The 72,089-nt window shown below is 41.4% G+C and overlaps 1 pseudogene; it reads right to left on the bottom strand.

The window, feature by feature from the left end:
- Positions 1-41,088: 41,088 nt before the first annotated feature.
- Positions 41,089-61,244, bottom strand: LOC148539173 (uncharacterized; annotated as a pseudogene).
- Positions 61,245-72,089: the final 10,845 nt, after the last annotated feature.

Below are 72,089 nucleotides of genomic sequence, written 5' to 3'. Positions count from 1 at the left end.
AAATCTATTAATGGCTTTTTATGGAACCAGACAAATACATGTCAGAATATAACCCTCATGCAGTTTAGTTAAGTGGCAAGACCACAGAGTAATTTCCAAATAGATTGTTATTTTCCCAAACATGTAAACTATCATATAGATACTAGACATTGCAGCAGAGAGAGTGAGTTGATAACATATGGAGAAGTGCAGATACTTTATATTTGTTTATTTGGGAAACGTAATGAGTTTGTAGGAAATAATATTTTATTGAATGGTGTTGATTTTGTCTTTGAAGTAGATGGCAAATTCATGGGCTGTGAGAGGAGAATGGTGAGGTGATACAGGTGGGCACATAAGTAAGGGCCTGATTCAGCTTGGATTCTCCAGATAATTAAGATACCAACAAAAATACAGAACAACAATACACAATATTATACAATTACAAGATCAATGGACACCTCTGTAACGCTCTAATGTTTTATTTTATAGTAACTCGATCTCGATGAAGGCTGTCGGAACCAACTGGAGCACTGTAGAGGGTAAGTGAGTAAAATAATAATCACATCACAATAACAGGTTAACTATTTGTTATTTGTTAATAACTCTTTCCAATACCATGTTTAGGTATACTAATTAACAATGTTAATAACTATGCTATTTTCCTTAATCTAATAGTAATCCTATACTTGCCAGCAATTACATAAACTAAAGTATCAGTTTGATGGCTCAATTCAGGGTTAACCACTCTGACAGTGCACTTAGAGTTGCCCGGGTTATTGAAGCATAGAAGAAATATTTATTTGCAAAACAACTGATGACAATCTCCCTATATTCGCTGGGTTTGCTATTTAATGATCCTTATTTTTCCTTCCAGTCTGTGAATAACTTCAGCTGCGACTTGCACTGTTACATTTCTTTAAGCTACTTTGTTGTGACTTATGTGACTACTATAGCAAAGTCCAGTGTAATGCTATACTGTCACTATGTATCAGAGTAGTAGCCAGATCATTGAAGAATATTGATTTCTCTTATATGAACTCTCTACAATTGCAATGGTAGATATTTCTAGCAGCTTTTCAACAGATGGTTGCCTAAAATAGATTATTCCTTTGTCACTGACTCTCTTTTATACTGCTGAGTATCGATGCTAAATCCTGTGGCCTAGATTCTGTCTGTGACCCTCTGATGTAACTGACTGGCTATATGGATGAGGTTGACGATATATTGCAGTTGATCACCAGCTAATGTCTCCTTAGTCTATAGGAACTGATACTGCATGGAAAGGTTCTCACTACTATAGTAGGGTCAAGTCTTTAGAGGCTATGGTACTTGTAAATGAACTGGGATTACTGACTGTCCCACTGAAGTCTGAGGTAGTGTATGTTATGTGGCTTAGGCTTCCTTGTACTCACTGCTCTCCTCTCCTCTCAGTCCGGCAGCCTCCGGATCCTTCCAGACTGCAGCCCGCCTTTCACGCACTACAGTTCTGCCCCTCCTCTCATTCACTTGTAGGGATCGGAAATCTAGTGAGTTCCAGTGTCCCGTCAGCCTGCTGTCACCGTTCCCGCTGTCGATCACCGCCGCCTGTCAGATAAAGATCGTAGCGTAGGTCTGGCCCTCATTCTCTGTATCTCAGGACTGCAACTTCTAACTGCTGCTCCCTGCCAACTGACACCTGCCTAACCTTGGTCATGTGCCCTGCTCATGACCTCCAAAGCAGCTGCAGTGGCTGCTGGGAATTACTGGGGCTTAATGATGCACACCCCTGTAGCAGTGTTCAAATGCACAGGCACACCTGGGTTCCTTCGACCACCCCCCTCCAACCTGAAATGGTCACTTCTTGTCAATCACTATACGATTGGACTGCATCTCACTGAGATTCGTGCCCGATTGCAGCGGCCAGTTTGTGCACATGCAATGCGATGCATGCGCAGTGGACAAACATTGACCAGCTGCGTGCGAACATAGCCGTGCGATCCAAGCTGAATCAGGCCCTATGTTCAAAGTGAAGTATTTGCTTGACAAAGCAAACGGCACTGTTATAAAATAAAGGATATATTTGTAGTGGAGGAACCATATTTTCTCAGTGGCTCTCAGCAGTGTGGAAACACATTCGCAGGTAGTGGACCACTTTGGTTTGCCATAGTTGATATTTGATACATTGAAAACTGTGAGGACCATTTCTTAATGATCACATTTGCAATGAGATCTGGTCACAACATTAGTACCCATGATCGCATTGCAGGTTACGATCATGCCACCGGGATGTATGAAAAAGCATATGCTGTCCCTGCAATGTGCTGGAAGTGAAGTGACTGCACATACATGGTCTACAGACCACACATGCATGGCGGCCATTGACGGGAGGGTTCTTATGGAACCCTCTCTCGGCTAGTTTTGCGATCTGCCATCTTCAGAAAATGTAAGCTGCGGGGATCAAGTTCCGGAATGCTTTGAATATCGGAGGTTGGTATATCTGACAGTATCACATTCCCATAGATACCTATGGGGGTTGCGGCTGCTGGTGTAAATGGAGGGACCGCAGCAGATAACGGAAATATTTGTTGATGTCCTTCCTTCATACATTCAGGGGATACTAAATATTTTTGGGTATGCCCCAGAAATGGGTGTTTTGGGGAATAAGTCACAAAAAAGACAAATGGGCCCCTATATGTGATAGCTTTAACTGCTTTGTTTAGGGTTTACGTGATGGAGCAGATAAGGTAACTTTTTGGAGGAGAGGTCACTTTTTATTTTTAAGGTCTTTAACTGATGCTGATGATCATCTAAATAGACAGTTAAATCGACAGCAAACAAAACATGTAAAACATATATTTATTATAGCAACAATATCATTTTTCGCCGGAAAAGGGACCTCATGAGTCTTTTTTGACAAGTAGAAGTAGGTCTACTTTTGATCCCCAATCATCGAACGCATCCATAAAGACCTTCACGAGACTGACTGATCATTCAGTACATAGATATATACAAACCCCAACGCAGCAGATACCAAACCTGTCCAAAGCAGAAAGATCTGCCCTTAAAGATCTTAGCTCCTATCGTGATATCATAATTCTACCGGCCGACAAAGGCGGAGCAATTGTCATACAAAACCTGGACCAATACCGCCAGGAGCTGGAGAGACAACTAGCCAATGGGAACACGTACAAGTGTTTGAGGTATGATCCCACCCAACAGTTCAAGAAGGAACTGGACTCCGTTTTGGCTATTGCCAAACCAGAAGGTCTTATTTCTGAGCAATTATTGAGGGCACTCAGTGAGGACTTTCCAGTTGTCCCCATTATCTATACGGTGCCCAAAATTCACAAAAATCTCACTTGCCCGCCTGGCCGACCAATTATATCGGCAAGAGGATCAATGTACCAACCGATTTCCAAATTTTTGGACTCAATTCTCCAACCGATAGTGATGTAACAACCGATGTATATTAAAGACACAACGAGCTTTTTGGTTCTACTTAAAACCATCAGTGTAGTGCCAGAGAATACATTGATCTGCACGATGGACATCAGCAGCCTTTATACATCTATACCACATGTGGGAGGCTTAACAGCGATGCGTAACTTTGTGCTTCAACAACAGTCATTTGGTCTGAATATTGATTTGTTCATGAAGCTTCTTGAATTGACTTTAACTAGGAATTACTTTATGTATAAATGGGTCTTTTTACCAACAGCTGTCTGGTTGCGCCATGGGGAGTAATGTCGCCCCGACCTACGCGAACGTATTTATGTTCCAGGAGGAAAAAAAGTTGTTTTTCTCTGATCCTTCTATATCGAAACATATTTTATTATATGCACGGTATATAGACGACTTATTTGTATTGTGGACGGGGGGTGAGGAGTCACTGCTACAATTGATGTCTCCGGTTAATGCAGCCGAGTCACCTATCAAATTTACGTTTCAATACAATCCATCGTCATTAAATTACTTGGATGTTCAAGTGTCTATCATCAAGGGCAATATTGTGACTGGAGTGTTCTGTAAACCTACAGACAAGAATACCTTACTCCTGGCTAGCAGCCACCACCCTAAACCCCTTAAAAGTGGATTACCCAAATCTCAAATGATGAGGGTAGCCCGCATTACTAGTGATTTGAAACAATCTGCATCAGAAATCGATAAAATTATTGATACATTTTTGGTGAGGGGATACGATTTACACTCCCTGTACAAAGCTAAAGAGGAGGTTTTAAGAATACCACGAGAAATTTTGTTGCATCCGACAGAGACAAGAAAAATGCTATTCCCTGGAAAATGGAGTTCCAGACCAGCAGCCCGGTGGTCCAAAGTGCTACCAGGGCATTGTGGCCTATAATAAGAACCGATAAAGACCTTCAGTGCTTTAAAGATAAAGGCCCTCTTTCAGACCCGCTCGTTAACAGCAGTACGCTCGTTGCGTTCCGATGTTGGGAAACCGCGCATGCGTCGGTGTAACACTGCGCATGTGCGTATGGCAGATTGCAAGCTTTTTTTGTCTCGTTCGTCAAATTGCGAACAGGAAGTGACATGTCAAATGTGATTGACAGAACAGGCCATTTTTGGGCGTTGACGGGGGTGGAGATGGAAAAACGCAGGCGTGGCGAGGCGTTTTTGGGGAGTACATACATTATCTGATGCGAACATCAAATGTGTTCGTTCCAAGTCATACGTCACTGGATGATCCTCTTTCCGTTCAAACTGCTCGCACAGCTTGGGGTCTGGATTACTCGACCTCATTGGCGATGGCCTTCTCCTCCGTCCCGGGCCTCCACGATATTTCATCGATTAATCACGGCTTGTCAGAAAAACAATCAATTTTGAATTGAAAACCAGCTTGTAATGTGTTTTGAAAAGGGTTTTTTTGGTTAGCACAAAACCGTACGCAGGTGGAAATCATAGCTGCTAATTTCAGGATTACACAATCAATTAGCGTACATTTGTAGGTATGTTTTTTTTGGATGTTATTTTGTATTTGTGCTATTGTAACAATAATGTCATCATGTTTGTGTGTATTTTACCATTTTGCTTTGGTCAGGAGAATTTGCATCCTTATGTAATTTTTAAAGTGTTCCTTAAAGAGCCCTTTATTTTTCAATTTTGTTTTGTTTTTTTGGGAGGTCGTTTTTGCCTTGTGGGCCAGGATTAACTGTAAACCATTTATAAAATAATGTCAGAATACAATGACGATCATTGTTTCAAAATTTATTAGAAAATAAAAACATTTTCTGGCCCATTTTTGGCCCAAACTTTTTTGCCAGTGTTCTTCCAAAAAAAATTATAATTTTGCCAAACATAAAAGGTATGGAAACAAAACAAAAATTTAAAAACAATTCACAAGAAAGGAGAGGGAAGTTTTGGCCAGAAAGGAATATGGGGCAAGCACAGAAGGAGTGTGGGAAAAGTAGCCAGTGCTGTCAATGTTTTTTCCCCCGTTTGGCTGGGGGAGGGTGGGCGCCAGACCGGGTCCGGGATGTCATCGGGCTGGCCTGTCCAGAGGCAGATGTTGTGGCCTCTGGACTAGGCACAGGGCTAGGCACATTTGGAGGATTGGCTGATGTTGTGCCAGAGGTGGAGGATCCTGATGTTCCGGCAGGAAGGGAGGTCGGCTCCACCATGTGCTGGCGAACGAGCTGCTCCAGGGCATTGGCGATGCGGATGTTGGCCCTGGTATTTTCCGCCAGGGCCTGACCAATGGTCACGTTGGCCGCAGCATTTTGCTCCAGGGCCTCAGCCACCCGTAGCAGACTGGCGTCCATCCTCTGCAGAATCTCCGTATGGAAATCCGATTTAAAATTGAGTTCTGTGAGGAGTGCCACTGCCTGCGAGGGGGATTGCCCTGGACTGGCTTCTGCAGGGTCCTCAGCCGGATGTACTGGTTCCTCCCCTGCAGAGCCAGCAGAAATTCTGCGGCCAAGGCTCCCCTCTGGAGCAGACTCATCCGCCTGTGTCTCTGTTTGAAAAATGAGAAAATAGTCACATTAGAATCTACATATTGGCACAATAACATTTCAGAGTTGGTTACATCACAATATTTACCTGAGACAACATGAGGAGCCGCAAAGTCTGGCATGTCCGTATCCATGTTGGACACGCCAAACACCTCCACAGCCTGCACACACCCCTGTGCCAGCTCTTCCAAATCATTCAACTCCAATGACACAGGGGTGGGACCCCCACCTGTCTCCCTTGCATGCCTAGCCCTGTCCACCATTTTTTGTTTCAGGCGATATTTGAAGTCTTGCCATCTGTGGGTGAAAAGTAACCATTATTCCGGTTGTTTTTTTGGGGGGGGTTTTAGGGGGGTAAGTTTTTACTTACTGCCGTTTGACATCCCGGGCTAGACGGACATAACCACCCACCCTATTGACAGCACTGGCTATCTCCTCCCACATTCTCGACTTCTGGCTTGCACCCATATTCCTGTCTGCCTGTGGCAGGATGTCCACACACTTCTGAACCAAAACCTCCATCTCCTTTCTTGTGAATTGTGGCTGCCTTTTCTTTTTCCCTGCTTTGGCCAGAATACTGGGCCCAGCAGCCTCTTCCATGTCATCCTCCTCACCTATTTGTTTAAACGTTGAGAAATTTAAGCTTGCAAACTTTCACTATATTATGTTTCAAAATAATCCTTGTTTGGAAATGCATGAAAAACTTACCGGCAGACTCTTGGCCATTGTTTCCCTGGTCTGTAGCCATTTCTTACCTCCAAACAAGAAATACACCAGAACGTATTTTTGGGTCGTGACGTATTTATACATGCGTCCTTATTTTTCGTCCGCATCATTGATTGTGCGTTCCTATGATCCCTCCTTAATTTGTGCGGGAAAATAAACACTATTTATGGCTTGGGGCGTCTCGAGTCGAGGTGGCGGGTGTTGGTTGTTGGAGGTTACATTGGTCGGAGTGGATTGTTGGCGGGATTTGTATTTGGCGTTGTTTGGAGTTGTTTTTGGTTTGTCTTTTTGGAGTTTTTATTTCCGTTTGTTTTTTTTGGTGTGGTTGTTTTATTTGTCGTGTCATTTTTTGGTAAGTTTTTGGCCGTCTACTTTTGTTCACTTTGTGTCTCCTTTTTGTAAAATTTGGGGCGTTAAATTTTAACAAATTCTCCTTTGGTAGGTTTCTTTTGGCTCTGCCCCAACGACCTTTTTATTCGGTGACTTATATATCCTCTATAGGTAAGTATGTTCATGTTTTGTTTAACGCAACTTTGTTTGACCTTACACTTTTAACCTTTGGTTTTGTGATTCCTAAATGTATGAACTAATTAGCGCATTTTTATCTTCTTATTTTTTGTCTTGTATTTGCGAACTAATTAGCGCATTTTTATCTGCTTATTTTTTTACTTGTATTTGCGAACTAATTAGCGCATTTTTATCTGCTTATTTTTTGTCTTGTATTTGTGAACTAATTAGCGCATTTTTATCTGCTTATTTTTTGACTTGTATTTGCGAACTAATTAGCGCATTTTTATCTGCTTATTTTTTGTCTTGAAATTGGTTGTGATTTCCCGTTAGCAATTTTTTTATAATTTGGGGCCCAAATTGTGGTAGTCTGCACACTGTCATTTTGCTCTTTGCTCAAATGTGTGTTTATCCCCTTTTATGTTTTGTCTTGCACCCAATTTAGATTCCTAAATGGCCACCCTAAATTGTTGCATTGTTTGTTTGTTTTTATTTTTAGGTTGTGAAAATCATGACAATACCCCGGCATGTAAGCATCATTGGATTGTATCGTCAAGCTAAGTAATTTTTCAATTTTTGTTGGGCAAAAAAACCTTGCATTCAATTCTTGCCATTTCAGGTTGATCTTGGTCGGATTGTTCTGGCCATGCTCCCGGAAGCCGACCAACCTCAATCTCTTCCCAGGCATAGGCATCGTAGGCGTGCAAGGCCCCAGATATATCGAACACGTGTCACCCTTTTTGGAATGCCCGATGATGAGGTGTTAAGACGCTACCGTCTTCCGCCCCAAATCATCATAGACACTCTCTCATTAATAGAGAGTGATCTTGAGCGGCAAATTGACAGTCCTACAGCAATACCACCACTTACGCAATTTATGGCGGTGTTACATTTCTGTGCCTCAGGATCGTTTCAAACAATGGTGGGAATAGTGGCGGGAATCTCCCAATACTCCTTTTCCCGGATCCTGAGGGCAGTGATGGAGGCCCTTTTCAAGCACCTCCATCATTTTATTCAAATGCCTTTGGATATGGGTGCCCTTAGTGTGGCCAAGGCCAATTTTTACCAAATAGCTGGCTTCCCACACATCATAGGGGTTGTGGATGGTACTCACATACCACTTCAGCCTCCAGCATGGCTGGAGGCCATATTTTGCAACCACAAACACTATCACTCCCTGAATGTAATGGTGGTATGTGATGCCTCCCTCCAGATCCTGTCCCTGAATGCAAAATTACCCGGAAGTGCACATGACTCATTCGTCATCCGGCAATCAGGGATATGGCACAAATTAAACAACCTACAAGCTGGTGATGCATGGCTTCTGGGTAAGTGGAGACCTTTAGTACATAGCAATGTTAAGCTAGATACACAGTGATCCTGATGTTGTCACTTCTTTTTCACAGGAGACAGTGGCTACCCTTGCACGCCCTGGCTGCTCACTCCTTATTTGGCACCCACACCAGGGCCACAAAGTAATTTTAATGCCGCACTTACAGCCACCAGGCAAGTGGTGGAGCGCTGTATCGGCCTTTTAAAAGGCCGATTCAGATGCCTCCACCGCTCTGGAGGCGAGCTCATGTATTTGCCGGATATGGTTTCGAAAATTGTGGTCCTGTGTGGGATATTTCACAACATCGCCATAAGGAGTGGTGTCCCAATGCAGCCAGAGGATGCCTTGCCTGAGGATGGCCCCCCCGAGGTTGGTCGGAGGTTAGTATGTGGGGGGGCCATATACGCGATGATGTGGTGGCCAGATATTTTAGGCAATTTTTTGCACAAAAGAAGTTCTTTGACACAATGTGGTAAGGATTTTTGGAGACCATCTAATTAATTTGTTTATTTTTTCCCATCTTCTGTTTGATTTCATAATCTTTGGGACTGAAACGATGACTACTTCCTGCTACCCAAAACAAACCTTCATGGGGACACATTGGATATATATTCTGGACCCAATATTGCAACGCAACATTTGAGGAATCATGTTGGCATGCTCATTCGTCAACCAGTTCTTGATTTTTCTTTACTTTTTTCATATGGTGTTTGATGGGTTGTATTTTTTGTTATCACTGTGTGTATTGTTTGTGAGCCAACACTTTGGTTTTTTAGTTATGTTTTGAATAAATTTTTTGAGAGTGTAATTTTGCAAATTTTCTTGAACATTGCAAGCATGTGTAACCAGGTTCACCCACGTTAAAATTGCTTAAGGATTAATCCTGTAATGTCGCAATTTGATCAAAATTTAAATATGCTTTCTGGGTCAAAACCAACACCAAAAGGTATTATGTACAATCAGTAGGCTTTGGAATCTCGGGCTAAGCAGGTTGCCCCCCAAATTGGAACATGTAAAATGTACTAATATAAAAATTGTAACACACAAAAAAACTCCAAGCAGATTGTTACTGTTAGCTGTTTCATGTGCCTGTTTTCTAAAAATCTACAACACACAATCTTAGTGACATTAATTGCAAATACTTGCTGGAAGAGTCAACTTATGTCAGTGTAAACAATCTAAAATTTGGAGACAAGGAATGAGACTGAACTCTAACTTTTACATTTTTATTAGGAAAAATATTTTTATTTGAAAATAAAAAATGATGGACGCAGGATCCCAGCCATACGGTCAAGGACCACCAGCAGGCCAATCACGTGGCCCCGCATCACTTGGACGCACCCGGCTAGGTCCGCCAAATGCCTCTGGTCCTCTGTGGGTTAGAAAAGTGTGGGGCTTAATACATAATTAATGAAACCCCCAGAAAAAACAAGCAAAACAAAGCTATCCAAAAATGACAATATTGTGACCAAAAGCACATTTAACCCAAAAAACCAAAGGACACAAAAATGGACACCCAAAAAATTGCAAAAAAAATAAAAAAGTTTTGCCATGTGGGATATGTGTATGGGGAAATCAGCAGTAAAAGGTAAAGACAAACAGAGATATACCCAAATTTGTGACAAACCAAAAAAAGTAAAAGGCACAGACACAGGATTAGATCCAAACATTTTAAAACACAAAAAAGGATAAAAGGGAAACATACCGTTCAAAATGACGCCTGGCCCAGAACCAACTCCCTCGTCCTCCTCGGAGGTGGCAACATTCCCCAACGAGGTGGGAGGGGTGATTACGGATTCAGGAGAGGGGGTAGTCACGAGAGGGGTTGTTGGAGGGGAGGGGGAATTGGGATGGAGGGGAAGTAGCACAGACGGATGTGCCACAGGGTCTGTGCAGGCTGGGGAGGAGGGGGAATTTAGGGTATTTTGGGGTGAGGATGTTTGGCTGGGGGTTGGGGAGAGGGGCCGAGAGCGCCGTCTTTGACGGCGATGACGCCGTAGTCTTCGCTCTGCCCCTAAATGATGGAAAACAAATTGAGGTTAGTTTAGAACATCACCTTGTTAAACGCTAATTGTTAAACCCCAAAAAATGTAAACATGCCCATGCAGATATGAGTACAAATAATAAATAGGCCATACATGAAAACATGCCCATGCAGATATGAGAACAAATAATAAATAGGCCATACATGAAAACATGCACAAGCAGATATGAGTACAAATAATAAATAGGCCATACATGAAAACATCCACATGCAGATATGAGTACAAATAATAAATAGGCCATACATGAAAACATGCCCATGCAGATATGAGTACAAATAATAAATAGGCCATACATGAAAACACGTCCATGCAGATATGAGTACAAATAATAAATAGGCCATACATGAAAACATGCACATGCAGATATGAGTACAAATAATAAATAGGCCATACATGAAAACATGCACATGCAGATATGAGTACAAATAATAAATAGGCCATACATGAAAACATGCACATGCAGATATGAGTACAAATAATAAATAGGCCATACATGAAAACATGCACATGCAGATATGAGTACAAATAATAAATAGGCCATACATGAAAACATGCACATGCAGTTAGGGCCACAAAGATAAACATGAAAACCACAGACAAAAAAATTTACTTTCCGCTATCTGCATGCGAAAGCATGCCAGCAAGCGGGGCGACCGCCGTTGCAGGTCGGACCACCTGCGCTCCAGCTGGTCGATCTGGCGGCGTGAGCCGAAGGAACGCAGGCGGCCACGTACCTCCGCATATGCGGAACGCTTTTCCCTATTTTATGATGGGGGAGGCTGGCTGGTGATCCGCCTGTCCATCACCTCGGTTAAGACCATCAGCTCGCGCCTGGTGAATGCCGAGGCTCTCATGATGGCAATGGTGTATTTTAAATAAAACAATTTTAATAAAGACCAGAAAAAAAATTTGATTGGCTAATGTATTTGGGTAATTAACAGGACAAATTCTATTGGTTAGTGTATGAGTCATGTGTTCGAAAGGGCCACAAATCTATTGAGAGTTATGATAGGCTTGATGCAGTGACATGCGCAAGTTAATTTAAATAAAGAAATGAACCCAGTAAAATATGCGTGGTTAAAAACAAAGAAAACAAATGGATATTTGCCTCAAACATGTATTTTTACAAATAAAAGCGAATGTTTAAGCCGTTCGTATTCTGCGGGTAAACACAAACACGGACAAGAGTAAAGTTTATTGCATTTAAAAAAAAAAAAAAAAAAACTAAAATTGACGAGCAATTAAGATAATTGATATATTGATTGGCATGATACGATTGAGGGAGGTAGGCAGAATAAACTAGCAGGTAATCGGAATCTGACAGGCCCACTTCCGGGTTGGACTTGTGCGTGCGTTCCCTGCAAGCCACATTGGGGATGTACGCTCGCTATTTGGCACGCTCGTTAGTTAGAGGAGGGGTCAGTAGAGTTTGGGGAGGAAGTTTAGCTGCGTTCGAAATTATGAGCGAGCGCTTAAATTAACATATTTCTGTACGTACGCCGAACGTACGAACGGCCACTTGCATCCGGGTCTGAATGAGGGCCAAAGTTCCTATGCCATGTTACATCAGGGGTCGGAGTATACGGGATATGGTAGTCCGTACAGACATTACGAATTTGGTTCAAAAACAACCATCTAAGACATCTTTTCTTCATAGGACCAATGGATGCTATAAATGCCTCCATTGCACTACATGTTCCCACATGATCACCGGTGAATCTTTCAAACATCCTCACAATGATAGACGGTTCAATATCAACTATATCTTGAATTGCTTATCATCTTTCGTGATCTACATTATCATCTGCCCGTGCGGTCTCTATTATGTGGGGCAAACCACGTGGACTGTGAGAGAAAGGATGGCGGTACACCGGTCCTCTATCAAATCAGCATTGGCTAAAAGATCTTTGGACCAGCCGGTTGCACGTCATTTTTTGCAACAGGGTCATACGGTAGCTTCCCTCCGTCACATGGTCATTGACCATGTCCCGGTGTCCCTTCGGGGAGGAGACAGAGCAGGGAAATTATTGTTCCTAGAGACCAGATGGATCCATCAATTGGGCACTATTGCCCCTTTGGGACTTAATGAAAAAATTTATTGGAAAATTGCTAAAAACATAATTGTGATATTATATTTGCATAAAGTTCTTGTTAGGAGGTATATTTTGCAATTCTTTTTTTCTTTTTTGCTGTTGTTCGATGTGGGTGTCAGTTTGTTTGTTATTCTTTGGTGGCCGTGAGAGGTTCTTTTGTGACTCTTCTTGGTCACCTATGAGTATTATTTCATGCAGCATTGGTGAGGGTGCAATTTTGCTGAGTGACACCAGTTGAGATATGTGCCTTTAATATTATCCTTATTACTGACATTATGTACTGTATTTTGTAAGTTTTAACATCCCACCATGTTTGTCTTTTGATGTGTCTCTGTTCTGCTTTTGCAGACCGGGGAGACTTTTCCGGCAACAGGCGGGTTGCCACGGCAACCCGTCAGCGCTGTGACGTCATCATTTTGGGACGTCCCAGAACACGTGACGGGCCCCCCTCCCCGGTCTGCAGCAGACGAGCGTGATGCCTTGCCTATTTAAGGTAAGATTGTTTATGTGCATTTGTTTTATGACACACTGTATGTGCCTTGATAAAAAAGCCTGAAGGCTTTGAAACGTCGGCTTCAATACAGCTTTATTGATTTCACCAATCTTCTTGGAGTGCCGCAGTTTTTGTGTTCTACTGTCCTCTATATCGCTGAAGGCAACCAAGTAGCTGCTGTTTGTGTACTGAAGTGCCGGTCCAATGTTGCTAGCTTATATATATATATATATATATATATATATATATATACAGTCAGGTGCATAAATATTGGGACATTGACAGAATTTTCATATTTTGGCCTCTATTCACCAACACAATGGCTTTGGAATGAAACAAACAAGATGTGCTTTAACTGCAGACTTTCAGATTTAATTTGAGGGTAATTACATCCAAATCAGGTGAATGGTGTAAGAATTACAACGGTTTCTATATGTGCCTCCCACTTTTTAAGGGGCCAAAAGTAATGGGACAAACTAAACAATCCTAAATCTAACTTTCACTTTTTAATACTTTGTTGCAAATCCTTTGCAGCCGCAATTACAGCCTAAAGTCTGGAGCGCATAGACATCACCAGACGCTGGGTTTCATCCCTAGTGATGCTCTGCCAGGCCTCTACTGCAAATGTCTTCAGTTCCTGCTTGTTCTTGGGGCATTTTCACTTCAGTTATGTATTCATCAAGTGAAATGCATGCTCTATCGGATTCAGGTCAGTGGATTGACTTGGCCATTGCATAACATTCCACTTTTTAGCCTAAAAAAACTCTTTGGTTGCTTTTGCAGTATGCATTCGGGTCATTGTCCATCTGCACTGTGAAGCGCCGTCCAATGAGTTCTGAAGCATTTGACTGAATATGAGCATATAATATTGCCCGAAACACTTCAGAATTCATTCTGCTGCTTTTGTCAGCAGTCACATCATCAATAAATACAAGGGAACCAGTTCCATTGGCAGCCATACATGCCCACGCCATGCCACTACCACCACCATGCTTCAGTGATGAGGTGGTATGTTTTGGATCATGAGCAGTTCCTTTCCTTCTCCATACTCTTCTCTTCCCATCACTCTGGTACAAGTTGATCTTTGTCTCATCTGTCCATAGGATGTTGTTCCAGAACTGTAATGGCTTTTTTAGATGTTGTTTGGCAAACTCTAATCTGGTCTTCCTGTTTTTGTGGCTCACCAATGGTTTACATCTTGTGGTGAACCCTCTATATTCACTTTTGTGAAGTCTTCTCTTGATTGTTGACTTTGACACATATACACCTACCTTCTGGAGAGTGTTCTTGATTTGGCCAACTGTTGTGAAGGGGTTTTTCTTCACCAGGGAAATAATTCTTCTGTCATCCACCACAGTTGTTTTCCATGGTCTTCCGGGTCTTTTGGTGTTGCTGAGCTCTCCGGTGCGTTCTTTCTTTTTAAGAATGTTCCAAACAGTTGATTTGGCCACACCTAATGTTTTTTCTATCTCTCTGATGGGTTTGTTTTGATTTTTCAGCCTAATGATGGCTTGCTTCACTGATAGTGAAAGCTCTTTGGATCTCATATTGAGAGTCTACAGCAACTGATTCCAAATGCAAATGTCACACCTAGAATCAACTCCAGACCTTTTACCTGCTTAATTGATAATGAAATAACGAGGGATTAGCCCACACCTGTCCATGAAATAGCTTTTGAGTTGATAGTCCCATTACTTTTGGCCCCTTAAAAAGTGGGAGGCACATATAGAAACCGTTGTAATTCCTACACCGTTCACCTGATTTGGATGTAATTACCCTCAAATTAAATCTGAAAGTCTGCAGTTAAAGCACATCTTGTTTTTCATTTCAAAGCCATTGTGGTCGTGACTAAGCTGCAGCAGTGGGCAGCACAAACACATGGCAGTTCAACTTCAAACATGGCACATCAGGAAACACTTTTATTATTCAACAGAGGCCTGAGGGAGTTGGAGTATGTATGTAGTTGAAGGTAGGGCAGGGACAGGAAGGGTTGATTGGTAGTAAATTTAATTTCAGTTCTGGATTCAAAAGAAAATTTATGGGGGAGAAGGGGAGTAGGCATTTACAAAAAATGTGATACAGTACATTTACATCAGTCCTTGCCACAGAAGAATCCTTGAGCATGGCTGCTGCTGCTGGGAGTTGATTTTCTCATCCCAGAAGGGGACCATAAAGAGTGCTTTCCAAAAAAAACAAAAACAATTGTCTTGGAAGAAGAAGGCCTAGCAACAGATGGGGATGGTCACTATCAAGACCTGGTCCCCCCAGTGGGCGTAGTCTGGGAGGTATTGGTTGGCATGCAGGCAGCGGAATAACAAAGGCCTCCATGTTGTCTGTGCTTACTATTCCGTATTTCAGTTTGCGATTCAGGTAGGAATAAAGTGGGCTACAGAACACAGTGATAAAATCACTGGATGTTTTAGTGCATTCAGGCCAAATACGATCCATGAAATCCCAGACAGATTCCGGACATATGAATACTTTGCTTGTAATAATCTTTGGTAATTCTTGGCAAAGGTGAGTGTTATAGCCAGACACTTTGAAGGCTGTAACTCTGAACTGCTTTATAAAAAACATGTGAATGAAACCTTTCCACACTGCAGAACATGATGGAGAAATCCCTTGAAGTTCAGAACCTAGAGCATCTTTTTTCATGTTCTCTGAGGCCTTTCCTGATTTCTGTTTAAGTTTTTGAATAGAACAGTTTATAATTAGTAGTAGGATGTCTACTCTATATAGGTTTGTAAATAAATATAGGCTTTAGTTTTTTAGAGCATATAACTTTATAAGCTGTTAGGATAACATTTCTGCTATGTTTAAGATAAAAAATAACAACTTTTTGTAACCCAATTACTTTAAAAATAAAGTTTTCATTGCAATATTCATGCAGCCCCTTGACAGACAGTAGCACAGAACCTCTGCGCAGCTACACCAATGACAGGTTGGCTAACATGCACACAATAAAAATTGTTTATTTATTATTTTGGGCTGCAGCTCCTCGACAGACTGGAGCTCTGCACCCATGCGCCTAACACGCACACGCACAGAAAAATATAAATTTACTTTTATTGATTTTTTTTTTTTTTTAGCACGACTGGAGTCGGGCAGCACTAGGTTGCAACTTGCGTTGCTGGCTGGATCTTGTGCGGTACTGCGGTTAAGCCTAACATACACACACAGACACAGAAAGATATAAATTACACTTTAATTGATTTTTTTTTAGCACGACTGGAGTCGGGCAGCACTAGGTTGCAACTTGCGTTGCTGGCTGGATCTTGTGCAGTACTGCGGTTAAGCCTAACACGCACGCACACATGCACACAGAAAAATATAAGACACTTTGATTTTTTTTTTGACTATATATTTTTTTCTTTGAGTCCAGAACTTTGGCCCGATGGACACAGCACCAGTCCAGATGCATCTGCAGTTCTGCACCAGCCCAGATGGACACAGCAGACAGCAAAGCAACAGCCCACCAGTGTTTGCTTTCATATTTGTTTTTATGGACTTGTTTTTATTAAAAATCTTTCCGATGTTGGATGAATAAATCAATGTTTGTTATGCACATCGGTTTGGTTTTATTCTGTAATGATTTGTTTTTAATTAACTTTTTCCGATGTTGGATCAATAAATCGATGTCTGTCATGCACATAGGTTTGGTTTTATATCTATAAGGGTTTTTTAAAGGGCTTACAACTATATGAATGCCCACTACATTGTGTCAAACACAAAAGGGAAATGAGTTACAAAGTAACCTTTACATGAATGCCGGCTAGAACTACAATGTAAGTGTCATTTCTAGTAATGTTGCATGCCTGCCATTTTGAAAGATACCTTGATGTGAAAGTAAAACAGAAATGTAATGTAAGTGTCAGCTTTCTTACGGAAAAGAGCATTTTGTGACAGCCTGCTTTGTTAAAAGTACCTTTATGTGAACACGGGAAGGAATTCATATGTAAGTGTCAGTCCTTTTTGTTTGAGAAACCAAAGAAAAGAAAGGGATCATCAGGCCAATAGCAGGGGACATTGCTTTGCACATTTAAGTTTGATTATAAAACACCTTTAAATGAATGGAGATGTACCTGTAGCTTCTCTCTGTAGCATCTCTTAAAATTATGATTTTGAAGCACAGATGCAAATAATGCCTCTTTTACATTAATGTCCCGGGTCTGACTCGGTATTTGGAATAAGGGGCCTGATTCAGAGCAGCTCGCTAAGATGCATACTCTCGCTGCTGTCGATAGTATGAAGTGTATGCATTGTGCGCATGCGTATGTATCGCAGTGCGCATGTACATACCTTAGCGAAAGTTCACAATGCATTCACTCGCTGTACATAGACAGCCCAGCAGAGTGAGTGACAGTGGAAACCTTTTGTAGATGGTAACGGGGGCTGCCCATTAAAAACGGGGGAGTGGAGGGGCAAACGCAGGCGTGCCTGAGCATCTCAACAGCGTTTTAGAGATGTGCATAATTATAAGACAGCATCATAGTACACGTCACCTGGCTTGTTTTTACACTGAAGTGCTCGCAGTGCTTGAGGCAGGGTATGGTCAACCTCAAGTGCTGCGGTAGCATTGGATGTCTACACTTCCTGGACATGACGTGCACAAGTGGACATCTTAAAGCAGGCTGGTGGGTGTCTGCATACACTATGTGATCGGTGTCTAAGAAATACTGGGCGTGCTAATGCATTGATGTGTGAGAGCACTGCCTACGCAATTTGCATACACATCGTGCGAGCGATCACATCTAGCGAGTGTCTCTGAATCAGGCCTCTGGTTTCAATCCAGGACAGAACCCGTTCTTGCTGCTATTCCTGGTTGGCGCCGTTGAAAGTACACACGTGCAGTGGAACTGTTTTTCCGATGCTTGGAGATGACATCATCTCCAAGCACCGAGATACCAGGAAGTCCCCATGCTGTAAACAGGACCAGGGTCGGACAACCCGGGTTCCCAGTTTACAATGCATGGTTACACTGGTCGTTCCCGCGTTACACCCTGCAAGCTACCTGGGTTGAATTGCCAGGTCACTTGTCCTGGGAATCCAACCCTTTCCCTTTTTACACCTAGCAGCAACCCAGATTAACCATGCAATAACCCGGGATTTTGCTGCTAGTCTGAGCGGGGTATTACAATACCTCTTTTTTCCATGGCACGTTATTCAATACACACTTTATTTTCATTGCATATGGTATGAAAACTGCCATTCACCTTCTTTTTTTCCTATACAAAAAGTATAGGCAGACACGAAAATTCCAACTTAATTGCTAAAATCTATTTTATACTTCATTACCTTTATGAGGTAACAGCCCATGACTACTGCAGAGCATGTAAGATTTAATTTGTACTGTATGTAATATATTTAATACAGAAATAATTGTCTTTTTGGTCAGAGGGATGTCCTTTCATTATTTTGGGTTCTATTTACTGTTTCATTATAATGGTTATTGCAGTGAAAGTGTAATTTTTTTATTTAAAGATAAACTACTAAGATAAATATTTATACAACTTGCTCATCATCAAGATTTATTATTATTATTATAATTATTATTATTATTATTATTATTTTATTGACTACCATTCGGCTGCTACAGTGAAAAATATCTTCTAAATATGTGCAGAAACCTTCAGCATGTGTCAGTAGATAATAAATATACCATTTTACATAATATTTATTTTATTTACTTTTTATAAGTAGAAATTGTTACACTTTAGTTTGTGTAGATGTTTTTGTAGGTGATGCAGGACGGTAAACCATTTTTAGTTACTAACATCACTTGCAAATCCTGTTACTGCAACCATACAAAGATACCAAGATACTCACATCACTAGCAGAGGAATTAGAGAACACAACTTTGGTGTCATGTCTGAGGGTTGGTTTGGGCTTGAATAGGTGTGGGAGGCTGAAGAGGAGACTTGGGAGGTGTGAATAAACCTGGATGACATGAGCTAGGACTTCCTCATGTATTACTGTGAGGAGGTAGAGGAGCAGCAGAGGATGATCCCCTCCCTTTTAGAATGTAAGCTCTTACGAGCAGGGCCCTCTACCCTCTTGTGCTTCTCCCTACTTTAGTTTCAGCTACTTCTTACTCAATACTAGGGCACCTAACACTTGGCTGCTTCTGCTCTGTTGCTTATCTGGGTGTTACGATCGCTAATTGTAGAAATATATATTATCCATGTCCTGGTCTGTATTGTATTGTTCTGTAGGGGGCTTGTAAACAACTTGTTTATGTACTTTGTAAGGCACTGCGGAACACTTGTTGCACCATATAAATAAATAATAATAATAATGATGGGCCCGAAGGCGAGAACAAGAATGGAATGTCTTTATTAAACAGCGGGAGATGATAATACTGAATGAATGAGCAGAATCGGATTGGGACCGTTGATGCTGGATCGGTTTGAGACCGATGTTGAAGAATTGAAGGACTTGATGGATTTGAATCCAATGTTGAAGAATTGATGAACTTGATCGGTTGGGACCGATGTTGATGAATTGAAGAACTTAACTGATATGAGTTCGATGTAGATAAACTTGATCAGTTGGGACCGATGTTGTTGAATTTAGGAACTTAATTGATAAGTTGGTAATTGTGATACCCCAGTGCACTTTTAAAACCTGTGCCACTTACTATGGCAAGTTGGGTGGTCAGTACGGCTACAAGGCTTTCATGGATGCTGCCCACACAATAGAAAGGCTTCCAGGTCCCGGCTTCACTGGAGTCCAACTGCACATGTGAAGCCATTCAGCAGTCATTCTCAGTTCAGAGCTTTGCCCTCTAGATTTTTAAAATGTTATTTTACTTAGTAGATAGTGGTAGGTAATTGCTCTAAACTCTTGCCTCTGTGCACATCCTGCAACATTGGAAAGTTAATTTGGTTCCTGACTTTTGGTATGTTACCTGACCTCCTCTCTGCCTGCTGCTATTACGGAATATCGTGTTTACTGACCCACCTCTGATTAAGCGGACTTGTGCTTATGCCTTGCAATATTGTTTTCTAGTGTGCCAGTTTCTCTTGATTCTCCCTTACATAGGGTCTGATTCAGGGATGTACGCTGTAGATCAGCTGCTACATCTTTGTAAGCAGCAGCTGTGGTATAAAATGCAGAAGTCACAGATGGTGTCTTGTGTAAGATGGCTACTGCTGACTTCTGTGATCTGCTGCTGTGTCCGTATACACAGCAGTGGATGACTTGGTTGACCACCGGACATCTGAGTAACCCTCAGGTTACTTTGGATGTCTGATGTAATCATGCTGCAGAGGCCAGGAAATCTGTGTTGGAAGACGTAGACCCTGGGCTCGGTACACATTGTAAATGTGGCCAACATGCCTCATTTTCAAGAAAGCAGCACATTGCTGTACCCTACTCCCCCCCAAATCAGCTGCAGCATGTCAATAATGCTGCGGCTTAGCGGACACTGCGACCGTTATTGCAGATACCGATCTGCATATTTGCAGTACAGAGCCTGCACATACACACATTGCAAAACATCTGCGTTGTACATAAACCATTGGGCCTGCTTCCAACTCTGAATCAGACCCATAGTTTCTCCCTGTTCATTTGAACCTCCCAGTCAATTATCAGTGTACCAGTTCCTTGGACTTGAACATTGCACTACGTATTTTCAGCATTCTGGGAGTCTCTCTAATTTCCAGGTGTTTTCCCAGACATCTGGGAGAGCAACGCACAATCTCAGATCCCACCCATTTCTCTACAGAAGTAGTCAGGCAGGGGCTTTTTGACATGATTTGCATTGAATTCACATTAAATTGCATTGAATTGACATTGCATTGAAATGACATCATTATAGACCCACTGCATTTGTGAAGGTGGCTTTATGCAGTGTGGGCAGAGTTCTGATGATGCAAATTGTGTCGCCATAACTGCTGCAATTGTGACTTGGACCTCCACAGATTGCCCAGACCTGGCATAATGCTTTCAACGCCTAAGATTAAGATCTTCACATCAATTACTGAGGGGTCTATTTACTAAGCAGTGTTAGGAGACAGAGTGAAAAGTGATAAGATAGTGATAATGTGCCAGCCAATCAGCTCCCAATGGTCATCTCACAGGCTGTGTTTGAAAAATGACAGTTGGGAGCTGATTGGCTGGCACCTTATCACTTTTCACTCTGTCGCCTAACACTGCTTAGTAAATAGACCCCTGAGTTGTTTTTTTTTCTGTCTAAGCTCTATGTTCCACTTACCTGGACCCTTTCTATACTTGTATATTACTGTGCCAGTTTTCTCTTACAGAAAGTACGATGCACCTTGTGCACAATATAACAGTTAAAAAATACTAAACATCTAATGATATTTTGATTCTATGCTCTCCAAAAAATAATTTAGTAAAGGAGCAGGAAATATAACTGTGCCTCCAGCCCCCTGATTCCCCACCCCCATTTGGGATAATATATTCTTAGCATATTTCAGCGATGATGCCCTGAAACACAACTTATCCTCTTTGGTGCAATAAATTGTAAAATACACATTTTCTGCAGATACTACACATTTATTTGGATAATGTTTATAGCTCCAATTTCTTTGCTTCGGTGTGTAGATAATATGTTTTGTAAAAAAAATTATATTTTACAGTATTTAAAAGAAATAGGGAAACTTTTATGATGGCTGCAGCAGTGGAAAAATGAAAGCCTCCATTTGTGATATTGTATGTGGTTTTGCTGTTTGGATGCCTGGTGGTGAGCCCGGTACTTCTAATGTGAAAAATGTTAAAGGTGAAATGTGAATTAGCACTGGGCCAAATACCTTTTATTCATGAGAACAATACACCTTTACGTTATATCCAGTGGTGGCTCCAGAGGTGGGGCTGCAGCGCAGTCCAAAATTCAAATAGGGGAGCCACACCAACTGTCAGTGAGTCCCAGCCGGCGATGTTTGAAAGGGCAGTTGGTGTGTCTCCCCTATTTGAATTTTGGACTGTGCTGCAGCCCCACTGTTTATGGATAGCATAAATATAGTGACTCATGTAGTTGAACACTCAACTGATTTTTTTTTCCATGTAGTATAATAAACATTTCTGTCCTGCTCATAGACACCAAAAATGTGTACACGTACGGCCATATGCAGATATTGATGCATGGCTCCTTACACTTAGATATTCTCTAAGGCAGAAAGAGGAAGGGAAGAGGCAAGCAAGCTTCTGGTCCCTTTCAAATATCAAGGAGTGCCAAGCTTTGTATATGTGATCTGAGGTCACAATTCCATGTGTTATGAGATAGAAGTAAAAATTATAGAAAAAAGCATGTTTCAAACACAAACAAGTTTTGGTCTGAAAACCAATGATTCATTGTAAACCACAAGTGCTCTGTGTCACTTTGCATGCAGTGTGGGACTTTGGAAAAGTTTCGCGTTTTCAGCCTCCAAATCACTGGATAGAAAAATCTGACGTGCGATGCTTATGGCCCGTACACGTGGTCAGATAAACTGCACGATTTTAACGATAATGATCATATCGTTATCATTAAAATCGTACACTTTCTTGCTCCTGCTAACGACCAAACAATGGTCGATGCACGGGCACGAATGGTCAATGAGGACCATTGACCATTGCCCGCGCATGCAGGCCAACCTGGTCGATATCAACCAGGTTAGCCTGTTTACTATAGGGACCCGTGATAGTTAATCGCGGGTCATTATAGTCGTTAGGGGGTTAATGCATGTGTTGGATGCTTGATAACGATCATCCAACACACGCAGGACGATCAGATAACGATTGTTATCTTTATCTAATCATGGTGCTGTATGACCGTGTGTACGCACCATTAGATTTATTGAACATAGCAAAAACACAAATTCAAAGGTGATAAAATGACCTTAACTTATACTTTGCAGAGAGTCTTTTACTTTACTTCCAGAGGCTGTCATCTTCATTAAATTTAGCCTTTCAGGTAGTAAAGAGTTTGGTTGTTTAATATTAACTTTGTAGGTAATTTACAGTAATTGTAAATAATAGTAAATTTACTTTTTGTTCCTTTCCCTGGGTTAATAATTAACAAATCAATTTACAGTAGTGTTCATGTGAACTTAATAGGAAACTACAAGTCTACGTTGATTTAGTAATTGCCCAGCTTTCTTCTTCATTGTGGTGGGCATTCCTAGTGAGGTAGAGAAAAATAAAAATCACTACCCAAAAAGCAGTATAGTTTTTAGGTGTAATGCAGCTGTCCACAAAAACCTAGTTTTGCAACAGTATGCAACAATTAGATTTGATTACATTTTCTTTTACCACTGTAGTTAGTACTTAAAGAGTGGACAGTCCTCCAACAGAAGGTAGAATTTTTTAATTAAATATGAGGAGTAGATATCAGCAGTCAAAGAGTATGACAGTGCTTTACACATTTCACTGGCAGCCTGCCAGTTTCTTCAGGGGAGATGTAGTAACGATAACACAGTTCATGATGATCAATATATACTGTAAATATAACTCCACCAATCAATGTGGAACATAAGCTAGTCAATCACTATAAATAGTTGTCATTGTATATTACTTTAATATTTACAGTAAATTCCATATCTTATTTTAGAAGTTGAACTAGTTGAAGTGAGTGATGGGCAATATATTTTAGAGATGAGCTGTTTTGCTGAAAACTGAACATACCCGAACTTTGGGGTTCTGAGTCCCGCCTTGGTTCACTTTTGGGGTTCTGAGTATATCCGAGTTCCTGCTCAATACAATCTGTAAGTTCGGATCTCGGAGCTAAAAACTGGATCTTTGGTTTTGGATTGCATAAAAACAGGTCCAAATTACATAATTTTATAAATTTTTATGAATCTCAAAATAAAACCCGAAACCGAACGACACATAACATTTGAGAGTGTTTTTTGCCAAAACCAAAGCACATCTCTAATATATTTTATATTATTTTATATACATTATTTTAGATATGATTTATACAATTTACTAGTGCTACAGTACCATATTTTGTTTTATTGTAGCATTTCTTTAGGAGTTCAGATACCCTTAATGGTTAGCAGCATTTTTTGTTTCTGTGATTACTTTTTTCAAGTGCCAGAGAAAGCTCATTTTGAAGTACATTTTGAACTCACAGTATTAGTGGACTTATCATGGATTTTGAAAATATTCTTTATTGTTACATTGTCTGACTTATACAGCTCTGACAATACTTTCATGGAACACTTACATTCTCCAAGTTCATGAAACATTTATATTCTTCAAGTTGACCACTATCAGCAAGCAACAATACGGTCAATATGAACATTAGTTAAAGACAGTTTGTGGTCAAAATACATTATATCCAGAAGCCACAGAAACTTATAGAGTAAGCAGAAGATTACCGATCAATGGTTCAATTGTCTTGCTTGATCCAATAATGAACTGCCTGTTTTATATTTTATGCATAGGTATTTTTAAATGTTTTAGATCTAAGACCTTTATTACATTTATGCACTGTGGACAAATTCTATAGACATTTGCTAGGATTGCTTACACAAGTCTTTTGTAAGGTGAGTTTATTTTATTTTATACTGTATACGATTCATTTTTCTACCGTAATTGTTTATTGATCCGTGTATATTATCAAATGAAGTGTCACAAAAAAAGTATTTACTTGGAAGCTCTTCTATTATCATCACTGGTGTATTTTCACCTTTCTCCCAATACTGCAGTCCTCCCGTTGAACTGTTTACTTAAGCTTGGGGACTGCTATTTCCCAGTGGTAGCTTGAAAATGCCTGGCCACAGGACCTTCAGCAAGCTGGAAGTGAGTTTAGACTAGGGAAGAGTGGCTCGGATTTGGAGAAATCTGGCAGATCAAAATTTTGGGATCCCAAATCGAACTAAGGCATGGCTCGGTTCCTCGTGCCAAATTCGGTTTTCAAAACAAGACAAAATGTAGTTTTCCCAGAAATGTCGGATCTCGCATATTTTGGATTGATATAAGTCCCTCCCTAGTGATTTCAGGTGCCATTTTAGATAGACTAATGCATGAAGAGGGGCGTTGACTGTTGCTGTGCTGCAATAATTGCATTGAAGATAGTTGTAGGTGGTTGGAGTGGGTGGAAAGAGGGCATCTCTAATTGGTGTGTCTGTGAGGGTCAGACAGCTATTTTGACTTCTCCTATGTGAGCTGCACTTGTTTTCACAAGGGTACCTATCTACAGTATATATTGTGTATGAGAGCAGAAACAGTACTGTGATATCAGGCTTAGCTGACTAAAGATCTAGTTTGCTCAGTATTGTGTCTTGGTGGACAGAAAAGCAAAGTCTTTTAAACTGAACATGTCAAGGGGAGATAAAGGGAAAGATACTATAGCTAGAAAACTGCACAGGCTCCCCCTGCTTGTGTTTGAGTCTGACCTGCACTTCTGTGTACACATTTGAAGGGTATATATCTTGTGCATCAGAGGCAGCGACAAGCTTATCCAACCAAACAATACTGTGTTGTGTCTGAGTGAGCTTCATGCTAAAGAAAACTTATTTTTTTGGTTTTAAAAAAAGTTTTTTTCATTCAATTTAGATATTTTCAGGGAAGATAGTGTTTATTTAAGAAGCAGTGTATACGTGCGAAGATGGGGTCAAATACTGTACTTTCTGGGTGTTGTGACTCTGCAGCCTGAAATAATAAGAGCTGAAAGAAGACATATTTTTCTGGTTTAAAACAATCTCAAGTCTTTTGATTAAAGTTAGATATTTCAGAGAAGATTGTGTGTGTTTGAGGGGCAGTGTATATTACTGTAATTACTGGGCCCTTTCAGCTACACCCCAAAATAATAAAAGATGAAAGAAGACTTTGCACTATACTTAGGGCGAAATTTACTAAGAGGCCAGTTCTAAACTCCAGCGGATTGGTGGCAGTTTGGCAGTTTGCAAAAATGCTGTCAAAACAAATTTTAGAATAAAGTAGAACAGGGCTGTCATTTAAAAACTGCCTCCACACCGCCAACAAACCGCCGGGGTTTAGAACCCGCCACTTAGTAAATTTTGCCCTTAGAGAGAGAAGATGGTGCATGCGAGGTTACAGAAGATGCCTGACTGTGTTTGGCCCTGACTTTCACAATAGGTATTCTAAGGCATGAAAGAGCAATAGCAAGACCACAAATGAAGGCATGGTCTGAGATTTGTCCTTGCCACTGTATGTGGTTCATGGCATGTTGGCAATTTTACATTTTTTTGGCAGTGAATTTTCCCTTCATTAGTTAGGTTATGTTTTCTTAAATGATTGTCAAACATTGTTTAGATTTGGAGTGCCCTCTATTACACCTCTTTCTTTCGCTTTCATCTTTTTTTTTAAAACAAGATGATGAAGAAGTACTATGACTGCCAGCACTAGTACCGAGATGCTCCTGTTCTTTTATATACTGATTCATGATTGATTTACACCAGGACAAGTGTAAAGCTACAGTACTGTACTTGATCTTGTAACTGCCACAACACCAAGTGAATGTGCAATGATATAGGGAATCTTTACCATGCAGTTATATTACAAGACTGGAGAATTTGTTTTAAACCAGAAATGTCTTCTTTCAGCTTTTATTATTTTGGGGTGTAGCTGACAGGGCCAAAACACCCAGTAATTACAGTAATATACACTGCCCCTCAAACACACACATTCTTTTCTGAAATATCTACAGTAACTTTAATCAAAAGACTTGAGATTGTTTTTAAACCAGAAAAATATGTCTTCTTTCAGCTCTTATTATTTCAGGCTGAGGCAGACGGAGTCACAACACCCAGAAAGTACAGTATTTGACCCCTTCTTGGCACGTATACACTGCTTCTTAAATACACACATCTCCACTTCTAAAAACCTGTAATTACTGGGTGTTTTGGCCCTGTCAGCTATTCCCCAAAATAATTAAAGCTGAAAGAAGACATTTCTGGTTAAAACAAATTCTCCAGTCTTGTAATAAAACTGCATGGTAAAGATTCATTATCTCATTGTACATTCACCTAGTGTTGTGGGGATCAAGTACAGTACTGTAGCTTTACACTTGTCCTGGTGTAAATCATTCATAAATCAATATATAGAAGAACAGGAGCATCTCGGTGCTAGTGCTGGCAGTCATAGTACTTCTTCAACATCTTATAAAAAAGATGAAGGCATAAGAAAGAGGTGTAAGAGAGGGTACTCCAAATCTAAACAATGTTTGACAATCTTTAAGAAAACATAACCTAACTATTACAGGGAAAAGTTACTGCCGAAAATATGTAAAATTTCCAACATGCCAAGAACCACACACCAAGGAAAAGCTCAGTCCATACCTTCATTTGTAAGTTGTGATCTTGCTATTGCTCTTTCATGCACTAGAATGCCTATTGTGAAAGTCAGGGCCAGACACAGTCAGGCAACTTCTGTAACCTCGCATGCACCATCTTCTCACTCTAAGGGGGTATTCAATATGAAAGTTAACTTCCCTGGCGAAGTTAACGTTTCATAGCGGAGATTTTTTCTGCGTAAAGGTATGGTGCGCTTATCCCCGTATTCAAAATAAAATTAACGAAAACGGGAAACTCCGAAGTTGGACTTGCGTAAAGTTACGAATTTTTCCTTAAAATAATTGTAAGACCCCCCTAAAGTTGTAAAAACATGGGGGAACACTATGGGTACCCCCGTTTTAGCCTTTAAGCGAAAGTCGGGGATTTAAATAGCCGCAGCAGGTGTTTTTTTTCCGACATTGAAGAAGTGATGCAGAAGAGCACTTAGGTTATTTTTTTCGTTTTTTTAAGTGGTCCCATCAAATTTGGGGTACATGAAAATGGGTACTAGCATATTTTGGTGTCCCTAAAGTAATTTTTTTTAAATTCTGCATTTGTGCACCTGCCGCTATAATTCTATTCTAGAAAACATCTGCCGCATACTTGCAGAATAGCCCTGAACCTATTTCCCTGTTGTTTAAAAAAATTTTCCCATTTTTTTTTTTCGCACCCCAATTTTTAAATTAATTTTTTGGGGTGTCCCTATTTTTTTTTTTTTTTACTTTTTTTGACACAGTTCTTTTTTAAATGTCAATCTCAGGGGTGCAGGCTATTTTTTTTAAGCCTGCACCCCTAAACCCCAATTCTGCACTTTTTTTCGACACCTATTCAATGGTGAAAAGTTATCACCGTTTTTTATCAAAGACTTTTCAAAACTGCGATAAGTCTTTGAAATTGAATACGGTGTAAAACTAAAACAAGTGATATTTACGCAAAAATGTTAACAAGTGCGATATTAATGCAAAAAACTATGTTATCGCACCCATATTGAATACCCCTATAAGGGGTATATTTACTAAAGTGAGAGTTTTTAGAAGTGGAAATGTTGCCGATAGCAACCAATCAGATTCTACTTAACATTTATCTAGCACCTTCTAGAAGATAATAGCAAGAATCTGATCGGTTGCTACGGTCTGCATCTCCACTTCTAAAAACTCTCACTTTAGTAAATTTACCCCTAAGTCTGGAGGGTATACAGTATTTACTAAACTGTGGGTTTTTAAAAGTGGAGATGTTGCCCATAGCAACCAATACAATTCTACTTAACATTTATCTAGCACCTTTTAGAAGATAATAGTTAGAATCTGATTGGTTGCCATGGCCAACATTACCACTTTTAAAAGCCTGCACTTTAGTAAATATACCCCTAGATGTGTCAACATCTAAAACAGGCAAATCAGTGCACAAAAAGCACACTAAGGCTGAATAACACATTGTGTGCACAAACTTCACATAATCCTGAGGAGAGTCTAAGGGTGTACACGAGTGCTATGTGTGAGTCTGACATTTATGATTCTAACACTGTATTGCTAGAGAATCATCCTTTGTGGAACCATCTGCAAATGTAATGATGAGTAGTAGTAAAAGTAATGATGATGATATTGGTTTAGACTGCAGCAGAATGAGGGTGATAATTGTGTATCTGGACTAATGAGGAGAATGATGAATGTGTCAAGAATAAGCTGGTAAAAAACTAGAGGATGATGTTGTTTGTGTCAAAGTAAGTCGTCTGCCAGTGGCAGCATTTCATGCCAATGATAAGAAGCGCATTGTCATGCCTGGGCAGCAAAAGACCATAAAAGCCACCTCTTCTGTGTGGAAATATTTTTCCTCAAACCTTGACAATATTGCCAAGGCATTAACCATTTATGCACCTCCTCCCTGTTACATTATTTGCAGCAAGTTCATTCAAGTTGTTTAGAAAAATCTGGAAATAATAACAAGCAGTCCAGCTTAAGCTAACAGCAGTATGGATAGATACTAGCACATACCATCTCCACTGCCAGCACCTTTATCATCAACCTCATTAGCAATCGGTGGTAGTCCTGCATCCAATTTGCAATGGTAAACTGACACCCTTAATGCAATCCATGATTCCTAAGAAGAATCATTGTGCGCTAGGGCTGCCGCTGCTGGGGGTGAAACTTCACCACAGAAGGGGATCAAGAAGACTAGTAGTTTCAAACAACAATTGTCTGTGAAAAATATAATTTACAAGAGGAACAGAAGATTACTGAATCCATGGTGTCTGTGAGATATGTGAAGGTAGCTTGTGTTCTAGCCTGTAAAAAGATGGGTTAAAAGTTTTTTAAAAAATGACATAGGGCCCCCCCCCTAAAGCTTAACCAGCCCCGGACTTGCCAGTCAGTCCTGGTTTCTAAAATTACAGTGAACAAAATGTGTAGGGTTCCACCGTAATTTAGAAACCAACACCAGGCTGGAGGGACAGTCCTGGTTTTAAATATAGGGGAAAAAAATTGCATAGGGTACGCCCTATATTTAAAACCAGCACCGGACCCAAAATGGCCAGGCTGTAATGCCACAGCCCAGAGACCCTATTACCGGGTCTCCAGGGCCAAAGCATTATAAGCTTAATCCAGTCAGGCAAAGCCGGGAATCTCAGGGGAGGTGGGGACCCCCCAAAAAAAGGTGTGTCCCGTCTCCCTTAACCCCAGGCTTGGACTGAAGCCTGGGGCTCTTGCCCCGCACCCCTGGACCATTGGGTACGGGGGTAATAATGTAAAGAATAGAATTAAACTATTGTATTTTACAGTGGGACTACAGGTGCAAGCATGCATGCCTTTTGGCACTTGTGGAACTACAAGTGCCAGCAGATGGGCGGCACCTGTATCCCCACTGTAAAATAAATAGTTAAATAAAGACAAAACACACACACCAAGTAAAAGTTTATTGCATACACCTACCCACTCACACATACTTACCTATACCAGCCGGTCTGTCCACTTGTCTCATGTAGAATCCTTAATGAATGGCCCTGCAAAAAAGTTTGCATACTCACCTATATCCAGGCGCTGGTCTCCGCAGCATCTCCGGGACTTGGCATAAAAAAAAAACGTCTTAACCTGAGCCATGGACCTGGTATCAATGATTGGCACTAATAAACCTTTTGATTTGTGTTACCTTAAGCACCCAAGATCACAAATATTTAAAATTATTCATACAATTTATCTGTATGTCAATCTGTATGTCAGCTGTAATGAATTGTTTGATGGTGATGTTCAATTAATGAGGGAATTGGGAATATAAGATACACAGTAGGATGTTGGACATTACAGTGTGTCAGTGCAGCGGAGCTGGAGCAGTCTCAGTGCACCCAGGTAGACATGATAACCCAAAATGAAATGATCTGAATAAAATAGAATTATATGATTGTACTGCTCCAGTGAGAAAATAAAGGAATAATCCTTTGGTGGGGAAATATCTGTAACCATTACATTAAATCCTTGCTTATACAATACATACATGGAGCGGACACATTAATCTTTCACATACTGTATAGTTTTCCTAGGCTAGAGATGAGCAACATTATCAAAACTGTTCTGCACATTATTTGCCTGATTCGGCATCTAGCACATTATCACATGGAATTGAATTCTCCCCATGTTAATCCCGAAGGATGCAAAACAAAATCCCCATTGTGACAGCTGCCAAACTAATATCACAAGAGGAAGGCCAAAAATTCCTTTCCGAACCCAAAAATGGCAATCAGATAAACTGTCTCCAATAGATTAGAGAGTAGTTTAATATAATTTGAATTATCTCTACCAACTGCAGGGAACCAGAATGGATTTCCCTAACCAACCAATGATGCATATGCAAAAGAAAGAAAACGCACAGGTGTACAGTATAAAAACCTACCATGAATGAACTCATAGAGGTGCTATACATTGGGTGCAACAATTTTCCTGCACTAGTGTGATAGCATTAAGAGTAGGGGTGAGCGGGTTCGGTTTTCTGAAATCCGAACCGCCCCCGATCCGAGGCCGATCCGAGGCCGATCTGAGTCAGGCTCGACTTTTCCCACCTGTCTCGGATCTGCAATCGAGGCAAAACATCATCATCCCGCCTTCCGGGTCTCGCGGGTTTTGTATTCTATATAAGGTACCCACGTCGGTGCCATTTTCTCACTCGGCTGTGGACAGTGAAGAGGGAGGGTGGGAGTTAGGGCTGGCTGGTCTGTGCAGTGTAGTGTTGTGCTGTGCTGTGCTGCTGTTGTCCATAGGGGCTGTGTCCACTCCTCCAAAGTCCATAGGGGCTGGCTGTGTTGTGCTGTGCTGCTGTTGTCCATAGGGGCTGTGTCCACTCCTCCATAGTCCATAGGGGCTGGCTGGACTGTGTTGTGCAGTCAGTTGTCCATAGGGGCTGTGTCCACTCCAAAGTCCTGTGCAGTGTCCCAGTCTTAAAGGGGTGCTGTAGTGTTGTCCAGGGGGTGCTCTGTCCATCAGGGGTGCTCCCCCCAAGTGCAAAAAAATAAATATATTTTCTGTGTTTGTGAATTGTGTGCGCAGTAGCCGCACGTGCATCAACAAAGGAGCAGCGCCAAGTGTGCGCCTGTGTCCCATAAGTATAGGGCCGGCTGGCTTGGCCGTTAAGGGGTGCTGTAACCCCCAAAGTGCACTCCAAAAAAAAAAATATATATATTTTTTTGTGTTTGTGAATTGTGTGCGCAGTAGCCGCACGTGCATCAACAAAGTAGTGCCAAGCGTGCGTCTGTGTCATAGGTAAAGGGCCGGCTGGCTTGACCGTTAAAGGGTGGTGTAACCCCCAAAGTGCACTCCAAACAAAATAAATAAATATTTTCTGTGTTTGTGAATTGAGTGCACTGTGGCTGCACGTGCATCAACAAAGGAGCAGCACCAAGCATGCACCTGTGTCCCATAAGTAAAGGGCCGGCTGGCTTGTCCGTTAAAGGGTGCTGTAACCCCCAAAGGGCACTCCAAACAAAATAAAAAAATATTTTCTGTGTTTGTGAATTGTGTGCACTGTGGCTGCACGTGCATCAACAAAGGAGCAGCGCCAAGCGTGCGCCTGTGTCCCATAAGTAAAGGGCCGGCTGGCTCATTTCTTAAAGGGTGGTATAACCCACAAGTGCACTAGTCTCCAACAAAATAAAAAATTATTTTCTGTGTTTGTGTGCGCCTTAGCCGCACGTATATATCAATATAACATAAATGAAGGACCAAACTTTCACCGATAAAAATAAAATAGGGAAAGATCAAGAACCACTTCCTCCTAGTGCTGTTGCTGCTGCTGGGAGTTGTTCATCATCCCAGAGAGGAAGTAGGAACACCACTACTTTTACTAAACAATTAACCCTCCAACAGTCCTTAGCGAGGAGGATGAAGTACAACAGCAGTCATCCTGAAGCAAAACGTATAACTGAGGCCTTGACTGCTATGTTGGTGTTAGACGTGCGTCCGGTATCCGCCATTAGTGCAGTGGCATTTAGACAATTGATGGAGGTAGTGTGTCCCCAGTTCCAAATCCCGTCTAGATTCCACCTGCATCCTCAAAGCAGCAGCGACAAGCGTGCGTCTGTCTGTTAAAGGGTGGTGTAACCCTCAAAGTGCACTCCACAAACAATAAAAAAATTCTTCTTTTTTTTTCTGTCTTTGTGAATTGTGTGGGCTGTAGCCGCACCTGCATCCTCAAAGCAGCAGTGACAAGCATGCGTCTGTCTGTTAAAGGGTGGTGTAACCCCCAAAGTGCGCTCTAACCAAAATAAAATAATCTTCTTTTTTTCTGTGTTTGTGTGTGAAATGTATGCGCAGTAGCCGCACCTGCATCCTCAAAGCAGCAGCGACAAGCGTGCGTCTGTCTGTTAAAGGGTGGTGTAACCCTCAAAGTGCGCTCCACAAAAAATAAAAAATTCTTTTTTTTTCTGTCTTTGTGAATTGTATGGGCTGCAGCCGCACCTGCATCCTCAAAGCAGCAGCGACAAGCGTGCATCTGTCTGTTAAAGGATTAGATCGGTGACAGCATCCAAGTAGGCATGTCAGACAGTCCATGTACATGTACTGGCAGGAAAAAGAGGCAATTTGGAGGCCCCTGTACAAACTGGCTCTATTTTACCTGAGTTGCCCCCCCTCCAGTGTGTACTCCAATAGAGTGTTTAGTGCAGCCGGGAACCTTGTCAGCGAAAGGCGTAGGAGGTTGCTTCCACAAAATGTGGAGAAGATGATGTTCATAAAAATGAATTATCAACTCTTCCAGGGAGACCAGCCTCCAGAACGTACAGAGGGACCTGTGGTGGTGGATTCCAGCGGGGACGAATTAATACTCTGTGAGGATGAGGATGTACACAACACTGAAGAGGGTGAGGAATCAGTGAATGAGGAGGATGAGGACGACATCTTGCCTCCGTAGAGCCAGTTTGTGCAGGGCCAGTTTATTTGCTAGCTTGTTTTGTGGGGGCCCAAACGAACCAATCATTTCAGCCACAGTCGTGTGGTAGACCCTGGCGCTGAAATGATTGGTTTGTTAAAGTGTGCATGTCCTGTTTATACAACATAAGGGTGGGTGGGAGGGCCCAAGGACAATTCCATCTTGCACCTCTTTTTTTCTTTGCATTATGTACTGTTTGCGGCCTAGTTTTTCAAACTGCCATCCTGTCTGCCACTGCAGTGTCACTCCTAGATGGGCCACGTGTTTGTGCCGCCCCCACTCGTGTCGCTTAGCATAGCCATCCATCTACCTCGGTGCAACCTTTTGGACATAAAAACACTATTGTGAGGTGTTCAGAATAGACTAGAAATGAGTGTAAATTAAGGTTTTTGAGGTTAATAATAGCATAGGAGCAGAAAAATCAGCACATTCTGTGATTTTAGCTGTTTTTGTGCTTTTTTTCAAAATAAATACAGATCCAAAACACAAAACCCAGAACCCAAAACACCGAAGGGTGGTTTTGACAAAACCAATCCAGATCCAAAACACAAAGAAAGATCCAAAACTAAAACACAAAACACGAAAAGTGGCCGGTGCACACCCCTAATTAAGAGTGGTGTCTTACAAGAGCTTTCCACATAGTACAAAATCATCTAATAACATTTGTTTCACTATAATTTTTCCTAGTGTTGCTAGCATAGCTGTACATTCTATCCAAGCTGCATTTCAGCAACTGGTAAATCATTTGCACTAGAAAGAATAATAGATGAAGCACTTGCTTACCTATTGCAAGCCATTAATGTTACAGCAAGACATCTGTATATTAAAAAGAAAAAGTATAACTTCCTAATTCCACTACGTTCCTGGACCTCCTCCTTATAGGATCTGATAAAGGTCAAAAAGTTGAGAATGCTGTCATTCGAGTTGCTGTGATATCATCAATTCTGCACTCCTGTGGTACGGGCTTCATAGCGGTTATTCCGTCTCTCTGCTTACTTATGGAGCCCACATGGCAGCCATTACCTCCATGTTCTCCAAATGCAGAGGAAGCATGAAAGCTCTCTCTTTCTCCCAGCTCTCTAGCAAAGATAACCACCACCTGTCTTTTCTTCTGCAGAAATCACACATAGCTATATATCTCACATTGCCCCTCTTTCCCTGACAGTACAAATCACTAAGTGCTCTATCCCTCTGCCTCTCTGCCCACTGAGATCACACAGAGCTGTGTCACTCTGCTCAGGGTCATATTATTACCATACAATACCTGAGGAGGTGTTACATTAACCCCCATTAGCTGGGTACCCTAAAAATATGGATATTTGCGGCTACCTAGCTAATCTCATTCTCTCTTCCCAGGTACACCTGCCATTTAATATGCTAAACCAGTGATTCCCAACCTCGGTCCTCAAGGCACACTAACAGTCCTGGTTTTGGTGATATCCAGGTTTGAGCACAGACGGTTAAATCAAAATAACTGAGGTACTAATTAAGTCACCGGTGCTCCAGTATGGCTATCCTCAAAACCTGGACTGTTAGTGTGCCTTGAGGACCGTGGTTGGGAACCCCTGTGCTAAACAGAGTGATGGTGGTTGTGGGCTTTGGACTTTACATTTAAAACCATAATACAAAAATACCCATATAAACAAGGTAACTGTAGGACAACTATACCAATGTGGTTGGCTAGCAATCTTGGACATAAATACTCTGCAATAAAACCTTTACCACCAGATACTAATACATTTTGATTGTTGACAGTTATGGTCAGATCCCCAAGGGAGACATTTCAGAATCTAATTTATGGGTAAACTAATTGTCACATACTGGAAGCTAGATGATGCAATTTTAGTTTAGAAAAATATTACATAAGAGGGCAGTGAGAACAAGGTCAATGAGAAAGCAACCAATGAGGGATTATTGCCTACTTAACTGTCAAAACTAATGCCTTTTTAAATATACTAAAGATCATGCAATTTCTTCCATGTTTGTACATACTGGACCTTTTTTGTCCATGTGAAATAAAATATATAATTATATATTATTTTCTATAGAGTGCTTCAAAACAACAACAGCTAATTGTCATTTTAATTGCAATTTACACTAAAAAAAATAGCCAACCATCTTATTTTCATTGCAAATTGTTGACAGCAACAACATTCATAGAGATAAAATATTTCGTAATCATATGTATTTATCTCCTTAAGACTATCCATAATGATTGTGCATGAGAGAGGAGACAGCAGGAAACCTAAAGTGGAGAGTGGGAACCCTAATGTGGAGATGTTGATGTCTTTAATAATGACTTTTTGAATTGATCAACAATTTAGATTTTATTTATTTATTAATTTATTTATTTACGGAAGCAAAACACTGCATACAAATCCGCAACATATGAACATAGAAATTCAGTATAACAACAGCTTTTATAGTTATGCTCAATACATTAGACATATACACCGCACATGTCCAAAGATGTAATTAGCATGACATAAACAGTTATAAGATTCTAAAACTTGTCACGGAATATAAACACAAGCACAATAATAAAATGTAGACATAATAAGAAATGCAGTGAATAGCCATGATAAATAAAAAAAAGGGGAATGACGTCGGACACTCACCCGTTAGGCAACGTTATAGGAAGGATCTCCCAAAAGAATTTGGGGCTCATACCATTGAGTCAGGTGCGTACTATGGTGGATCTGGGATTGTGTCAAAATTGGCAGAGTAGCTATGAAGTTTTCCCACGTGTAAAAAAAAGAAGAGGCTTTCTTCTCTTTATCGAACATAGGGCTTGAATGCAAAGGCAGCCGCTCGCTCGGCAAGGCATAAGCATGCCCACTATGTCTTGGCGAGCGTTCACTTTGACTTTTTACAGACGCCCACCAGCCTGTCTTTAGCCGCCCACTAGCGTACGTCATCTCCAGGAAGTACATTCAACCATCAGTACATCGGGTTACATCGGATCTGACCGCAACGTTTGCGGTTGACTGTACCCTACCTCAGGGGTGTAGCAACGGTGGTTCCAGTGGAGCACGAGCTCCGGGCACCAAAATGGACAGAGAGCGCCATCCAGGGTCCCAGAATTCATGGGGCGCTGCACAGTATGATGGCCGCCTGTTAGCTTTATCTCGGTTTGTTTGCTATTTAAAGTAATGGAGGTGTTTCCAGGCATAACCACACATTGTTAATTGAAAGGTCTTTTAAAAAATAATTATAATAGAAGACCTGAATAATAATAATAGTGGTAGACAGAACATGGTTAGTAGTACCCACATTAATATAGGTGCAATGTAAATTTGTGAAGTAGGCGCATAGCTAAGAAGAGAGCTTCCTATAGGTGTCCCCACTCCGATGAAAGCTGCCTGAGCGTGTAACTGCAGTAATAAGCTGTGCACCCTGTGGAATCTCACTCTAGCACATGTATTCTGTATTATATATTCTGATCATTTAACTTAAACTGACAATCTCCTCTATTGACTAATAACAATGATCCAAAGGATATGAAAGGCAGATCCTAGGTGCTATACATAAATAAAGCAGTGCCAAAGGAGCTACTCCTTAATGTCAGATAGTGCATCACCGGAGCTTTCTATTCCCCAATTGGGACTTCAACGCCCAGCGTGATACTGACACTGTTTGCTCTTGTCTCTGCACTTCAGTATTCCCACGCAGGTTGGCCATACCCTACCGGCACAGTTCAGTACAGGGAGGGGGGGCGCTATGACATGCACTTTCTCCGGGCGCGATGGTTCCATGCTACTCCTCTGACCCTACCGCAAGCACTGCAAGCACTACAGTGTATTTTTCAACCAGGTGACGTGTACTATGACACTGCCTGTTAATTATGCACGCCCCAGAAATGGCGTGGAAACACTCTGGTATGCCTGCGTCCACAACTCCACTCACCCATTACTACTGCCCTGCCCCTGTAACCACCCATAAACGGCCTCTCCTGTCACTCATTCCACTGGGCTGTCTTTGCAGGGCTAGCGAGCAAAATCCGATTGCTTGTATTAATTTGCGCATGCGCACTGCGAACTAAAAGCATTCGCACATTAGCGAACATCATCTGCAACGAGCAGCCGCTTGCTAGCGAGCAGGTCTGAATCAGGTCCATAGTTTCCACCCAGTCCATTCGAAAAATAAAATTCAGCTTCTCCTTATATAATTGAAAATTGATTGGAGTTGGGTGTATCCATTCTTGTAATATGGCCTTCTTTGCCGCTGTGCTTATTGCAAGTAATAACTTACTGCAACCCGAAATAAGTCTCTGACCCCTAGGAAATATAGCCAGAACAGCACATTCGGGGATGAAAGGCACATAGTTCACCGAATGAGTTTCAGCATCCCTTCTTACTTGCCTCCAGAAACTCTGGACTACTGGACATTCCCAAAGGCAGTGACAGAGATCCGCCTCCTCCCCTGCACATCTAGGGCAACTGTGAGAGTCAGAATAACCCATTCTATATCGCCTGTGAGTGGACAAATAGGTCCTATGATATACGTTTAGGAAAAGCTTGTTATATGTACTGGTGGTCAGTAACATCTCACATATTAAATCGTTAATAGAGAGAGTTGGGAATTGTGTCAGCCATTGTTGCATTCCCTGGTTAACCAAAGTGCGATCTAAGTCTTCACTAAGAAATTTGTAATTGATAGATATGGCCTTACGATTAGGTGTTGAACTAGAGAAACATTGGGTTGTGCCAGTCAGCTGCTGAGAATGCCCGTGCCACAGAGGCTATATAATGCTGTGCCGAGAAATCTAGAAATAGTGGGATGAAGAAACATCACTCGCGATTTATCTTCATTAATTTTCAAACCAGAGATGTTGCCATCGTCTAACAAGAGCCTCTGTCGTTCCACATCAACTGATTGAGGGGAATATAGAGTAGAATAATAAGTAGTAAATAGGGACAAGATAGCTTGCAAATCAGTTACTGTGGGCCTAGTGGTGGGATGGAGTACTGCTGCAATATGGTTCCTAGATTTCCGTGATTTGGCTATAGTTGCCAAAAAGTGGCCAACCTTATTGCCCCAACAGTAATATTTATGTTTAGAGATCTCTAAACTATGTTTCACCTGAGAGAGAAGGAAGTCTTCCAATAACTGACAGGCTTGTTTATATTGACGCAACTTATCAGGTGATTGGTCCAACGTATATACAGTGAAAGTTGGGTAGCCGCAGTGCATAGCAAGGCAAATGTTGCTGATACCTCACATTTACGCTTGCCCATGTAACTAATAATATGGCCCCGTAACACTGCCTTTGAAGTTTCCCACATAAGGCTGGGGTTGTTCCAGTGATCAAGATTATAGTTCACAAAGTCAGACCGTTTTGACTTAAGAAAAGAGCGGAAATCAGTTGAGGAGGTCAGATGCGTGGGAAATCACCATATATCATTGCAGGGATCTGAGGGAAATGTAAGTGTCACAGTGAGAGGAGCATGGTCAGAAATTGTGATATCATACATGCGGGCATTATAAAGATGAGACATTAGGACATCAGACAATAAAAGGTAGTCTATGCAGGACAAGGAACAGTGTGCTGCTGAAAGATGTGTATAGGAGTGCTCAGTAGGATTTAATAGACGCCAGGGATCTGAGAGATGTAGCGCAGTCATTAGAGATGGGAGTGGCCACCACGTGGTAGAAATTGGTCTAGGTCAATGTTGGCTAACCTTGACACTCCAGCTGTTGTGGAACTATATATCCCAGCATGCCCTGCCACAGTTTTAGCATGCCCTAATAGCAAAACTGTAGCAGTGCATGCTGGGTTATGTAGTTCCATAACAGCTGGAGTGTCAAGGTTAGCCAACACTGGTCTAGGTGGTGGAGGGGCCTTATCAATTTGGGGATCTAACACTGTATTTAAGTCTCCATCAATAAGAGTAATTTTCCCTTTGTTGTAATAATTTAATTAATTGGTTAAAGAAAGATGGGGAATCCATGTTTGGCGCATAGACATTAACCAATGTAAACTGAGAATGCAGAATTTCAACATCGAGTACAAGAATTCTACCATGTCTATTTACAATCTGATTTAAAATAGTTAACAGTAGACCCCGTTTGAATAGAATGGCGACACCCATGGATATAGTGCGGTATTGGGCTGCAATACATGAATCTAACCAGGGGGCACAAAGGATAGCCTCGTCCCCCATGTGCTAGTGAGTCTCCTGCAAGAACATTATATCAGGATGTAACTTCCTAAGATGAGTAATCACCCATCTGTGCTTTATGGGCGCCCCCCAATGTTCCGCGAGACCACGCTTAACCTAATCGGGCTAAGGGAGGAGGATGGATCCACACCAGGGACCTGATTAAGATCCGCTTGCTAAGGCACGATCGCTCGCAACGCACAACACAAGTGAGCGATCGCTCGCAACGCACAACGCAAGCGGGTAAACACCCATCACAATGAAAACACACCTACCGGATCACGTAACAGAACGAGCGATGACTACACTTGTAGTAGTCTGACGGACGCAGCCGTCACCCTACGTGGCCATCGCGATTACTTGGCAGAGTCATGTTTTCTCATCTGCGCTTTCGATGGACCCTTTAATTGCTTCTGATGTGATTGCAATCAGTGTAAATCCGCACTTATTTTTTTAATTCTAATTTACATAGGCTGGAGTTAGCTAATTGGACTTCCCCCAACTTGGTTTGTCTAATTTTATATTCTCGCTCTGAAAAAAAAAAAATAATTAAAAAAAAAATATATATATACATATATATATATATATATATATATATATATATATATATAATATTGGGACATTGACAGGATTTTCATATTTTGGCCTCTATTCACCACCACAATGGCTTTGAAATGAAACAAACAAGATGTGCTTTAACTGCAGACTTGCACCTGACTGTATATATATATATATATATATATATATATACAGACATATATATATAATTGTAGATATATATATATATATATATACATACATATATCGAGATGTAGAACTAATATCCACACACACATATATATATTTATATATTTATACAGTATAAATTTAGTTATCAAAATATTTATATATATATATATATATATAAACACTCATTTTTAAAGATATAATATCAACATGCCTATATATATATATATCTATCTATACATATATTTGAATATATATATATATATATATATATATACAGATTAAAATGTATGTATAGGCACAAACATTGAGATAGTTCGATTTTATTAAGATTTTACTTATAGAATATTTGACCTTTTATTAAAAACACAACACTTTTTTTGGGAAATTTTGAACTTTTTTATTTTATTTTAAACATTTAATTTAGAGTGCATTTTGGATGCAGGTAATGGCCTCCAATATAAGGTGAACAGCTGTGGCAATTGTGGCCACCTCCCTCCTCAGAACCTCCCGAAGTGGCTCCTCTTGTTCAACTGAAATATAAAGGAAAAGCAAAATTATTTATTAAATATTTGTTATTAAATCTAAACAGTTTGACATAAATCCCACCCACCATAGCCATGAATAATTTATGTGTATCCCTTCACCAGATAGTACTGCACAGTGTTTCACATTGGCTACTGAGGTTAATGCTGCTTTCACATGGCATTATTTTCTGGTTCCTAAATTTGAAATACATTGCATAATGGCATCTGTGACATATGTACCATCATCTCCTTGGGCCAGCAATTCTTGGGCGGAAGCAGCCCAATTTGAGCTTCCAGGGGAGTGGGTGGGGGAGGCAGGTTCAGGGATGGGTGATGAGGAGTGGGTGGGGGAGGCAGGTTCAGGGATGGGTGATAAGGAGTGGGTGGGGTTGGCAGGTTCAGGGATGGGTAATGAGGAATGGGTGGGGGAGGCAGCTTCAGGGATGGGTGATGAGGAGTGGGTGGGGGGGCAGGTTCAGGGCTGGGTGATGAGGAGTGGGTGGGGGAGGCAGGTTCAGGGATGAGTGATGAGGAGTGGGTGGGGGAGGCAGGTTCAGGGATGGGTGATGAGGAGTGGGAGGGGGAGGCATCTTCCAGGGTGGTTGGGGAGGATGGGTGGGGGAAGGCATCTTCAGGGGTGGGTGGGGAGGATGGTTGGGGGGAAGGGGCTACAGGGATGGGTGGGGATTCGGGTTGTCATGCCCATACTCTTCTTTGAGTTGTTTAAAAAAAATAAAGATTTAAAAATTGCCATGACTCAGCATACATTTATGAATGTTGTAGAATGATAAATGTCCAACAGTGTTTTTTTGTTGGGTTAATACCATCAAAATCCAGACTCAGGGTGTGCAGAATTACACATGTTTTTTACAACATCATATCCACATCTCCCTGGTTTAGCAGAGCAAAGGCATGAGCATGTTTTTTTTTTATTAGCCAAAAAAACAACAACAGAGGATTATATACAGACACCTGTGTCACCCTTGTTACAATAATGCAGAGACACTGCGTAAACTGTAGCCTGACTCAAATTGTCAGTTATCTTCTACAGTTAAACAGATATGGCAGAAACCATGGTGATTTACAAATACACACACACACCAACACACACACCTTATGACTACAACAGTTTTGCAAAATTTTCAAACACAGTATTGAAATTAGGACTTTAAACTTGTTTACAGCCATTTTTTTTTAAATGGCTGCAGACCTTACTATGAAACAAACAAACAGGCCATTAAAATCAGTAAATATAACATAAACACACAAACACACACACGCAGAAAGGCATACACAACACAAAGCATACACCACGCAATGCATATACAATGCATTACTAACTTTGGCGGTTGCCCGCACGCAGTTGCTCCAGGAGGATCGGGGTCCACCTCCAGAGATCTGACCACCTCCGTTCAAGCTGGACCACCGTTCGGCGGAATCCAATGCGGTGCAGCCTCCGCCGCACCTCCGCATATGCCCGCATTTTTATGCGGTTAGGCACATGCGGGCCTTCGGGCCCCAGGTATCGGTCCATTACCTCTGTCAATATGCGCAGCTCCCGCCTGCAAAAGCTGGAGGATCTCATGATGCAGTCTGATTGGTTGGCCATTCAAAAATGGAGGAGAAACATAGGATATTTGTTGATTTAATACATCTATAACAACACAACACTTATCATACATCATGTGACTGACCTCATTCCACAGCTAGGATATGCCTGTGCGGCCAGTAGAGCACCCCCAACACTACGCATCTCCTTGTGAAAGTGTTTGGAATTGTGAGGGGTGCTTTTAAAGTGTGTGTTGGTCACTTGTGCATTGCGTACTGCACTGCATGGGAGTGGCGCACAGTAACAGGCGCCTACGCATATTGCTATAAATAGTAACGCCAGGATTTTTAAAATTTGCAGTCATGGATTCTGAGGAGACCAGTGTAGAGGACTGCATGATTGATATACATGATTTTCTGGACTAATTTGGTTTGGGAATAGCATCAGAAATTGAAGTTGTGGACACACTTCCAGATGAGGCTGAGAGAAGTGTGCCTGAGCCCACACCATATGATCCTCCACCAGCACCTACAAACACATCACCTCCAAATGTGGCTGGCCCATCAGAGAGAACGATACAAGGTCAAGATAAACCTTGTCGGGTTACGGATACCCTCATCCAGGTGGCACTAACCAGATTCACTTTTGGACATAAGATTCCTTTTTTTTTAAGGAAAAAATCTGGGTGAAATTTGCCAAGATCATCAATCGGAAGCACTCCACTCATTTGGAGGCATCTTTTCTTCATAAAAAGTAAGTTTTTAATATAATTTTCTATATTTGAGATACTGCTGACGAAATGTTTTTTTTACTCTTATTTACCAAACCAAAAAAAAAAAAGTTTGTTAGCCAAATGGACGATATATCTATATCACTATATCAAGATGTTTTTGTAAAAAAATAATTGAAGCTAAATTTATTACAGTCGACTCAAGTCAAAGTTGAATTTGCGGAGAAAATACTTTAATGGGCCAGGGGATCCCCTCCCTTACACCTTGGCTTTGACCCAAAGGCAGCATCTACTTTTGGGGACCTTAAATTGGAGGTTAGTGGTGGAGGCAAAAATAGACCATCAGGAGCCTCCACAAGATGACCCACATGCTGAGTCTGGTAATTATTTGCATACACCTGTCTCTCTTATCTGTCTATTTTTGAATTACTTTATAATAATCATTGTTTTTTTATACCATTTGTTAGGAACTGACATGGCTGAAAGCCTGCAGATGGATGGGGTGACGGCACAACCTCCATCAATTGTGCCTCCCTCATCCTCCACTGCCACCCTTACTCATGTCCTGGATGGGCCTAGGGTGGCAGTGTTAAGGCAAACAGCAGCCATGGAGGCTGACCAGGCCAGCATGTTGGAGCAAAACTCCTTTCTAAGGTCTATAAACCAAGATGTCATGGAGATCAAAGAACATCTGACTGGCCCAATAGAAGGTGAGGTGGACCAGTGCCCTGCTGTGGCTGGACCGAGCACCCAGCAGGGTCCACGACCGTCCACCCGGATCCGTAAATTCAGCTTTCCAGAGTTGGCTGCAAAGAAGAAAAAATCTGATTGATGATCTTGAATTTATTTCACCCAGAACTTTCCAAATGTATGTCCAAAAATGTAATCTGGTTAGTGCCCCTGGAAGTCCCACAAGGAATATCTTGATATTGTATCGTTCCATGTGATGGGCTTGCCACATTTTGAGGTGATGTGGAGGTGGAGGAGGCACATCTGGTGGTGGCACAGGCACACTTTCCTCAACCACATCTGCAAGTGTGTCCGCATCTTCATTTTCTGATGGTAATCCTAACCCAACTTTGTCCAGAAAATCATGTAAATTTAATGATTTAAATGTTTGTATTTTTATTTATTAAAATCTTATTATCATTAATGCATTTATAAAAAATGTTAATGATAACATTTAGGGATTTTGAATTCTAAAAAATCAGAAAAAATAAATAAATAAAATATTTCATTTTCAATGAAAGAATGTTTTTGTACCTTCTTCCAACAGAAAAACCACAATATCTACTATGGTACCACAAATCCGGCCCTGGCCTGCAACAGTATTGCTAAAAAGGCATGTATTTACTCTGGAATGGCATGCTGGGGTGTGCAGTTCCAAAACCAAAAAAACTATTTCACTTTAAAAACAACAAAAACCAAAAAAACATGTATTTGTGAACTTTAAACATATAGGGACTATTGTTTGTGAATTAAAAGTTTTTTGGGATTGGTATCTTTCTTAATATCCAAATAACAAACAAAAAGAGTTAAAAAAAAAACCATGCTACTCTATTAATTGACTGCAAACATCGGCAGAGGAAGAAACCTCCGGCTGCACACGCAGTGCTTGTGGTAGACCCTAGGCTACTGCAAGCACTGCGAGTACTTCCATCGTAATAGATGCAAACTGACGTGTACAATGACGCAGCCTTTAAATTATGCATGCCCTCAAAACTCCGTTTTGAAGGTCAGACACGCCTGCGTTCATAACACCACTCCCCTGTTCACAAGCACCTTCCCCTGTTACCACCCACAAACGGCACTGTCAGTCAAAGTAGCTGCAAGTCTGTGTACTACGAGCGCACAATTCCCCATCGCTGAAGTTGGCTTGCGCACACGCATTGCAAACAGGCCCGCCGAGAGCCGTGGTGGGCCCGGGTAATAGGGGGTGTGGCCTAATTGTGGGAGGTGTGGCCACGCCCCCTTCCCGGAAGAAAAAAGTTTTGCAGCGCTGCCGAACGGCGCTGCGTGCTGAGGAGGGGGGGCGCTCTGTGCCCCCTCAGCCCGGCGCAAAGCTAGGGGGGGCGCGATCAGTGTGATTGCTCCCCCCCACAGGCATAGGAGACTACTGTGGCAGTCTCCCACTGCAGCTCAGCTGTGTGTTGGGCTGCTGTGAGGGAGGGGGGTGGCGGCGCCAGACCCGGGCCCCCGCCGGGCCCCTCAGGCAGCCCAGGTCTGGGTAATCTGTACCCGCTCCCCCCCTCTCGGTGCCCCTGGTTGCGAATTATACGTATGCGCAGTGAGCAAAAATCGCCCGGCAGCGAGCGCTCGCGCCTTAGCGAACAGGTCTGAATCAGGTCCCAGGTGCGGATAGGCTATACCTCAGTAACATCTAAAGAAATGTTGAGCAATGCCTTCCAGAAAACAGTACCCAATGAGAGAGGGGAAAGGAGAAACAAAATACATATGAGCCCGCGGGTGATGCCAGACAAATAACAAAACAAATTACAAAATACATTTTAGAAAAACACAGTAAAAAGGCACAGAAAAAAAATATAAAGTGCTTTGTTTCACAAAACTAGATTTTTCAGTTTTCCTTCCAACAAAAAAAAGGGACAGTTGTTGCCTGGGCTAGGCGGCACATATCCAAATATACAACCAATAAAATAAAAATAACATAATTTAAGTACCTTAATAAATAGTGGTATCAGACAAAATATGTAAATAGATACTACTATGTAACCCAATTATGTTACTGGGATAAAGTAGACCTAACTGGAGAAAACTGTGTGGAGTATACCCATTTTGTCAGATATGTAACAGAATAAAAATGTAATAACAAGGTGTGCATACCGCAATACTGTATATGAGTAGCTCCCAGATCAAAATAACTAAAAGCAAGAGTCTCTTAACTCTGATCAGTTGCAACCATGCCTAAGAGATTTTATTTATTTAAAATAAATTGATTTTAACAATAAAATTATATTTCCTTAAAGAGTCACTAGAGAGAGTCAGCTGCCTATTAAGACTGTAATTGTATACACACTCTGATAGACCCCCACATTTTATTCTGAAATATTAAACTAACTCTAAAGATATTTGAAATGTGAATCACATCGAACCGGTGAGTGACTCAATGGTGACTACATATTAAAGTATTGAAATTGTTGTCTTGTGAGTAATTAACATATTGCTTCTTCTTTGTAGATCTGTAGAACAGATTACATTTTATAAATACTTAGCAGGTACAGTTAAGAATTACAAGTCACATATTCAGTTCGGCTTTTGACAGGGAACAAAATAGTTACTGTAGGATTAACCTGTATCAATACAGTTATAAACTTTTAATATTTTTAAAGAAAGAAGTGTTGAAGAGATGACATAACTTACTTAGAACGTCCTTACAGAATATATATATATTTAGTCCTTACTTAGTATCAGTGATGTTTTATAAGAAACATTATATTATCTGTTCTTCAGTACAGCCAATAAATCTTGAGCACGCACCACAGGCTCCCACTATCGACCAGACATGAAAGGCATGGAGGCCGCTGGAGGGCAAGTATAACAGGCTCGGGAAGGAAAATGTTGGTGGAGGAGGGGTGGAACAGGTATGGAGGTGGAAACGGGGGCCGGAACTATATTAATCTTCTGCAGGTAGAGCAGACTTCAGTGCACCATTTGTGGTGCACACATCACTGCATGGGGCAGCCAATCCCCAAAAACTGTCAAACTGTACAAGTCTTTTCAATCTGCACTATTTGCTGAACTAAGTATGTTTATGCTGCTATAAAAACTGCTACATCTTTCCTTTTTATTTTTATCTTATAACAATGTGAACAGATTTAATTTCAAATCCTACACATCAAAATTTAGTTCTCTCTCCTTTTTATCTGAAAAACATTTTTTTCCTAATGAATGCAAGCAGCCTAGTGTTATTTTAATTCACAACTCAAAATCAGTGCTGCTGATTTTGACAGTTTTTTAAATGATTTGTATTCGCAAGAAATACCCATTAGACTATCTGGTCCATGAGTATAATAATATCAGTTTCACTCACTGCTTGCCCTGCTCCTAGCTGTTGGGGAATACGGTTGACGGATCTGATTCTGTTGCACACCAGTACTTTTATGTGTGTTGGAAATCAAGATAAGTTTGAATGCCGCATTGAGTCTGCCTAAATTTTTGTTCCACCGTCACTGTGATTAATTAAGAATGTACCGATACTGACGGCACTACTATTAGCGCCATGTCCTTACCTATGTAATAGAATTTCAGAGTTCACGGACAGGAAAACCTGATATTTATTCAATGCAATGTTAAGGCAGATTAAAGTATAAACTAATGAGACATTGAAGTGAATGTTTGATTGTGTGACGCACATTGCAGAATTGTCTAGGAAAGCGCTGAGAATTGTGTAGTCTAAACCATTCAGTCATAAAAATTCAATTAAAAAAGAATATGTTGAAATGTACCGCTCTTTTTTATATAATTCAGGAGAGCATCTGTGTTACATTAAATAAAAACCAGTGACAATACAGAAGTAACATTGTGTCATTTATCATCCATTTAAAGTTTTATTACTTCCTTTCAGTGGTTCCTTACCAAATGATTGTGCGTGATCCTAATGATGCTTTAAAAGTTCAGTAGACAATGTACCTGTGCTTACAGACCTTTAACTCCTTCATGGTTAGAAATATCCTCTTATGTATCAAATCAAGCTGGGCATCCACTATACAATTTACTGTCAGATTTCTGGCTGTTTGGAATGAAAACATGGTAATGTATGGGAGCAAATGACAGTCGATCATATGGTTTTAAATACTGAAAAAAAGGACAAAAAATATGGTTCAAATTGGTTTGTGTGTAGTAACCAATTTGTCTGAACAACCATTTTTGGCTATTTTCCAGTGTCTGTGATCAAATGGACGATTGTCATTTTCTCCCATACATTACTAGATTTTCATCCCAACCAGCCAGATTGGACAGATATCTGACAGAAAATTGTATAGTCATTAAGCCAGTGGTTCCCAAAATGTGCGCCCTGGCACCCTGGGGTGCTTCGGGACACTTGCAGGGGTGCCTCAGGTTGGTGGTCCAGCACCAAATCAAATTATTTATGGTCAATGTAATGTAGTTATGTGGGCAAACAGAAGTGCAAACCTGTCCCCACCACATAACTGAACCTAAAGATGACAGGTAAGCACTATTTACTTCACTTTACTACTTTACTTTAATTTTTTCAGAATTTCTCAATAACAACCTTAAACTTAGGGGTGCATTGAAAACAATGCTGACACTCTCGGCTGCCGTGATTCAAAAAAGTTCGGGAACCACTGCATTAAGCTAAGGGATATAGAGGTTTGGTTTCAAACTGTTATAATACACATTGTGAGTTTTGTATAGGCGTTCTTTCTAGCTTAAATCACACTTAGGGCTTTATTTATCAATGAGTGATATTCTTGTTATCACTAGTTACTAATCTTAAATGGTGCTCCAGCCAATCAGCTCCTCTCATTTTTCAAAGACATGACAGGAGCTGATTGATCGGAGCACCACGTAAGATTAGTAACGAGTGATAACAAGAATATCACTCATTGATAAATGAGGTCCTTAACGGTTATGCTATATGAATTTGCTACATGACCTACACATAGAAGTCATTATTTAATGTAATGTGCTGCAAATATTGTATCTTAAAAGTTTAAAACAGCTGTATGCAGACTGGGTATATGGCTCTATTAGTAAATGGACCCAACATCTGCCTGGGCTCATACACCACTAAGCCCCCTCCCATCTCTGCCCCCTTCCTTCCCTGTCTCTGCATCCATCCAGTTATACCTGTTCCTGGTCATCTCCTGTGACATTGTGCATGTCAAACCTAATGTGCACGCTGCATGCAATGAGAGCTGAGGCATGCGCTATGCAGCCGCAATTAGGTCATCACACAAACGTATTTTATATTATATAAATATCCAGTTCTCTTGGTGCAAATTAATAAGTGGTTCTAAATGCACAAGTAGGGAAAAACATGGCTATAGGACGGAAAGTATCAATCATGGCAGCTTGGATGCCGTACATTCCGCCACTAACCAAATGCATAGCAACGGTAATAATGCCATTATGCACGTACAATTGTGATTAAAATCAAAACAGTCAGCTCTCCAGAAAAGAGCTGTGTTTTGCGATGAGAGGACTTGCGGGTTTATGACTTCTAGGTTTATGTTCTTCTGCACATGCATGGCTGTCGGATCCCTCTCGGGATGATGTTGGCTATTGAATACGTATGGAAAATGGGGTCAAACCTCCGAAAACGGTAGTTTTTGGAATTTTGACCGTATTTTAGCATTAGTACATCTCGCTCATATACTGACATACTGTATAATGCACCAATACACAGTAAAAGCATTGGAATACAATTCATTAGTGCCAGTATATCTTATAATTATTAGTAACAGACAGAGGGCCTGATTCAGACCCACTCGCAAGCGGATGTCCGCTCGCAAGTGGGTCGATGTTGTGCTTTGCGCATGCGCACGATGGCGGGAGCTCCGTCGTGCGCATGCGCCAGACCCAACGAGCGAAGGACTTTCCTTCGCTCGTTGTGTCTGATCAAAGGGGGCATGCTGTCGATGTTGATTGACAGCACGCCCCCTTTGGTGGGCGTGCCTCCCTGACGGGGGCGTTCCCATGGGAACGCCTCCCGTCAGAAGCCGGCTGAGTGATTTTGGCTCTGACAGAGCCAAAATCACTCCGGGGCTTGCGGTTGAAAACCTCAACCGCAGGCTCCGGCTCGCAGTTTTGATGGTCGCGATGGTCACGACCATCGCGGCCATCAAACTGCACGCTCATATAGGCTGTGGGTGGTGACCCACAGCTATATGAGCATCCAGGAGGACACTCCATTTTTATGGAGGGCGGCCCTCATTCAGAGCGTGCGCTCTGCTCAGAGCGTACGGCTCAAAATGAGGGCCAGAGTTCGCAAAGACTAGAGAAACATTTATATTAAGTACATTATGCTTTGGATTTAAAGCAGAAAAGCAAAATAGAAGCTGTGACGTAATACAATATATGACAAGTGTCCATGAAAAGGGCACGCTCATATTCAGAGATGTATTTCATATTTTGCTTAGTTTTTGTCAGGGTTGTCAGCAAAATTTTTGAATGTAAAAACTGTTCAAAAGGATGCCTTTCGATATTATGATAGGAAAAATAAAATGTAGGCTGCTGAGTAGGGAATCGGTATGAAATCCTGGCAGTTGGTATATACCGACAGGGTCATCCCAATGATCAGGATCCCGACAAGGGTCCTGTAAGTATGGTAACCCTTCCCCCTGCTCCCCCTAACCCTCTGTTCCTGCACTAACCCTTCCCACCCTAACTCTCCCCATTGGTGCCAGCCCTAACCCTCCCCCCTTAGTGCCTAACCCAACCCCCACAGTGGTGCCTAACCCTAGCCTATCCCTACCCCCCGTGATGCCTATACCTAACTTCCCCCCTCCTGCTGCTAAGACCTAACTAGCCCCTTCTATACTTACGATCAGCATCCCCTCTGTCGGGATTCCAGAGTCGGAATCTCCATTACTGTTGGTATTCCGGTGACGGTCTCTGGCCGGGTTGTGGCATTCTGGCACCGGGATTTCATTAGGCGGGATGCCGGCTGTAGGTATAATAACTGCATCCCGAGTAGTGGGATTGGTGAGTGTATGTAAAATAAATATGAGACTATGGTAAAGAAAATAGAAGTTATATAGTCATATAACACTATAAATGTAAATTTATTTTACATATACCCAATTAAAAAAATCCATCTATTGTAGAATTCTTGCAGTAGATGGGTATTCACAATGTGATCAAAGTGAGTGGTACCATGTAATTATTTAAAATATAATTCCATAGACAGAAAACCTTATGATTTCACATGTCCCATTAAGAATTCTTAGACATTATCTGAATTTTCACAAAACCTACTGAATTTCTGCCACACAAACTAAAAAAAGCAATGAAATTATGATCATTAAGGCTGACACCTTAATGGATGTGTTCCTTGTGCAGTACAGATATCGTATGCCATCACACCCTGTGGTTAACTGCAGATTCAGCACTCTCACAGAATGAGATTGCTGTTACTCACAAAATGGTGGAGCTGCTAACTCACAGAATTGTGTGCTAATTGGAATACACACATGCAGTCTATGCAACTGAGGTCTGAACAGAACATAGAGCTGCGCAGATGGGATAAGAGTGGTGTGGATGGGGCATACAGAAAGACGTGGAGAGGGGGGATTAAGTAGTACAGATGGGGAGGAGCCAAAGTGATGCAGATGGGTGGAAAACAGTGGTGCAGATGGGGTGAGAACAGAGTGGCATGGTTTGGGGTGACAGAGCAACGTGAATGGGGTACAGAGTGGCATGGATGCGGGAAGACAGAGCAGCGCAGATGGGTAAAGTCCGATTGGTGTGGATGAGGAATACAGACTAGCACAATGGGAGAACACACAACAGTAGGGATTGGGGAAGACAGAGTGCACCACTGGGAGGGGAAAGACAAAGTGGCATGGATGGGGAGACAGAGTGGTGCAGATGGAGGAAGAAAGAGTGGCACAGATGAGGGGAAGACAGAGTGGCATGGCTGGGGGAAGGCAGTGGTGCAGATGGAAGGAAACAGACTGGCACGGATGCAGGAAGACAGGGAGGTGCAGATGGGGAAAGCCATATTGACGCAGATGAGGGCATGCAGACTAGCACAGTTGGGAGACCACACAGCAGTAGGGATTGTGGAATATATAGCAGCATGAAGGCGTATAGGGGAAATAAGTGTACATGCATAGACAGAGTATTATAGTTTTAGCAATTAGGGAGCTGAATGTATATTTTGAATAAAATGGATGAATTGAGTGAGAAGGATATTGGAACCCAGTGGGATTGTTGTGGTGACTGAATAGGAAGATTGTAGGCACTGAGTGGGATGTGTGTGCCACATAACTGCTTAGACCTCAGTTGCATAGACTGTGCATATTCCAATGAGCACACAATTCTGTGAATTAGCAGCTCCACCATTATTGGAAATGTGAAACTGTAAGGTTTTTTGTCTATGGAATATACATATAATTCTAAACAAGGGTTACAAAAGCTTTACGGAGTTTTTGAGTTCTCCAAACAAAGAATTAATAAATCACCTTCAGTTACACACAGGTACTGTATGTATCATGGGCCTCACAGGTTCAATAAGAATCACAAAGAACATGCTAGCTTAAATGTGTTTAATTTGAAATATGTTTCCAAGGCTTAGTTACAAAAAATGATTAAATAAAATGACATACAGATATATACATGCAAATAAAAAATAAAAAGGAATAATAAAGAGTTTTAAGACACTTAGGGGTACATTTACTAAGAATCGAGTCTGATTGAGTTTGTTTGTTTTTAAACTCTATTTGCATCGCCGAAACTAGGGTGATTTCCCGTTTTTAAACTTGCAAATTTACTAAGAAGTGAGTTTAGCTGAAAGTGAGTTGGCCGATGGTGAAGCAGTTTGAGATTTCTCCCCCAAGTAGCAAGTTTAGATGAGATTATTCACCAGCGATTGCGGTGTTTTCTCTCTGCAAAACTCTGCCGAGCAAGCAGCCTGTACATATCAGTGAGAAATGTGAAGGCTGCTTGTGTGGTCTACCTGGTCTACCTGTTAAACAAGGTTTAAATCTTCAAAATAACTTCCCCTCCCCAAAAGTATAACCAGCCCTGGACTGCTCAGCCAGTCCTGGTTCCTAAACTTACAGGGAGAAAAATGAGTAGGGTTCCCCCGTAATTTAGGAACCAGCACCTGGCTGCAGGGCTTCGGCTCCTGACAGTTCCCACATGGGCTGGTCAGTGTGCCAGGAGCAGGAGCCAATCAGCTGCCACTCTACAGTTAGCGGCCGATGATTGGCTGCCGGCTCCTGACAGTTCACACTGATCAGTCAGGAGCTGGGTAGCGGTGTATGTGGTCACACACATACACAGCTAATGTAAGTATATGGATCGGGTTCCGTTTTTTAAATTTTTTATTTTGCCAAGATCCCTGGGTGCTACAGAGACCAGAGCGAGGATGGAGGCGAGTATAGGATCTGTATTCCAGGTACTCCGAACGTATTCTACTAGAGAAGGGGACCGACCAGCTGCCAACAGGTAAGTATGTGTAAGTGAGGTAGGTATGTGTGTAATAAAGTTTTACTTTAGGCGGTGTGTGTGTACTGTTTTTTTCAACTATTTAATTTACAGTGGAGGTATGGATGCCGGCCGCCTGCTGGCACTTGTAGTTCCACAAGTGCCAAAGGGCAAGCATGCTGCCACCTGTAGTTCAACTGTAAATTACAATAGTTTTGAACTATATACACAACATTATTACCCCCGTACCCACCACTCCAGCCTGGGGTTTTGGGAGAGGGGATCCCCACCTCCCGGCTTGGGCTGACCAGCTTGGGTTGTTAATGCTTTGGCCAAGGAGACCTGGTGGTAGGGTCTCCTGGCTGTGGCATTACACCCCGGTCGGTTTGGGTCCAGAGCTGGTTTTAAATATAGGAGGACCTCTATGCATTTTTTTTTTTAAACCAGCACAGGCCCTGCAGCCAGGTGCTGGTTCCTAAATTATGGGGGAACCCTACTCGTTTTGTTCCCCATCATTTTAGGAACCAGGACTGGCTGAGCAGTCTGGGGCTGATTATGCTTTTGGGGGGGACCCTATGTAATTTTTTTTAAATAAAAACACTTTAAATTAATTACACATGCAGAAACATACACAAATTACACTGATCTGCGTATATATTTCTGCAAAACTCGCTGCTCAGGAGGTGGAGTGTTTGAAACTTCAATTTATCAGGGAGTTTGTAATCTCAATTCATGGTAAATTCCCGAGTTGCATCTTTTCAAGAAAAGTACTTCAGAGTTTGGCCGATGGGGAGTTGATTTTTCAGTGAAAAATGAGAACTCTCTCAAGTTTGTCTTTAGTAAATTTGCGAGATGAAAAACATGCCTAAAGATTGCAATCTCGATCAAACTCGAATCTTAGTAAATTTACCCCTTACAACGAACTCCTTAGCTTTTAGGGGATTTCACAACCAGGAGTTATTGGTGCATCCAAAGTGGCTAGACATCATAGATTTTACCACCTTTGCCATAAATAATGTGGTTTCATTAATCTTATTTGATCAGAATTAATCCTACTAGACAGAAAACAAAATATGCTTTTACAAATGATTACATAGTATTATGTTTGTATCATAAGAATTAAAGCAAAGAGATATGCAAATGTATGTCTTTAGAAGAAATTAAAATAGCATCACTGACTGAAAATCTTTGTAGTATTTTTCTTAACCCTACATTTTGGTAAATGTAACTACAGTGAAATATTCCATATGCAGATAAGAAGGTATAACAGGTTCAGATGCCATTATACAGTATTCTAACAAACAGGGATGTTTTAAAATGATTAGGTGTTATTGTGGGTAAAAAAAATAGATCAGACACACTGGATTTTCGATATGCGTATACAACACTTTGGATATTGAGTAATCTATTATAAGCATCTGAGCCATACCTGTAACTGCCTCCATCTGGGTTTGCTCTGCAGCCTCCAGTCTCCTCAGTACCCTCACCCCCAAGGATTTGCTCTGTAGCCCCAACCAACACACCACTCGAAGCTCATAATGTAATAATCACCACTGGAAATATCCGGCGCTGGCAGATTCAGAAGAACACAATAGGATCCTGCCGGGAGCCAAGTAGGTTAATTGAGCAGCACTCACTCTCCACATAATCTCTGAGGCACAAAGGGCTACACAGCTCACTGGCAGAGAATCTGCAATCAATAACAACAGGGGCAGACTAGATGGGTCAAATGGTTTTTTCTGGCATCAAATATTGTACTATGTTTCCATGTTTCTAAGTAGTTATGCAACAGATGCTAGGTACAGACAGCAGTCGCTCCCCCACTGGATGACACCAGTTGCCCCACCATAGTTACTGCCCTGATGAGCATATTAGATTAAAATAATAGGCAATTGTGTATATTTACCAAAGGAAGGTGAACTGTTATTATTATTATTATTATTATTATTATTATTATTATTATTATCTTTTATTTAGTAACAAGGGTTCCTTAGTCCTGTTTGTTTAGCATGTTTATGACAGTGGAAACCTACCATATCAAATGCTAACACATGTGTAATTAAGCTCTTCTTTGATAGTATTAGGCTGCTAGCTCTTTAAAGTTTTGATTCTATTAATAGTGCTTAGATATTTCTGTCAGTACCAGCTGTCACTGGCTTGCCTCCAACACTCAGCAGGTCACTGATTGCTGGGTTTTCCAATTAAAATCCTTAAACTGAACCCTGCTGGGTTTAGCCTCAGTCTAGAAATGACATAACATCTCTCTCAGGTGTCACCACTAACCTCCATCATCGATGACTTATGCGGGAAAACACCCATCAGCCAGCCACTATAAGAACCTGCTCAGTGCACTCCTCCAGGGCCTGAGTATCAACTAGCTCCAGAACTGTACTCTCCAGTATGGTTTTCTTCCAGTGTTGTTTAAACTCTGGTGTTCGGCAGCACATCCATACCTGCTTTTCCATCTGTGTGGTATCCTCACACCACCTAAGAACTTAGAACCTAAGAACTCTTGCTTTCATGGTGTGAACCAATTACACTGGGCCACGACCTGGGCTCTCACTGAGTAAAGTCCATATACTCTTGTGGGGATTCCTGGTGAAGTTCTGTAGGGGACTTAGACTCCATGCCAGTGTATTTGGTTGCATCAATTCCACCTTTTTTGCATTTATCAAAGGTGTGGGTGTTTGTACTTTGATACACTTGCTGGCTGTTTTGAGCTCCAGGGTTTTTACAATAAACTCCATGTATATCATTGCATGCTATATGCTGCTCAAATGGTCCCAGCACATACATGTAATTTGTTACATGCTATGCGCTGTCCAAACAGTGCCAACATCTCCATATACCCTATTGTATGCTATGTGCTGTACAAACCGTGCCAACACTTCCAAGTACCTCATTGCATGCTATGCACTGTACAAACAGTGTCAACACATCCATGTACCCTCTGGCATGCTGCCAAAACTTTGTGTACTCAGCTGTACCTTCAGCATTTGTGCCTACTCTGTTAAACACCTCAGGGTATTCCATGGCTATCACCTCACAAAACCGCACAAAGGAAACAAGAGGTTTGTACAGTATTCAATGTGAGTGTAAGTCAAATCTCCCAAAACTGACCTATAGTAATCACTATAGTAATCACTTAAGAGACAAAAATATATATTCCCAAACTACCCTATGTAGATACTCTGGTAGATATGTCAGTACTCATACTCTGGTAGATATGTCAGTGGTGCTCCCCTGGGCCATACATAGTTACTGTGGTTTCTCAAAAGAAAAGGGAAACAAAATAGGACTCTTTGTGGGGGCACACTTATGGGGAGAATGACTTGTTAACTTAACTTTTAATGTATATAATAGATAAAAGTAAAGCGGCCCATACACGGTGCGATTTGAAAATGTACGACACCTCAGTATGTTTTCAATCTCAGCCCGATGCATCGCATGCTGTTGTGAATGGTAAACAATTCATCTTACAAGATGCTTCGTTTACCTATTTAACAGCATGATGGATTGTAGATCTTACGGTTTTTCCATAAGATCTACGATGCCGATGTACAATGGCGGGGACGCGCATCGCCGTCGTACAGCATGCCAAAACACACACGATATGCATGATTGATCATTGCGATCGATCTAAATCGTGCATATCTTGTGTAAAATCTCCCCGTGTATGGGTCGCTTAAGGAGTTTTATAATAAAATTCTAAAGTATTCTAAGTCAACTAATAACAGTGACTGCTGCAAGATGCAAAATATATACTTTAGTAAGTCATACGATTAGACAGTATCATACTGTTATATACCTGCCGATTATTTTATAGCCTCTCATAAATATTATTTATGCGAATATCATTCCTATATATTATATTCCTCCAGAAAGTTTGCTACAATATTTCAAATATGGGTGTATAAACAGATTACACTCTGCTGATAGTTACTCCTTTAGCAATGCCATATACTTATAAATACCTGGGTATATGTACATGAAGGATAAATATTTGACATATACTCAGGAGTAATATGCTATCAGGCAAATTAGTACAAAAGTAAAGTACAGATATTCACATAAATGTCACAAATAACCTGGCAGGCAGACCGAGCATACATATCCCGTGTCTCCTATCCACATAAATGAAGCATATAGTACAATTAACACTTCTTAGTTGACCTAATCCTGTATGGTGTTCCCATACACTGCAGTGTCACACTCATATTCAACATCATAGAAAGCAATTTTCAATAAAGGGTCATCATAGGAAAAACTCTTAAAACGGTGTGCATATGTAATCACCACTGATTGAGTAAATATTCCCAAATGTAACACAGTATCTTGTGGATGCACCTTAGAGAGTTAATACCAAGCAGATACAATTTATTGCGATAAACACTTGATTAGCCCAGATTTTCAATATTGTACAAAATGTCTTGTGGATGCATCATTGAAAGTGAATATTGGGCAGGATTATTTCCATGCAATTGGAAGCACCATGGTGAGTTGTATACTAGATAGGCTTGTTACCCTGCGATTCACACTTTTCAGATACTTCCAGTGATTAGCATGATCTATTGTGGACGCCCTTTTGATAATGGATATTGCATAGATTTGATATTATGTGATTGTCACTAAATTTGCAGATATTTCCAACAAAAGCATAGTGTCCATGGAAAGTGGATGTTTGTACAAGTTTCATATCATATTATTGACACTGAAATTTGCAGATGCTTCCAGTAATTGCTTAATGACTTGTGGAGTATTCCAGATGGATACTACGCAGGTTTATTTACTAAGATTAGACTCATTTGCAGATGCTCCCAATGATAACACCATATTTTTGTAGATGCATAATGTTAACGATAAATAATGTGAAGTCCACTCAACCTTACTTGGAGTTCCAAAGTCCAAAAGATTTGTTAGCACAAAGAAATAAATAGAGCACCGTCCCCTTACACTACGCATGCATGGCTGTCACAGCACAAAGCTTCAATTCTGAATGCACTGACCTCCAGCAGTCACTGCAGTACAATATATAAGGTCACATTCAAATAGTCCTTAGGATCTGTATATACTCGATGTCGGATAGGTCAGTTCTTTCTTTTTTGTGAGTGAGCAAACGGATCTTCATTAGCCAGAGGGTCACATCAAAACTATCACATTCTGGAATTCCTTTGTTTCACTGTATCAGGGGGAAGGGGGAAATGTTTGAGTTTCAAGCTAAGCACATTACATTGCTAAACTGCAATTAAAAGGGATCTAAAACATTATACCAATGATATTACATTTATGTTTACAACAGAGATGCAATATTTACCTATAGTACACTACAAATTAAATGCTGATTAAAATAAGACTAAACATCAAAAGACAATTATGTAACATTATAAATATACTTAAAATAAGAACTCTATATTAATGATATTCCATAACCGCACGGTGTGATGGTTTCTACAGAGTCAACAAAGTTATCCTATTGGAATACAGAACAGAACAAGCCCAAGGAATGGTACAATATTATGAATCACAATAGCATACAATCAGATCTCATACAAATAGATCCCATACAATCAGATTGACTAATCATTAATTTGTAACCTATATAAGTAAATGCCTTCATCCAAGATATCTAACTTTAACTGTCCACCCTTTGATAGTTCACAAAACACTATCATACCTTCTTCTTATGACATTTAGCTGGACATAAACTTTTTTTTTTAATATATACGGTATAACACAAATCAGACATTGATCATTCAATAATGTGCCTCAGGAAAGGGTAAGACAACCCTTATACGCAATCAGTGGATCCTCTGGGGATCATTGGTAGGACGTGGGAGCTCATCTAACCTATAAAGGATGCTTGGGGAAATTAGGACTACATTTTCTATGATGTCTGGTGTAATATTCACTATACATATAATTATGTATGACTAAACCTATTCACATTTTTATTACTTGATTGTTCTTTCAATTTCAGGATTATAATGTAGTTCTTCATCAATCTTGATACCTGTGCTTCTCACCACCGTTACAGTTTAATCTTCAATGTTTACCTCGGTGGAACGTCTTCCACACTTCAACACAGTAGGAACACATCTGACACATAAGCCAATTACTAAAATGACACCAAGTATAAGAATAAGGACCTTACCCTATACTAGCAAGCATTCCTGTACCCACTCCCCTAGACCAGAGAACCATTTTGCAGGATTCAACCACGAGATCCATTCTGCTACTTCTTCCCTTATCTCATACAGTGAAGAATTATGATTCTTCCAAAATTCCCATTTTAATTGTAGGATTTCATCCATGCTCTGGTCAATTACTTCTTTGGGGTCATCAGTATTATTGGTAATGTATGTGCAACATTTGACACCAAATTGAGTGTCCAAAGTCACACAGTATCCACCAGTAATAGATGTGAGATAATTTAACACCAGTCTATGTTGTACTAACTCCTTTTTATAAGCCTGTAGCTCCTTACCCGTTTACCTGAAAGTGTCATCATACATCTCGGTGATATTGTCTTGAATATACCTAAAATTTAAAGTTCCCCTGAGCGATCCTGGTGGGATCTAATGAAACCATAATTTGGATGCCAGTGGTTTCACTAATTAACTGTGTAGCTACATGTTCTTCACCAGGGATCATATTTCTTTTGCCACAATGTTCATACTGTGTGTGTATGAATGGAGGTGCTGTAGTTCTATGGATATCAATCATTTTGTCATGTGTAAGGGTCATAATTTCTGGGACCAATTTACCTATAAAACATAAACTCTAGGAACACGGAGATAACCAGGAATAAGTCTTTCTTCCACAAAAATAATATACATCATCTGGGAGGACATAAGGTACATTATGATCATGGATAATATTACATAATGTTTTGATGAAACTACCCATGCCTATTGTCTCCATCTGTTCAAGACAAGTTTCAGCATGGATAACATTTTGACAATAACCCAGAGGAACTTTCCCAATGGATACTATCTTATGTTTGTTAGTACATCCTTGTCTGTGATGTCCATCACTATTCCTGGTTATTGGTGATCTTGAGAGTCTCCTATCAGAATTGGTGTGGCGAGCCATTGTCTGATCCAATAGGACATGCTTCCCAATTCTCCAGTGTTTCTATATATGTGAGATATTTAGACACAACAAAGACCGGTCTAAGGAGTATTGGCAAAGCAATAGACTAGGGGACCTAGTGATATTATACCTCCCGTCTATGGACCTTCCTCCCCATAATTCAAGGACCTCAGAGATGTTTAATGGGAATGGTACTAATCCTACATTATGTTGTCCCTGAGGCACGTGAGAGCACACCCAACACTCAATTTGGTTTAGATGCCTTACCCACTAGGGAATTATAATCATCTAGAGGATGCCACCCCAAATCCAGATTACTATTGGACTGGCATTGTTGGATGCACTTCTCTTCAACTAGGGACCCACAGTACTCACAGATACAATATTCTTCAGACAATAGCCCCTCACACTATCTCCGAGTTCCATAGCTAGCAGATCTTTTCATGACCCCTGAACTGAGTTTGACAACGAGCTGCACTGATTGTTCTATCAACCTTTCCTCCAACTCCACTTCATCAATATCACTACCGGACTCTCTCTCCGTCATCTGTCCTCCGTCACAAAAATAGAATGTCCTGAAAAAAAATGAATTGAGAAAAATCCTGGAACAAGAAAAATCTAAAACTCGCCACTCCATTGCTGGGATAATAGTCTGTACACATTTTTGGCTCAGGTGTTTTAGCTGCAGTCTTTTGTTCTCCTGGAACAGATTTGCAATTGACAGGTCTGTGTTGTCAGTCTCGACTTTGTCTTGTACCTTCTTCGGGTAGTTGACTTTCTTGCAGTGGGTTGAATGGACCCAAGTGTTTCTTTCTGCTACCTTCAGAGAGGTGGTACTGGTCATCAACACTTGGTAAGGGCCTTCCCAACGGTCTGTTAAACAACCTGAGCATAAAAAATTGCGGATTATAACATATTCCCCAGGTTTGACATCATGACAGTTTGTTTCTGGCATACCAGGTGACAGCATTTTGCGTTTCTGTTGCTGTTGTTTTAGCTGTCTGCTCATTTTTATGAGATATTGCACAGTCACTTCATTATTGCACTTCAAATCGTCCTGTGGACCTATGATCAAATGAGGTTGTCTTCCAAAAAGTATCTCAAAGGGGGAACAGACTAAGAGAAGGTCTAGGAGTGGTTCTGATGCTATGGAGGACTAGTGGCAAAGCTTCTGGCCATGCCAATCCAGTGTCAGCCATTATCTTATGGTCAGTAAGGGGTATAAAGTCTGCTATTGATTCCCATAAGTTTACACATGTTCTGAAAGACATCACCAGTAAAATGAGTACCCCTATCACTGTCTATCATTTTGGGAATACCAAATCTATGCACAAATTCCTGAACAATTTTCTTAGCAGTGAAAACAGCAGCATTAGAGGCAGCTGGATAGGCTTCTGTCCAGTTAGAGCAAATGTCAATACAAACTAATACATACTTTAAATACCTGCAGCTGGTAATTACCTGAAAAAGGTCCATCTGTAGGAGAAATATGGGGTGGCTCTGTATTGTCATCCCAGTGTTCTTTCTCAAGCCAGTAAGACAGAACATTGCTCTCTTAACAGCCTGTGAAGAGAATCCTGGTGCACACCAATATGCACCCATGAGTTCACACATACCTTCCTTACCCAGATGAGTCAGACCGTGTGCAGCCTCTGCTAGGCTTGGAAGATATGTCTTGGGGCTAATGGCCTACCTTGTCCATCCTTCCAGAGTCCTGAGGACTCCTGACCACATTCCTTTGCATTCCAGATGCCCTTTTTCCTGCTGGGAACACAAATCTTGCATTTCAATTAGTTTCTGTACACTTAGAACTTCAAACATTATTATATTAGTAACACTTGTTTTTACAGGTAGGCCTGCTGCCCACTTTGCGGCTTCATCTGCCCTACTGTTGCCAAGTGACACTGGGTCTCTCTCATATGTGTGCGCTTTACACTTAATGACTGCCATCTCTCCTGGTAGTTGTATGGCTGTCAAATGCCTTTCTATATGTCGTGCCTGTCCCACTGGTTTGCGTGCTGCTGTCATAAGCATAAAACATGATTTTTAAGGGTCATAGGACCCCAACTTTATATATATGAAATCAAACTGATATAAATGTTCCATGCAATCATGCATATCTGTGTAACTGCTAAATCCTCGTCACTCTCACTCTTTGTATCTTATGAGATACATATGGTAAATAAATTACAGGATTTAGCATATTACCTCTTTTGATGGTTATTATTTGATGATGCTATAAGGGACAACTTCCATCTTGTGCTCGTTTGTATCAAATGTAGAATGAGCAGATACTGCATAGTGTACATAGAACATTAGATTATGCCCTTATACTGTGTTTTTCATAAATCCTGTCTGGTGTCAAGTGCCTCGTCCCCTGGTTCAGACATGTCCCACAATATTTCTCCTTTGACCGACATGGCTGTAGCTTATCCTTAATGTGTCCTGCTTGCAAGAGATGAAACAATTGTTTTATCATTAGGCAAAAAAAAAATAATAATAATCATAACAATAACTCATCCATATGACTAAGGATGGATTCATATAGAGGTTATTAAGGATCTGGTCGACCCTCTATTTACAGTAAAAGTTTGATTAGTACTTGAAACATTATTATTATTTATTTTATTTTTTCCATTAAGTTCATCATTGAGGTTTTCTGTCAATCTAACTAGCTGTAGCATACAGGTATGACCTAAACTTCAAGAGTTTTTGACATACTCACGTATAGCATTTGTTGCTATCATTTGTGCTTGTCTCTTTATGTAGCATCAGGTACTTGGGTATTCTCTGAATAATTCAGGCCAATTTCCCAGTTCCTATGTGTAGGGTAATTTCTCCCATGTACCTGAGAATAACCTAAGTCTCTATTTCTCTTCTTATAATATCCCAATTTATGTTTCTTTTCTCTTGATTATATTTTTTTTATCATGGTCAATAGCTAATTTCCTAAGGGCATCTACCTTAATCCCTCTCCAATTTTTTTTTATTTGTGGGTTCATGGGAATTACCCAAATCCTTAATACATTTTTGACAATTTGTTAGATATTTCCTAGGATCTGGGAATTCAGTAATAATTTACCTTACTTCAGATCAACTGAAAAGACCATTCTTATCAGGTTTACTATTAGGAACAGCTATTGTGCGTACAGGTTGTCGTCCTGCATGTTCACGATTGTTTCAATAGCATGAATGGTCATGAGCTTATTAACATCTAAGAGTCTTTCATGATCATCAACAATGGCCTCTGGAGCAGAAACTACCCCTCCCCTCCTTTTTGACCCTCCTGTAAGGACTGACATGAGAAACAGCAGAAATGAAAACAGGTTCATTGTTTATTTGTTTTTTGTTGTTTTAACCATTGTTACAAATTACATTTTGCTTATTAGCGGTACTCCCCTCGCCCAACCACATACAGCGGTGGGGGCGCGCTTGCGCTCCCTTCTCGCTTTGTAATGCTTCCCTCCGGTACGCACGCACTACCTTGCCACGTGTTCCCTTCTTGTTGCCATAATTTTAAACAGTCATAATTTTAAATTCTCTTTTTCATTGATATAATATTTTATCTCTTACAGTACTTAACACCTCTGAATCGAAACTTCCAATCTTGGGAAAGGTCTCATGCATCCTCTGGTCATCTTGACCCATATGTCACAGTACGCCATAGCATATGCACGATATTTCACACGCATAAGGTATCTTACTGAACCAATCAGGACCTCCTTAAGCAGCACCTCATCGACCATCTCTATAATTTGATTAGCACCCATTTTGCACTTAGCACACCACTACCACTAGAGATTTTTTTGGCCATGGGCGTATTAACTAGGGGTGTGCACAGCCCACTTTTCGTGTTTTGGTTTTGGATCTGGATCTTTCTTCATGTTTTGGATCTGGATTGGTTTTGCCAAAACCACCCTTCTGTGTTTTGGGTTCTGGGTTTTGTGTTTTGGATCTGTATATTTTTTTTAAAAAAGCATAAAAACAGCTAAAATCACAGAATGTGTTGGTTTTTCTGCTCCTATGCTATTATTAACCTCAATAACCTTAATTTCCACTCATTTCCGGTCTATTCTGAACACCTCACACCTCACAATAGTGTTTTTATGTCCAAAAGGTTGCACCGAGGTAGCTGGATGACTATGCTAAGCGACACGAGTGGGCGGCACAAACAAGTGACCCATCTAGGAGTGACACTGCAGTGGCAGACAGGATGGCAGTTTGAAAAACTAGGCCCCAAACTGTACATAATGCAAAGAAAAAAAAGAGGTGCAAGATGGAATTGTCCTTGGGCCCTCCCACCCACCCTTATGTTGTATAAACAGGACATGCACACTTTAACAAACCAATAATTTCAGCGCCAGGGTCTGCCACACAACTGTGGCTGAAATGATTGGTTCGTTTGGGCCCCCACAAAACAAGCTGGCAATTAATCTGTCCCTACACAAACTGGCTCTACGGAGGCAAGATGTCGTCCTCATCCTCCTCATCCACCGATTCCTCACCCTCTTCAGTGTTGTGTACATCCTCATCCTCACAGAGTATTAACTCGTCCCCACTGGAATCCACCACCACAGGTCCCTCTGTACGTTCTGGAGGCTGGTCTCCCTGGAAGAGTTGATAATTAATTTTTATGAACATCATCTTCTCCACATTTTGTGGAAGCAACCTCCTACACCTTTCGCTGACAACGTTCCCGGATGCACTAAACACTCTTTCGGAGTACACACTGGAGGGGGGGCAACTCAGGTAAAATAGAGCCAGTTTGTACAGTGGCCTCCAAATTGCCTCTTTTTCCTGCCAGTACAGGTATGGACTGTCTGACATGCCTACTTGGATGCTGTCACCGATGTAATCCTCCACCATTCGGTCAATGGTGACAGTATCATATGTAGTGACAGTAGACATGTCAGAAATTGTTGCCAGGTCCTTCAGTCCAGACCAGATGTCCAAACTTGGTCCTGCCTGCCCTGCATCACCGCCAGCGGGTTGCTTAGGATACCTACGTTTTTTCCTGGCAGCCCCAGTTGCGGGAGAAAATGAAGAAGGAGCTGTTGACGTGTCACGTTCTGCTTCAGCTGACAGTGTTTTCACCAGCAGGTCTTTGCACCTCTGCAGGCTTGTGTCGGCCGGAAAGAGAGACACCACATAGGCTTTAAACCTAGGATCGAGCACGGTGGCCAAAATGTAGTGGTCTGATTTCAACAGATTGACCACCATGGAATCCTGGCAAAGCGAATGAAGGGCTTCATCCACAAGTCCCACATGCCAAGCGGAATCGCTCCGTCTTAGCTCCTCCTTCACTTTCTCCAGCTGCTTCTGCAAAAGCCTGTGGAGGGGAATGACCTGACTCAAGCTGGCAGTGTCTGAACTGACTTCACGTGTGGCAAGTTTGAAGGGCTGGAGAACCTTGCACAACACGGAAATCATTCTCCACTGCGCTTGAGTCAGGTGCATACCCCCTCCTTTGCCTATGTCATAGGTGGATGTATAGGCTTGCATGGCCTTTTGCTGCTCCTCCTTCCTCTGAAGCATATAGAGGGTTGAGTTCCACCGCATCACAACCTCTTGCTTCAGGTGATAGCGGGGTAGGTTCAAGAGTGTTTGCTGGTGCTCCAGTATTCGGCACGCAGTCCCTGAATGGCGAAAGTGAACAGAAATTTTTCGGGCCACCCAAAGCGTCTCCTGCATGCCCCTATCGCTTTTCAGAAAATTCTGCACCACCAAGTCTATTGTGTGAGCAAAACATGGGACGTGCTAGAATTTGCCCAGATGTAATGCCCGCACAATATTGGTGGCGTTGTCAGATATCACAAATCCCCAGGAGAGTCTAAGTGGGGTAAGCCACTGGGCGATGATTTCCCTCAGTTTCTCTAAGAGGTTGTCGGCGGTGTGCCTCTTACTGAAACCGGTGATACACAGCGTAGCCTGCCTTGGAACAAGCTGGTGTTTCTGAGATGCTGCTACTGGTGACGCTGCTGCTGTTGCTGCGTAAGGTGATACATCTACCCAGTGGGCTGTCACAGTCATATAGTCCTTAGTCTGCCCTGTTCCACTTGTCCACATGTCCGTGGTTAAGTGGACATTGGGTACAACGGCATTTTTCAGGACACTGAGGACACTTTTTCTGACGTTTCTGTACAGTCTCGGTATCGCCTGCCTAGTGAAGTGGAATCTAGACGGGATTTGGAACCGGGGACACACTACCTCCATCGATTGTCTAAATCCCACTGCACTAATGGCGGATATCGGACGCACGTCTAACACCAACATACTGTAGCTGTCAAGGCCTCAGTTATACATTTTGCTTCAGGATGACTGCTGTCGTAGTTCATCCTCCTCGCTAAGGACTGTTGGAGGGTCAATTGCTTAGTAAAAGTAGTGGTGTTCCTACTTCCTCTCTGGGAAGATGAACGACTCCCAGCAGCAGCAACAGCAGCAGCAGCAGCAGGAGGCGTAGCAATGCAGGATCCTCCGGAGGAATCCCGGATAGGAGAGTCAGTCATGCCAGTGACATGGCCTGCAGGACTACTTCCGATCCTGACTAAGGAGGAAATTGACGAGGAGGGAGTTGACGGTGTGGTTTGCAGGCGCTTGGATACAACAGGACAACGGGATTTAGGTGTCCCTGGACTGCTTACGGTCTTAGCCAAAGTTTCTGAACTTGACAGTAACTTTTTTTATCAACGCGCTGCAGGTGCCGTATAAGGGAGTATGTTCCTAGGTGGTTAACGTCCCTACCCCTACTTATTTCACCTTTACATATGGTACATATGGCAAGACAGTTGTTGTCCGGATTTGGATAGAAATATTGCCAGACCAAAGAGGTGGAATGTTTGGTCTTCTGCCCAGGCATGACCGTGATGGGCTTTTTCATCCCACGGACAACAACTGTCTCCCCCGGAGCCTGATTTAAACAAACCACATCACCATCAGAATCCTCCTCGCCAACTTTCTCCTCAGCGCCAGCTACACCAGTATCCTCATCCTGTTGTACTTCAACAGTAACATCTTCAATTTGCATATCAGCAAGTTGACTGTGGGTGCTCCTTTCAGCACTTGCAGGGGGCATGCAAATGGTGGAAAGAGCCACCTCTCCCCGTCCAGTGCTGGGAAGGTCAGGCATCGCAACCACCACCACACTTGGACTCTCCTTGGGGATTTGTGATATCTTCTTAGAACGTACAGTTCTTCGCTGTGCTTTTGCCAGCTTAACTCTTTTGATTTTTTTAGTGGGAGGAGGGCTTCCATCGTCATGTGAAGCTGAACCACTAGTCATGAACATAGGGAAAGACCTTAGCCATTCCTTGCCACTCCGTGTCGTAAATGGCATATTGGCAAGTTTACGTTTCTCTTCAGATGATTTAAATGTTTTTTTCAAGGTCATTTTCCTGAACTTTGCCATTTGGGATTGTATGTGCCATCTACTATGACATTGGGCATCAGCCTTGGCAGACGACGTTGATGGCATGTTATCGTCTATGTCATGACTAGTGGCAGCAGCTTCAGCACTAGGAGGAAGTGGTTCTTGATCTTTCCCTATTTTATTTTTATCGGAGAAAGTTTGGTCTTCCATTTATGTTATATTGATATATACGTGCGGCTAAGGCGCACACAAACACTGAAAATAATTTTTTATTTTTGTCGGAGACTAGTGCACTTTGTGGGTTACACCACCCTTTAAGAAATGAGCCAGCCGGCCCTTTACTTATGGGACACAGGCGCACGCTCCTTTGTTGATGCACGTGCAGCCACAGTGCACACTATTCACAAACACAGAATTTTTTTTTTTATTTGGTTGGAGTGTACTTTGGGGGTTACAGCACCCTTTAATGGTCAAGCCAGCCGGCCCTTTACTTATGACACAGGCGCACGCTTGGCTCTACTTTGTTGATGCACGTGCGGCTACTGCGCACACAATTCACAAACACAAAAAAATATATTTTTTTATTTTGTTTGGCGTGCCCTTTGGGGGTTACAGCACACTTTAGCGGTCAATCCAGCCGGCCCTTTATTTATGGGACACAGGCACATGCTTGGCACTACTTTGTTGATGCACATGCGGCTACTGCGCACACAATTCACAAACACAGAAAATATTTTTTTATTTTGTTTGGAGTGCCCTTTGGGGGTTACAGCACCCTTTAATGGTCAAGCCAGCCGGCCCTTTACTTATGACACAGTCGCACGCTTGGCACTACTTTGTTGATGCACGTGCGGCTACTGCTCACAGTTCACAAACACAGAAAATATTTTTTCATTTTGTTTGGAGTGTACTTTGGGGGTTACAGCACCCTTTAGCGGTCAATCCAGCCGGCCCTTTATTTATGGGACACAGGCGCACGCTTGGCACTACTTTGTTGATGCACGTGCGGCTACTGCGCACACAATTCACAAACAAAAAAATATATTTTTTTATTTTGTTTGGAGTGCCATTTGGGGGTTACAGCACCCTTTAGCGGTCAATCCAGCCGGCCCTTTATTTATGGGACACAGGCGCACGCTTGGCACTACTTTGTTGATGCACGTGCGGCTACTGCGCACACAATTCACAAACACAAAAAAATATATATTTTTATTTTGTTTGGAGTGCCCTTTGGGGGTTACAGCACCCTTTAACGGACAATCCAGCCGGCCTTTTACTTATGGGACACAGGCGCACGCTTGGCGCTGCTCCTTTGTTGATGCATGTGCAGCCACAGTGCACACAATTCACAAACAGAGAAAAAATATAATTTTTTTTAGCACTTCGGGGGAGCACCCCTGACGAACAGAGCACCCCCTGGACAACACTACAGCACCCCTTTAGGACTAGGACACTGCACAGGACTTTGGAGTGGACACAGCCCCTATGGACAACTGACTGCACAACACAGTCCAGCCAGCCCCTATGGACTTTGAAGTAGTAGACACAGCCCCTATGGACAACAGCAGCACAGCGCTGCACAGCACAGCACTACACTGCATTACACTACACTACAACACTACACTACACTACACAGCCCAGCCAGCCCTAACTCCCACCCACCCTCTTCACTGTCCACAGCCGAGTGAGAAAATGGCGCCGACGCGGGTACCTTATATAGGATCCAAAACCCGCGAGACCCGGAAGGTGGGATGATGACGTTTTGCCTCGATTTCAGATCCGAGTCAGGCGGGAAAAGTCGAGCCTGACTCGGATCGGCCTCGGATCGGGGGGGCTCGGGGGGGTTCAGATTTCAGAAATCCGAACCCGCTCACCCCTAGTATTAACACAAGCTGTGTCCACTCACTTCTTCTCAACTGTGTACAACTGAACAACACCCGTGATTGTCAGTGTACCCAGCGAGGAACTCTGACACAGGAACTGGGAGAACAAGAATATCAACTTTGCAATATCCTGCCTTTCCATCACTCCTGCTGAGTATTCTACAACTGGTAGCACTAAGCATTTACTAACACTTAACCTTGCCTTCGTATTTCCTCCCACAACTTCCCAAGTCACAATCACGGTTGCACGCAACCATGTGGTTCGATCACACTGCTTAGAGATACTAACTATCAATAAACTTTGCAATTACTATTGGGTGTGCAATGAAAACCCTTGTTTTCGTACCCAGTATACCTGCCTTGTATACTGATCCTCGGCTGTTCCTACCTGCCTCGTCAGATAGCAACCGACACTCCCTGTATCTTTCAACAGTAAATCAACTTTCACTTTACAACACACAATCCACATACATATACACCTTTGTTTTCTGTGCAGAAAAATACTTTCCCAAATGATTGTAATAACTGTTCAGAGGCTTTAACAAGTGATCATAAACTACAACAGGACTATCTATCAAAACGATTGATTAAACATGTGGCAACAATGCAGGAAGTACACATACGCTATGCAAAATGAATCACATTAAATCTCACATTGACAATAAAAGAAACAGTTTTTCTTTCTTGTCCCTATGTTCTAATCAGCGCTCCTTGGATTACACAAAAACGAACATTCGGTTTCACAACAGAGTGATAAACAGGCCTCGAACACATTGCGTTCTTACCCGTATATGACGCGTCTCCACCCTTTGTTGAAGAACCGAAATCCATATGCTTTGCGAATCTTCCGGTAGCGTGATTTCCACTGAAGAGCCCCCATCTTGTTAATGATAACTAATGTGACGTCCGCTCAAGCTTACTTGGAGTTCCTAAGTCCAAAAGATTTATTAGCACAAAGAAATAAATAGAGCACCGCCCCCTTACACTACGCATGGAAGCTGTCACAGCACAAAGCTTCAATTCTGAATGCACTGACCTCCAACAGTCACTGCAGTACAATATATAAGGTCACATTCAAATAGTCCTTAGGGAATACAATCATTGGTTACAGGCAGGGATCTGTATATACTCGATGTCGGATAGGTCAGTTCTTTCTTCTTTGTGTGTGAGCAGACGGATCTTCATTAGCCAGAGGGTCATGCCAAAACTATCACATTCTGGAATTCCTTTGTCTCACAGTATCAGGGGGAAGGGGAAAATGTTTAAGTTTCAAGCTAAGCACATTACATGGCTAAACTGCAATTAAAAGGGATCTAAAACATTATACCAATAATATTACATTTATGTTTACAACAGAGATGCAGTATTTGCCTATAGTACACTACAAATTAAATGCTGATTAAAATAAGACTAAACATCAATATACAGTTATGTAACATTATAAAAATACTTAAAGTATATTAAAATAAGAACTTTATATTAATGATATTCCATAACCGCACGGTGTGATGGTTTCTGGAATACAGAATAGAACAAGCCCAAGGAATGGTGCAATGTTATGAATCACAATAGCATACAATCAGATCTCATACAATTAGGTCCCATACAATGAGATTGACTAATCATTAATTTGTAACCTATATAAGTAAATGCCTTCATCCAAGATATCTAACTTTAACAATAATAAAGTGGATATGACACAAACTTGATGCTATGCGATTGACCCTTAATAGGCAAATACTTTAATATAATAAATAAATAATACCGTTAATTGTGCTGTATCTCTGTAAATACACAGATCAGAGAAACTGTACATGCTCAATATAATCCTTCTACTATCTCGTGAATACGCCTCTTGAGATTTTTAATGTTATTCTTATGCAGTGTCAAGATAAATGCAGCCTGAATCCAGTATTGATAATGTGCTAAATGTCTTATGAAGTATTTCAAATGGATACTGCGCAGGTTTGATATTCTGAGTTATACACTTAATTTGCAGATGCTCCAAATTAACACAATATTTTCTAGATGCATAATAGAGTGGATATTACACAAACTTAATGTATGCAAATAACCCTTAATTGACAAAAAACTTCCATTGATTGTGCTGTATCTCTGTAAATACACAGATCAGAGACACTTC

This window comes from Taudactylus pleione, unplaced genomic scaffold, assembly GCF_031769625.1.
Source record: "Taudactylus pleione unplaced genomic scaffold, aTauple2 ptg000026l, whole genome shotgun sequence".
Lineage (NCBI taxonomy): Eukaryota > Metazoa > Chordata > Amphibia > Anura > Myobatrachidae > Taudactylus > Taudactylus pleione.
This window is presented reverse-complemented; position numbering and strand designations above follow the sequence as displayed.